At 32.8% G+C, this 72,089-nt stretch overlaps 3 protein-coding genes across 3 annotated transcripts; all 3 read right to left on the reverse strand.

The window, feature by feature from the left end:
* Positions 1 to 10,023: 10,023 nt before the first annotated feature.
* On the reverse strand, positions 10,024 to 12,722 carry LOC114170632 (peroxidase P7-like). The gene is made up of 3 exons (XM_028056153.1): positions 12,523 to 12,722; positions 12,125 to 12,326; positions 10,024 to 10,632 (listed from the first exon to the last, which is right to left on the reverse strand). Exons 1-3 carry the CDS (start codon positions 12,720 to 12,722, stop codon positions 10,081 to 10,083), a joined length of 954 nt encoding a protein of 317 aa, XP_027911954.1. The 3' UTR covers positions 10,024 to 10,080.
* A 20,659-nt stretch (positions 12,723 to 33,381) lies between these two features.
* Positions 33,382 to 39,099, reverse strand: LOC114168238 (50S ribosomal protein L1). Its single transcript, XM_028052985.1, has 10 exons — positions 38,493 to 39,099; positions 36,582 to 36,659; positions 35,983 to 36,024; positions 35,813 to 35,915; positions 35,318 to 35,385; positions 35,185 to 35,229; positions 34,983 to 35,090; positions 34,803 to 34,890; positions 34,551 to 34,597; positions 33,382 to 33,668 (listed from the first exon to the last, which is right to left on the reverse strand). Exons 1-10 carry the CDS (start codon positions 39,048 to 39,050, stop codon positions 33,591 to 33,593), a joined length of 1,215 nt encoding a protein of 404 aa, XP_027908786.1. The 5' UTR covers positions 39,051 to 39,099; the 3' UTR covers positions 33,382 to 33,590.
* A 13,419-nt stretch (positions 39,100 to 52,518) lies between these two features.
* Positions 52,519 to 60,776, reverse strand: LOC114169432 (sec1 family domain-containing protein MIP3). The gene is made up of 7 exons (XM_028054575.1): positions 60,481 to 60,776; positions 59,210 to 59,353; positions 57,138 to 57,287; positions 55,424 to 55,915; positions 53,484 to 55,004; positions 53,298 to 53,366; positions 52,519 to 52,833 (listed from the first exon to the last, which is right to left on the reverse strand). Exons 1-7 carry the CDS (start codon positions 60,526 to 60,528, stop codon positions 52,705 to 52,707), a joined length of 2,553 nt encoding a protein of 850 aa, XP_027910376.1. The 5' UTR covers positions 60,529 to 60,776; the 3' UTR covers positions 52,519 to 52,704.
* Positions 60,777 to 72,089: the final 11,313 nt, after the last annotated feature.

A 72,089-nucleotide genomic window follows, 5' to 3' on the forward strand; every position in this document is an offset into this window, starting at 1 on the left:
TTGTTCATACACTATGAATCAACAGATTGAAATATGATATCAATCGGCTAATATAATGGGAAATTATGCAAAAACGATAAATGCACGAAACTCACTCAAACAACATGTTTTTCAATCAAGATACGTTCCAGTCAATATATCTAAATTGATTATTCTACCAAATAATGTCAAAACACATGCACACTTAACAAAGATTGATTTCCTTGGTTTTCTTGAGATTTAATAGATGAACAAGATGAGAGAAAGAAGATCACACAATTGTTTTTATATTGGTTTACTCAATCATAAAGCTACATCCAGTTTACCAGGATAACATGAGCCTAGTTTTTCCTATTATCAAAAGTTTTACAAAATCACACCAAGATTACACTTTTGAATAATGTAAACACCAAGATTTTTCAATCACACAAAAATGTCAACCCTAGCACTGTAAGAACCTCACTAACAGACTTAGAATCACACTAGGAACACAAAAAAGGCACAAGAACAACAAAACTTGTTGTAGGCTCTCCCTAGCCAACCAAACATGTGTTCTTCAAGCTTCAACCAAGACAAAATGCCTTCAAGATCAACCAAGATCTTCAATCTACCGCTACAACTGTGTGGTTTAGAGAGAAAGAGTTTTCCAAAAGATTTTTTAGCTTAACTTCCATTATTCTCTGCTCCAATAATTGATATCCTCCACGAGAAAGCTTGTGTGGTGTTTCATTTTTTGATTGTATAGCTTGTGCTTTCTTTCTATTTTCCTGTTAAAATAATATATATATATATATATATATATATATATATATATATATAAGTGATTACCATGTATGATCGTGTATGCTATATATCGAAAAAGGAGACTTCTCTTTGTATTTGCCAAATACATAGAAGCTAGACAACATCGTCTTGAAGGCTCTCGATTTTGTAGCTACTGACGAGAGTATCCTCCTCTGTATGAACTCAGAAGTGTCAAACTCATAGTTTTCCTACAAAAAAAAATACAGGATATTATTAATTAACATAAAATACAAATAAGTAGTAAATATTCATAAGTTGACAAATTAACTTACACAAAGATCCTGCCAAATCATATTTTTCTCTACTTTTGATACATGATCCCAATCAGGTTCCACAATAAACGCCTTTGTTTGAGCTAACACCCCTAGATAACTAACACAATTATGATGGTTATTCCTTTTAGCTATACCTATCTGAGGGTCTACGTCAACATATATTTTAGTGTTACTCAATCGCTTAATAGCTAGATTTTGTAGATGGGTAGTTATTATACTCTTTTTCTTGGATGACTCTACCACGTTACTTGTAAAAAATAACATATGTTAGATAAATATGATTTTAAACAAAATAAAGAATAAAAAAATGCAAAAAGAAACTATAATGGAAGTGTTAGAATGTTTTCCCATATTCTTTCATTATGATCATTACGTGTAACAAGTTGTTTGAGGTCGTACCTGACTAAATAAAATAGTGTAAATGTAGTACTTAGGAAGTGATCCTAAGGTCGTCTCCTAGTGACCAATATGATGAGTGTGTATTTTTGCCCTCATTTGATGTTTAATTATGGGTATTTAATAGAATTTGTGTGCTTAAAGATTGATTTAATTGGGATTTCCTATAATTGGGTTTATTGAGCATGAGATATAAAAACATGTTAAAAATAGCTTTTTAGTTGCATAAATGTTCTTTGGATATTTTGAGGTGTGTTAGTGCAGCTACAACTAAGTTGAGCTCATGGAGGTGTGGAAATAAATTGCTTAAAGTTTCATGACACCTTAAAGATAAATCCAAGAATAAGAAATTATCATAATCACAAAAATCCAAATCAAGCATTGCATGAAGACGACAAGAAAAGCTTGAAAAAGTGAAGGAGTTTGGCTAAACTAAGAAGAGAGGAAAAAAAAATTGGACCTTGCGGTTTTCTTTATCTTTATGATAGAAGATAATTTGGGAAAAATATATCTTTAGATATTTTATTTGATATTTTTAAATAATTATCTTATTTAATTATATCATAGAATATTAAAAGATAATAACTACCAAATCTTTTTGGATATGACAAGATCTTCTTGAATATTTTTAGTTCCACAATAAACAAATATATCTTGAAGATATTCAATTATTTAGAAGATAATTTAAGGAGATTGCAAAGGGTTGATTTGGAAAATTAATACAAATACTAATTGGTGATAATTTATCATATATCTTTAATTAATTAATTAATTTAATTATAGATATTGATATTATCAACCAATTATATTTGTTAAATAGTCTATATCTCTCCAAATATTTTTAAATATTTATCTTTATCTTTATTTTAAAAGATATTTGAGAGATTTTAGCAACAGAAAAGCCCAGTCCAATTCCTATATAAAGACACCAAGGGAGAAGCAAAAAGAACAGGCTCGAGACTTCAAAGTTCAAGAACCCTTTAGGGGGGCCTAATTTCGTTTCCTTTCTCTCTTTATTCTTCTTCTATTTTTATTTTGCATTCATGGAGTTCTAAACTTCTTGGGTTGATTCCATTGTAATTTCTTAATTGGATTTTGAGGTTATATCAATTAATTTGTTTGTTCTTTTGATTCTTGTTGAGATTTATTTTCATCTATGTCTTTTGGTTCTTAATTTAATAAAAGTAATGATTTTTACATTGTAGCAAGTTAGCACGGTGTTAAATCTACATAACATAACAATCGTATGAGTCCAAGGGTTTTTAAATTTTAATTGAGAAGTTACTTTGATTAATTTTAGAAACTTTCATATGATTGAATGAGTTTTTGCTAATAATTGAGAAGTTACTTTGATTAAAGGTAAAAACTTAGATTAGAATTAATTAAGAAGTTACTTTGGTTAATTAACTTTTTACTAGATATAAGAAGTAAAAGAATGGAGATGATTAGGATTAGTAATATTTAATTGAGAAGTTACTTTGGTTAAATTTACTAAGATTAATCTACAAAGTTCTTGCTTTTGATTGAGAAGTTACTTTGGTTGAAAGTAAGGACACCAACAAATTAATTGAGAAGTTACATTGATTAATTTGAAGTCTTAAACAAGAAATCAATAACAATAATCTTTAGGAAACCAATGATGAATCCTATTTTGAAAAAGCAGTGGAATCAACCTATTTTTCTTTACTATTATTTCTATCTTGTTTTATCTTTTTATCTTTATCTCTCATATTTTTATTTGACTAACTCTTTTGTATAGTTTTATAAGAACTAACTTGTTCAAAATCAATTTCGTGTTCGTTGGGAGACGACTTAGGGTTAACTTAACCTATACTAATTTTTTGGCTACTTTCTTAACAATACTGAAGTTGTTATAGAAAAGTAGTATTAATTTGATCGCTTGATGACAACGTTATCACAATACTTTCATTCAAAGGCTCAAGAGGCAAACACAACACAAAAGGGGGGAGGGGGTTGGCAGATTTAGAAACTAACAAAATGTTAACAATAAATTAAATGAAACAAAACAATGATTAAAATGTACTAACACCTTGATTCCAAATACAATTCCACTTATCATAGGTCACGAAATTAAAACCTCTACCCACTCTTAATCCACTTGAACATAACCCTCTAAGCGAATGTTACAAATTAGTTTCAATATTCAATTAAGAATTGTATACATCCATGAATTTGTGACAACCAAGCTACAATATAAAGCATGAATATAGCCCAACCCAAAATGCATGCACACAATATGTAAATTAAGCATAAACAGAACAAGCTCATACATTCCACGAATTCAAGATAAAGAAAGGGGTAGAATCAAAAATGCTAGCAAGACCTCAAAGCTTCATTGCATTTTCTTCAAGGAGTAAATACAAAGAATTTAGCAAGCCATGGAAATTGAGAAATAAAACAGTTCAAAATGAAAATGCGTCATGGAGAAGAATAAAAAACCTTAATTACCAAAACAGAACATCAAACCTTACGTTGGATCGTATGGAAATGTGAATTCAACACCAAAACGAGACTGCTAAAGCTTCAAGGGAACAAAAATAGTTGTTGTAACATATAAAACGCAAACCCCATATATGGGTGTTATTCCAAGTGGCTACAAGGCAGAAAATGAAAAAGCATAATCTCCCAAATGTGTAGAAAATAAAAAACCCAATAATGGGTGGTATCAATAATGCATAAAACGTGAGAAAATAGTGCTAAAATGTGAAAACTAGGTAGGCACCTCCATGGGTTACCATACAAAGCTTCAAACGTAAAAATGGAGTGTGAGGAAGAAGGTGTCAGTAGCCACACAAAAATGAGACCTAAATCTCGTGGTCACATCGGCACAGATGCACATATTTACAAAAATGTCATTTTGGTTAGCAAAATTACAAAAAATGTCACTTTATGCCCAAAATGTTGGCCTAATACTTAAATGACATGGAAATGATGTGGAAATGACATTGAAATGATGTGAAAACTATCTTCATCTTAAGATTAATTTCCAAGCTCCAAAATTGCTTCCTAAAAGTACCTAAAAATAATTAAAAACGAAAATTAGACCAATTAATGTCAAATTAATCAAAATTCATAATAATGGCCCAATGAAGCCCAATAGATGAAAATGCATTAACAAAAGACAATTAAGCACTAAACAACCATCAAGATGGGCACTAAAAGGCAGTGGAATAACGGAAAATAATGACTCATCACATGTATTTCATCATTATCAACATCCTCATTCAGAGGAAGTATTTGCCTCAAGATTGAAGGTATGTCTATTAGATTGAGACTTGAGTCATCATGATCATGAGTATCTAATTTCAACCTTCCTTGAAGAACAACTAACCACCTCTCATTGGAAGGATCTTTGACATAAAAAACTTGTTTTGCTTATTATGCCATCATAAAAGGGTCTTCCTTATAAGCCCCATTATTAAGATCAACCAAAATAAATCCCAGCTCATCAACATGCAATCTTGTGTTATTATCAACCCATTTAAACTTAAATGCATGCACTCTAAATTTGACATAATCAACCTCCCATATTTCTTCAATGGTCCCAAAGTAACTTATCGAAGTCATATCAGAATTATTATCTTTTGAACTAGCAAAGTGCATGGATTTTCCTTCAAGGGTCATACCACTATTTTGCATAGTACTCCTATCATCTTCCACCTTTGAATAAAAAAAGAACATGTTAATGTCATATCCAGTCCATGTTATAACATCAAAGTTAGGTCCTCGTGCTAACAATTTTAATTTCTTTAACATCACAATCTAATTGAACATTTTTTTCTTTAAACCATTTCAGAAATGTTCTGATATGCTCAATCAACAGCCATTTTTCATTTGCTCAACGATTCATTGACTTCACCAATTTTTTTTGTGCCTTTATGTAAGGAATAACGATATCAGTGTTATTCAATATGTATAAATGTGCTGGACAACTTCACGTTGATCTTTTTGAACCACCCTTACCCACATGTGCCTTTACCTTCATTCTTTCCTTCATGTCTAGACATTGGAATACCAACAACCTCTATTTATGACATATACTTTGTACCAAAACTCAATTGCTTCCTTAGTTATATACGTCTCAATAATAGATGCTTTTGAACGATATGGAATTTTCACATACCCCTTCAATATTTTCATGTATCTCTCAATTGGGTATATCCATCTTAAAAGCACCGGTCCACATATTTTAATTTCCCTTACGAGATGAAGTATTAAATGGACCATGATGTCAAAAAATGAAGGAGGATAATACATCTTAAGTTGACACAAGATAACAATAGCTTCATTTTCCAAGTCATCCAACGTGTTAGGCTCAATTATTTTATTATAAATACTATTAAAAAACAAGCAAAGACGAGTGATGACATGTTTTGCAGTTTTAGGTAAGATGCCACAAATAGCCACGGGAGAAGTTGTTGCATGAGAACATGAAAATCATGAGATTTCAAACAAAAAAGCTTCAAATCTTCCATTGACACAAGACTTTTAATATTTGAAGAGTATCCTTGTGTACTTTCATTTGTAGTAGACTCTCACAAAAACTCTTTTTTCTCAAGTTTAGACAGAGTATGACAAGAAGGAGGTAAATATGTTTGCTCACCGTAAGCTTGTGGCTATAACTCCAAATGAAGAGCCATCTCAACTAGATCTTTACGAGAATTAACATTGTCTTTTGTTTTCCTTTGATGTTTAGCAATGTTCCCATTATAATATCACAAATGTACCATAGTGGCCGAACTGGCCACTATGAACCAATGGCTAAGTTGGCCGCTATGTTATAATATTCATAATGGATCACTAACTCAGGAAAGTCGCTAAACCTTAAACCACTAACTAATAAATATTCATCAAACTTAAAAGAATACTACACAATGAAACAACATCTACATGATGACCATGTTCAATAACTGCACGACCTTCTCGTAACCGGCAATGTTGCCCACCTTAACTTAAAGTAAATCAATTATAACCACTGTGTAAAAGGTGTTGAACCTAAAACTTGGGCCCAACCAGGCCCACACATGCCCAACATGCGATTAGGTCACCAAAGAATTAATCAAGGCCCAAACATGGTCTAAACAAAGGAAAATGAGATTAGACTTCTATAAATAAAAGTGGACCCCAACAATTATAGGTATGCATTTTCATTAGTGCATAAATTGATATTTGACTTTGAGAGTTTTTGCTGACTTTACCATTGGAGTTCTTTCTGTAGGTAATCCCCTAAATGATCCACTAAGTGTCAAGAGGCAAAGACATGACAAATAGGACCAAAGAGCATCCATCTGAGAGATTCAAGTATTGTGGTAAGATAAAGTTTGAGTCCCATAACGATCTGTTATTGTCCTTGTAGAAACAACAAACATTCTTCTTCATATGCATGACATCTATGCAATGTCTAGCATCTAATTTGGCCCAATATAGGAGATCAAAGAATACCGATTTTTTCTTCCAAATGTTCTGGCAACAACTTTCTTTGATTTTTTCCCAAATGTGACATTCACTTGGCACACATGCTCATAAAATTCTTCTCTATTTAAGGGTGGTGGTGCAATTTTTTCCTTTTAACATCCATTGAAAACCTTTTTTAATTAATGTTATGGTTGATTATGTCTCAAAAATTATCGATGGCCAATGTTACAAGTCTTCCTCCCATGTTTTAGTTGATGATAGCTTATGTTTTCTTCACATATCGGACAAGCATAATGTCCTTTCACATTGTGAAGTATACCCTATGAGCGTGATTGTACTCTCATGGGTTAGAATCGTTGCACAAAATATTTGACGTTGGACAAAAACTAAGAGGGGATGAATTGGTTTCATGTTAAACATTGAAAGTTTAAACTTTTTCCCTTAAAAATTAAAGATTTATAAAAGCATTTACTTTATTTTAAATTAGCAATCACAATAGTAAAAATAATCGCTTAATTCAGTTGTATTTGCAAAACTAAAAATGTGTTCTCAAGAATATATTAGTGCTTTGCTGCTTAGTTCTTCTAGACCGCAATTCTAAACAAAAAAAAATCTAACCAGAACACAAAAAGCTTAATACAAAATTATACAAGTCTTATAGCATTTTTTTTTCTTCGCTTACATTTTCATTGTCAACATGGTCATCACTATGAAAACTTTCTCTTGGAGTAAGATATTCATCTTCTTCTTTACAAGAGGGAAATTTTGAACAATGTTAAAATTTCTTTTGCTTTCAGCCTTTCTCCTCCTTTTTTTTTATCATAATATATAGATATAAAAAAAACTTCTCCCCCTAAAAATAAGATTTTAATCCTTTGTATTGACATATTTTGGAGATGAGCAATGAGTAAGGTAAATGATAGGTGACATATCTCTTAGCCTTCAGCAGAGTGTCAATGATTAGACTTGGACAATCAGTATGAAGGTTGTTAACAATCCCATATAGAATAAGGAGATAAGCCTTTGTACATTGAGCATGGTTGGTTGCTCTTGGACACAAAATCCACACCAAAATGTAATGTAACAGTCTTTCATTGATTTTAAACCCTCCTACCAGATACTTCTTATCAATGGTCTGGTTGGGATTTTTCAGAAATGATCTAAAAACCATCATTTTATTTAATACTCCAATATGTCATATAACATCGTAAAAAACAGTAATTTTAAACAACTGTCATATAAAAATCATAATAATATACACATTTTTTTGTAGTCATGACATTTTTTTTAAAGCTTCAATAGTGGGAGATCTCAACCAAATGAGCGATGATCATCTCACTACAGCTAACTTAATGGAGAATTTCCAGAAAAACATTACAAATCAGTTTTACAAATTGATGTGCAATGAAATTATAAATTTGTTTTTTCATTTCATTTTTTTGTGTTATCTTTCTACTAAATCCTCAAAATATACTAATGAACATGATCTTTATATTTTAAAATATATTAAAACATTAATATATTAAAAATATCCTTAGCACAACACTAAAAATTCACTAGAGAATCAGAACTCTAAAATTGAGGATATTAAAAGTAATGTTTTTTTATTAACAATACACAATAAGATAATTGATATTAATTATATAATAAATGATATTAATTATATAATAAACGTTAGTTTTCTATGAAGTTCATGATTAATTTTTTAGAAGAGATTAGCTTACTTAGTTTCTTGATTTTTTAGTTATATCTTTTTATTTACAAAATATCAAATTTAAAATTCAATTTACTCATACCAAGGAATAATAGTCATGGTTATTAAACTCACAAGTTAATTTGTTAACTCGGATAAGTTGAAATGTTCACGAATTTGGTTTCGATTCGACAACTCCACGAGAAAAAACTTTAAATGCAAAAGGACTTCTTACGGAGGGCTTTTTTTGAAGAAAACTAACTAGATTAGGGTTTGAGATTAAGCCTCTTCTTTTTCGTTCTTCTAAACTCCTCTATTGTGTATCCCCTTTGTCGCAATAGAATAATCTTTGTCGCGCTGTCCATCTCTTGCAATCGCATCGTGTTGCTTCACTGTGTCTCGCCATCGCTTTTTCCATTGACGTCGTCCATTGTCGTTGCCTCACCACCACTTATCTCGTCACTACCGTCGCTCTCCGTCTCTAGTCTCTTTTTGTCGCATGCTCTGTTTTCGTCGCACACATAGTGCATACATTCTTTGCAAAGTCTGCAATGTTTGTTTGTGTAAGTGATACCCTTGAGTTATGTTTCAGCCTATTAAATTCAGCCCCTCTCTATATAGTTTTATGAACTTTTTTTTAAGAGATAATTCTTCTCTAGTCTACCAAAAGTAGTGGATATTTTATTTATAGTATATTTTTTATTTTTGTACTAAAATTTCAAATTTGATCAAAATGTATAGGAATGGATCAAATTCAATTGAGAGTAATCCAACTTGTTCCTCATCTATTAAAAGTACAGGTAAAAATCTCTGGGAAATAGGTATGATATTCGATGGAAACATGGGATAGATATTAATGGTAATGGTAGAAAAGTGAAATGCAATTATTGCTCACATATTGTAAGTCCAGGAAAGCATTAAATCTTGGGGAATGGTAGGAGATGTTTGGGAATGGAACTCAAAGTTTAAGAGATTTCTCATTCAAATTCTAAGCTTGACTTGTATGAACTTATTTATTTAAAGTAGTTTTAAGTTATATAATTTTTGTGGAAATATTTGAAGTATGATATTACTTATATAAAAAAAATAATGTCAAAGTAAACTCCTACGAGTTTACTTAGCTCTCATGAGTTCACATAATCTCTCACGAGTTCACATAATTTCTCGAGTTTGACAAACTTGGTAATAGTGATAGTACTAACATTGGACTCTCAAAAGGAGATGAAGAGAATTTGAAAATACATAAATGTGGGAGGAGTTAAGGAGTGATCCAATGGGCAATAGCAACTTCAGAAAAAAAAAAATCTTTAAAAGCTAGATGATGATCCTAACCTTAATAGTATATAAACCACGACACACCAAATATGTAGTCACCTTTCGACCATAACAGTAATGGTCCTCTTAGATCATCAATTACACAAACATGAACAAAACGACATAAGCATGTTCATAATGAAGATGATGATCATTATTACTATTATTACTGCTATATTATGATCAATTCACCACCCTGCAGTTCCTTCTTATCTCCCCATTGGTCCCAGTGAGAGGACTAATGTTGCCCATCTTCACCATGGCAGCAGCAAAGTCCTTTAAAAAGGTAATAGTATTGGCAGCATAGGTCCTCACAAGGGCATCTTGAGAGCCACCATTGAAAAGCTCTTGGTCAGAGTGGAGAAGGCCACGTTGGTTCAAAAGGTTAGTGTAGTACTCGTTGTCAAAATCGGTTGGTGTGACAAGGTCAAGAGGGGCCAGATTGGAGTTCCCTCCAGAAATAGGACAATTGGCCCTTCTTGTGGTGGCAAAGTTTGGATCAATGTTGGTTGAGTTGTATATACGATTTCTGAAGGATTGGCATTGTGCTTGGCCAATTGTGTGGGCTCCTGAGAGCGCTATTAGGTCCCTTGCTGTGAGACCTTTAGATCCGAACGCGGTTATCAGGGTGGAGAGGTTTGAGAAAGGTGAAGGGATTTGGCTGTTGGCTGCACTTTGACTTGCTGTTCTTGCATCTCTTCTTCCTAGAGGCACTATCCATGAGGGTCCTCCTAGCTGCAAACAATCATGGATTTTAAATCCTTTACTCATAGTAGTGGAACCAACACATTTTCATTGTATTATACTAAAGAACAAATTTTCGTCTAATATTTGCTTTTCTAAATTTGTGATTATGTGTTAGATAGAAGTTGATGATCAATAGTTGGACACACTATAAAGAGAAATGAAATATTTGGTGGGATTTTATACGGTACCATACAATTTCTTCTTAAAGAGATAGGTAAGCATGAGACATGAACCTTGATTTTTGTTTTTTATATATAAATTGATGTTGTTTTTGTGATGTTTTTGGTGAAATTGGATCCCACGTCACAAGAAAATGGAAATAAAGAAAGAAACTAGCATCATGTTAATTGCTACTTGACTTGCTTATGAGAATGACTTCAAATCAGAATTTCAGTGACATTAGAACGTTTGAGGGGGGTTTAAGCTTCAGTTCTTAACCGAAGCATGTTCTTTGTCGATAGGCTTTGATTTTGGAAGAAACTAAAGCCTATATGTGAAATAAAAAAAATAATTTGAAATTTTTAAATGCAAAAATGGTTGCTAATTATTAAATAATTTGAAATGATATGTGAAATTATTTTAATGCAGCGGTGAGGAGATGAGAACGGCATTTGTGTGGCAAAAGAAGGGAAGAGAGTGCAATGACAATCAATTTGCATGTCGTGGATGTGGAAAAATGGTTAGGAATAGACGTTGGCGGCGACAAAGTTAGGCAATAGTGAAGTAGAGTAATGCGTCTCGCATGAAGAACCTGAAAAAGAAATGCTTGCGTTAGGACACAAGCCTTACAAAACCGAAAAAAAAAATGTAAGGACTAGAAAATGAACCTCTCGCGAGGGAAGATACATTGCAACAACGACGTTCGCATCGAAATGGCAAGGGAAGGGAAGAGAACGCGAGAGAAAAGAACAGAGTGGCATTCTCATTAGTGGCAATGAAGAAAGGGCTAGAAATGACTGTGTCATTCGTGTTTCCCAGTTGCAGAGGAAAACAAAGGAGTTTACAGCGGTACAATGAAACAAATGTCTTTAATGAAAGTGTAAAATATCTAAAAATTTAACCTAGCAAAGGAATAAACTTCGGTTCTTTATAAAATTGAAGTCTATTCTCTAACATAAAGATAAAAATTCATAAATATCATTATTATTTTGAAATTTTTATCTCTGTCAAAGGTATCGATCCTAAAATAACAGAAGACTATAATTTTAGTTATTTTAGAGCCAAAGTCTAAACTCATCCTAAAATTTTAAAATGTTACCGTATTATTAAAGGCTTATTATTTTAAAAAAAACAAAGCATATACAGCAATTTCGAAAGCGTGCAGTAGTGAATTACTTTTATTTTTTGTGCATAGTTGCGTTCATTTGCTAACTACTCATGTTAAAGAAATTATTCTAATTTGTTATTTCGTACTCCATGCATCATGTTAAACGTTTATGGAGAATTGGTAATTATATATATTATGGAGAATTGGACTCACCCGCACTACTCCATCTCTTGTGGCAAGGGCAAGAATATCAGCACAAGACACAGTGGCATCGCAAGCAGCTTCAACGTTGGTTTTAATGTCATCAATAACTTCGAAGCCCCTCAATGAATTTATGTTAGGTAATGCATTTTTCTCTCCTGTGAATGTTGCATTGTCGTCCAATAAAATTGATGCATCACAGCCCTGCAAACAAAGAAATAATCAAAACTATAAAGAGAATAGTTTTGAACTTTGCACATGCAGCCAAAAAGCTAGAAAGTTAAGGAAAATGCAGAAGATAAATGTATAAATGTGGCTTCCATTTGGACACAGATGATCCTAATATGGAAAAAAAAAATATGTGAACTTAGATTGAAAGTGCAAAGAAGGTTAGCAAGGTTTACTTGTACGAATGAAAGAACAAGCGAAGAATAGAGGCAGCCATCCTAGGTTCTGTGGCAACGGCTTGTCTCATTGTAGTGCGCACTATGCTTTGAAGTTTGGGGCAAGTTCTGGCATAAAAGGAGGGAGAAAGTTGTGCATTGCTTGAAAAGGCCAAAAGAGAAAGCATAGAAACTATAACAAAGAAAGACTTGTTAATGGAAGACATGTTTTGTATAACTAGTTTGAATAGCTAAATAACTCTTTTTTCTGTGAGTTGTGAAGTTGGTTTTAGAAGAAGAAACCTTGCATGATATTTATAGGCAAAAGGGTGTTATGCATGCAGAGAAGAAGAAGGGAAGAGAGAGAAAGAGTTAGATATGTGAGTTAGAAATTAGAATTAGAAAATGGAAAATTATGTCTTCAATTAATTGTGTTTGGTTCAATTTTCAAACTTGTCTGCTTCTACTTTATAGACGTGCTTTCCTTTTGTTTTGGGAAAGATGAATGGAAGAAAAATTGTAAAATGAAGACAAAAGAGTTGTTGACTTAATCTATTTTATCAAAGCAAACCATGCAAAAACAAAGTAGTAAAACATATTTTGAGTAGTATGAATAAATGTAGGGTTTGAATTATTGTCTTATTAGTGTGATACAAATTTATACGTGAGTTTAAGGAATTTAGTTTTGTTATTGTATCTATTTATACATATTATTGTGATTAAAATTGGATTCCTTTTTTTTAAGTTAGATTTAAATTTATAGGCTGGTTTCTTATATAAAATACTATATATATACACTAAGATTTAAGTATGGTATGAATTAGGAATTTAAATAAATTTATGTGTTATATTATATTTTAAATTGAAAAATGAAATCTTAACAAGACTCTATCAAATAGAGTGGATTGAATGTTATTTTATAATTTATTAGTCAACACTATCCTCTAAATCAAAAGTTAACAATATAATATAAATGTATTTTTTGTTGATATTTTTTTTCTTATTATTAATAGTATTATTATTATAATTATTATCAGTATTAGTAATCTTATTAACAATTTTAATGTTTTTATTTTATACGGGACCAAAGTTTACAATAACAAATTTTAACTATATACTACTATTATTCTTTTATATATTAATTATTACATCAATTTTAAAATATAACAAAAATAAATTCATATACAAATATATAATTAAAAAAAATATAGACCCGTGTATAGGCACAGGTACCATGCTAGTTGTAATAGAAAGATCGTTTTAAATTTTATTGATATTTTTTCTCTTACAAGTATTTGCATGTTAAAGAAGAAAATAGGATAAACCCATACGAAGACGGTTAAATTGGTTTTAAAACAAAAATGTTCTTTATAGGTTTCAAAGACATATTCACATACTTTTATGATTTCTTTTGACATAATTGGAATGAATATAATCTTTTGATAAGACATTTGAGATTTTTATAATGATTTGATTCTATAGATGAATTTATATCAATTGAGTATCATGACTTATTTTTTTTTATTAAAGAATAACAAGAGTTATATTATAAGTACACTTTAATAATTTACATTCAAAAATCACAGGCAAAAGAATTGAATAAAATATTTCATAAATTACAAAGAAATGGTGATACCACATACATTCACCTCAAATCTCACGACATGAATTACAATAGAGTAAATGAATTTATAAGTAAAAAAAAAGACAAAAAGGATATCATCTTAAATTTGATTTTACAATCAAAAGTCCTATAGTCAAGAAATAATTTTTCAATCTTCTTGAAAAAATTGATTACAACAACTTGAATACTCTCAAAATCTCTCTCACTCTCGTTTTGTTGTTCTAGAATATCAAAAAGTTATTTTCAAATAAGAGAAAATGCAAGATTTAAATAAATTTGACATAACTGTATGTTAATTGATTATCTTAAAATTTTAATTGATTTACGAGAAAGTCAACTTGTTTACTTATCATATATTAATCAAATATGCTAAGTACCTAATCAATTATTATATTGATTAAGATTCACTCAAGGATTTATTCTTGGCGTTACACATTTGGCATTTGCTAAGACTTACAAAACACACTCAAAACCTAATGCTAGTATATAAGACAGATACTTCTACTAAGACCTAGACATCATTAAAAAGAAAAAAGAAAAAAAAAAAAAAAACTCCAACAACTCTTTTCTTTAAGATGTGGTAACATTGTAGAGAGACTTTTAACATACTTATATTAAGAAATCATTTCTTTATTGATTTAATTAAATACCAAATTAATGACTTTGAAAACTTGGTTTGATGAAAAAATTGGAAAGCTATATTGCACACAAATCTTAGCATAGGTTTCCTCTTAAGATTTTTTTTATTATTATTAAATATATAGATATGATTAAGAGGTATTTAACTTTTACACATAAATAAAAATATTACGGATGAAGCATGCAAAGTATTTCAGTCAGCTCTTCCAAAACAAGTTTTTGTCTTTTTTTAACACAACAAAACAGTCTTGTTTTAGAAAAGATCTTACTTTATCTTATAAAAAAAGTATATTTTAATTAAATATAATCACATTTTAATTATTTTAAAATTTAATTTTTATTTTTTTACATGCTAAAATTTAATTATAATAATATTATAATTAAATAATTTCATTTACAATAATTAAATATAAATGTTTAACATAATGTTATCAATTTATTATAATTATTAACGTTTTTAATATTTATTTATTTTTTAAATAGTAGTATAATTTTAATTCTTTAAAATATTAAGTACTTTTTATATTTATGAATAATTGAAAATATTAATAAAAATAATATTACCTTATATTTTCAATTAAAATAGATAAAGAATTAAATATATTTCTATTATCATTCGGATCCTATAAAAAAAATACTTGATTTAATTAAAATTAAATTTAAAATAAATATTTAAATATAGTTATATTGTTTAGAATGCAAGGTGAATAGAAATTAAAGTTATGCATTTAAAAGCTAACGGTGTAAATATATGTTTTATTATTTATTATATAATTATCTAAAAAATTTAAATAATATTTTAAAGAATTACAATTTATGTAATTAAACAAATTAAATTTTATATTATTAATAAGTTAATTAAAATATAAAAAATATTAACGAAGTTAATAGTTTTAATATAATAAAGTAATATTTTAATTAAAAAATAAATTTGTGTGAAGTGTTGATCTCTTATTAAGGAAGATTTTTCATAATATTCTTATTCACAGGGAAATTATTACTAAATAGGAAGAAAAAAAATGAAGAATTTGGGAAAAAATATTAATGATTTACTGAAAAATAATTAAGTGCACTTATATATTACCTAATTAATTTCAACCATTAATTTAGAATAAAATGGAAGACTTAGATGAAGAGTAAATTATTTAGTTAGTAAATCCCTACTCATATATGATAGTAATTGGTTATATTTAACATAATAAGAGTTACTCTTAATCTAGACCTCATATTTTATTATTTTAGATGAACAACTGAAATTAATTAGATAATAAGTGTAATGTAATTGTCTCTCAGAAATCTTTTTTTTTAAATTGTAGAAAAATAAATATTTAAGTTTAAAAATGTCTTTTTCCTTTCTAAATTCTAATGAAATCTCTAAATAGATAGTAGGCTTAATTATTTTATTGGTCACAATTTTGTTCGTAAAGATTCAACTAAGAACTCACTTACATTTTCGTTCAAATCAAGTACCATTTTTTTAAAACTTGACTAAGTTAGGTCCTTTTTGTTACTGCTGAAAAGGCGATGTTAAAACTAATCATGTATCAGGTTGGTTGTAGTTGTTTGTTTTAATTTTGTTTAAACTTCTTTTACCATTTTTTTGTCCATGTGTCAAGTTAGTGGCGTGCAACATGATAGTATCAATGCCATGTAGAAATGATAGTATCACATGATAATGTTAATACTAAGCGTCACTATATTGTATTCAATTCATTTATATACGATTTTTTTATTCAATCCAGTTGCATTTTTTTAAATGGATTCACCCTTTTCAAATTTGGAAGACATTTATTATTTGTATATGTTATACTAATATTTTAAAATTTATTTTTTATTAAATATTTTTGAAATTATTTTTAAACCAACTTTAACGATATTATGAGATTTCATTTACTTCTAATCTTATAAAATATGTATTAATAATGTAGTAGTTTTAAATACTTACTCTTTTTGTAAATAAATCTTAAATTTATTTAATAAATACAATTATTTATACGATAAATAACAAAGTATTATCTAAATAAAATAAAATATAGAATAAATATTTGTTTGACTTTAAAATATTAAAATTTAAAATAAAAAAATTTAAAAAATCAATTTTTATTACATAATTAAAAAAATAAAAAGGGTTAAATATGTTTTTAGTCCCTTAACTCTAAGTGAAAATTGGAATTAGTCCATCTTTAAAACTTTAGTCCAATTTAGTCATCCAACTTTAGAAATTCATGAATTTAGTCCTTTTAACCAAATTTTATTAAGTTACTTAATTAATAAACTCAATACTTGGTATTTTAAATGGGTACGAAAATGATGACAAGATAGGTATTGGGATGGGTACGGAAAACATGGGGAGTGCAAATATCCATCCCCTTCCATATACCCAATTGAATAAATCAGATATTATTCATATCATATCCATATTCATATTTTTATCCTGTTAATGCGAGGATTCTCCGTAAAAACAATAATGGGTTCAGACAATATCTACATGGACGAGTTTATTTACTATCCATGCTTGCCTATATTATCTCTTTAGAAAATTATATAATAAATATTTACTTTCAATAAGCAATAGGGGTGTCAATGAGGTGGGTAAGATACGGGTAGTAACTCCCCGTAATCTACCCACTGGATAAATATTTGTTCCGTACAATCCCTGTATTTGTGCAAGAATTTGTTATGCAAGTACCCACTTGCGAGTATTTACAAAAAAAAAATATTTAATAACATATTTTAACCATAAATTCAAATAAAATACAATACATAACTTTCATAAATTTTAAACAAAGTCCAAATTATCCATTTAAATAGTGTTGAATGACAATTTAACCAATTCAAATAAAATACAATACATAATTTTCATACATTTTAAACAAAATCCAAATAATCCATTTAAATTGTTGAATGATAGTTTACAAAGAAATGAAGATTTTTTAAAACCAATTGATAAAAAATAATGCATCCAAAATTAATGTGTTAATATTTTAATCATATTTCTTTGATTTAAATGAGAGTATAACGGGTACGGTATCTATGGGTACGAATACTATGATACTCATACACACCTCATTAGTATGGGGGTATATAAAAATATTTGTACCCGTTATCTGCATGTATTCATTTACAATATTCATTCACTGTCTGTTAGAGGTGTTTTATCCGCGGATACACATTCTTTTTACATCCCTAATAAGCACTAAAACTAGGTTTGAAAAATTTATAAAAAAACTTCATGCAAACTTTTGAGAATTAAACTCAGCTTTCCAAGAATAAAATTTCAATTTTAAGAGAGTCACCCCAATAACAGAAGTTAGCATGTGTATTTTTCTTTGGAAATAAATATGAATTTGGCAGCTGCCTAATGCGGTAGAAATTTAAAACATGCATGGATTCTCATTGACTTAGATTTAATATTCTCATCACACAATATTCAACTTGAAAAACATGTATTCATTTTTCTTCCACGTCAAATATTTAAAAAGAACTTATAATTCAAATTAAAATCAGAAGTACCAAATAAAAATAAAGAATAATATAACATATAACAAATTACGCATAAATAAAATTTATGAAAACAAAAATGTTTATTAATTTTGTATATGTTAAGGAACCAAAGTTGATAAAGTATTTTTTTTTAAATGTAGAAATACAAATACTCAAGTTTAAAAATGTGTCTTTACTTCATAAATTCTAATGAAATATTTTAATAAATAATTGGCTTAATTACAACATTGGTCCCAATGAAAAATTTTAAGGAGGTCCTCACTTACATTTTTGTTTCAATCAAGTACCAATTTTTAAAAATTTAACTCAATTAGGTCTGTTTCCATTAGTACGGTTAACACTGCTAAGGACATATCATGTGTCAGTTTGTATTTTGTTTTTAAACACTTCTTTTGTTCACGTGTCAGATTCGTATCGTGTCACGTGGCATTGTCAATGTCATGTGAAAGTGGATCGGCCACATGTCAATGTCAGTGTTAAATGTTATTGTGTTGTATTAATTAAGTTCACATATATGTACCTTTTATTCAATTGAGTCTATATTTTTTTTTTAAATGGAGGCATTTTTCCCGACTTCAAATTGAATAAAATTTATTATTTGTATAAATGTTATACTGATATTTATATTAAAATTATTTTTTTATTAAATATTTTTGGAATTATTTTTAAACCATCTTTAACGATATTATTAGATTTCATTTACTTAAATTACTTTTAATCTTATAAAAAATATGGATTAATAATATACTCGCTCTAAATGTAATGCCCAATTATTGATGTCCTAATGTTTCAAGGGCTGACCTTAAATTTGTTGGGCCTAAGGGCTGGCCCATAGAGTGCTAAGGCCCCTAAAGCTGTCAGGGTCGCCCTTTCAGCTTTCACTTTTTGCAAACAACCTTTCTCATATGCTCCCTCTTCGTTTCAAAACGCTCTGCTAGGGTTTGGTCACAGCTCTTGGTTAAGCTAGCTCTAAGCTCAGCTCTACTTCACGTAAGTTAACTTTCAACTCATACTAGTCCCTTTTTAAGTCTCCTTTTCGTATTTTTCGCTAGAGGTCCACTGCGGTAACCTTGTCCCTTTTCTGTGCCGCTGTTTCACTTCATAGATATGCTCTTGGAGCTACTTGTTTCGTTGGCTTAAGAGTCAAAGTTTGATATTAGCCCCTTTCCAGGTAAGGGAAGTTAGGGTGTTCTGTTTCTTGTGTTTTCTGCTTGCTATGGTTCTTTTTCATGATTTTGTATGCCTGAGTGGAGTTTTGATGATATGAACATGGACTGTGTGATTGATGTGGTTAAATGATTGAACTGTGCATACGCGAACAATGGAGGGTTCTGGTATTCTCGCCCAAGCGAGCCTGTCTCGCTTAGGTGAGATAAGTAGTAACTCGCCTAGTTTGCCTACGCGAGCTGTCGCTCAGGCGACGAGCTCCAGTTTTGAGCAAGAGCACATCTCGCTCAGGCGAGGAGGTCTCGCCTAAGCGAGAGTACGTGACAACGTCACTGTTTCTCTTTTCGAGCCCTTGCCTAGGCGAAAGGAGCTCGCCTGAGCGAGATACCCTCTCGTCTGAGCGAGACCCTTCTGCCTGAGCGAGAAGCTGGGCGAGAAGTGCGTTAGTTCTGTGGTTTCTTGGTTTTTGGATTTTGGTCACATGTTTGGACTGATTGTATATTTTAAAGCATGAGTTGAGTGATTTTGCATGAGTAAGATGAATGGTGGTCTGTGGTTTATGAGTTTAACAACGATTTGGGTATGATGCATGTATGGAATGATTCATGGGCTAGATTCATGAGTTTTGGTATGGCTTGGGCATGATACATGTATGGGATGGTTGGTACCAAAGTGACATGGAATTGGTATGAGCAATACTTATATATTGAATATTGGAACATGTTGGTTTGGGTTAAGACATAATTTCATGAGCCTCTAGGTGAGACCTCATGGTGGTGCCTCAGTTGGTCGGGACGTAATTCCATGACCCCTATTAGTGAGAGTTCATGGTGGTGCCCCATCTATATAATTTAGTAAGGATTCAAGGTAAGGTTGCATCCTAACACTCTAGGGAATCAGTTAGTCTCACATAGAGCAGACTGACTCCTGTGATGAGAGTAGCAAGAGGCCCAAAATCCATTAAGGGCTAACCTTGTATGTGGGGGTTGAGACATTGTAACACTTAGCTCGAGGGTGAGCAACTCGGTAGAGCAGGGAAATCCACCACAAGTGCAAGCATTCGCTGAATCCGACTAAGTTATATGTATCTAGATGAGTCATGTCTGAGTCTTTGTGTATTGTTTGCAAGTCATAAAATGATGGGTTGATATATGTATCTTGAACTATGAAATTGTATGTAACTACATGATAAACTATTTTTCGGCTCTAGCTTACCCTTCTGTTGTTTGTTGTGTGTCTGGTATGTGTGGCTTTCTCTTTTTGCGATGATCATCAATTCATTTATGTGAGCAGATGCGAGGAACACCCGTGGTCAACAAGGAGGTGATGGTTCCGCTGCATAGCTTGTTTGGGCTGGAGTCTGTTAGTTGGGCTCTTCTTTAGGGCTATAGCCCATGTGATTCTTGCCCTTGGGCCTTATTTCTAAATACTATTGTTTTATCATTGTACTTTATTATTGGCATCGTGGTGTACCCCTTTTCCCATTTGAATTTCTCTTGGATAATTGTAAGGAGTAATGTTTAAGCTCTAGGACTGCGCTACTATATTACTATGTGTGACGTTTCCTTTAATTATGACTATTAATTAAATGGGGCGTTACAGTCAATGTCACGTGAAAGTGGCACTGCCACATGTCAATGTCAGTATTATTGTGTTGTATTTAATTAAGTTCGCATATATGTCCCTTTTATTCAATTGAGTCTATATTTTTTTTTAAATGGAGGCATTGTTGTCCGACTTCAAATTGAATGAAATTTATTATTTGTATAAATGTTATACTGATATTTATATTAAAATTATTTTTTTATTAAATATTTTTGGAATTATTTTTAAACCATCTTTAACGATATTATTAGATTTCATTTACTTAAATTACTTTTAATCTTATAAAAAATATGGATTAATAATATACTAGCTCTAAATATTTACTCTCTTTGTTAAATATATTTAATAAATATAATAATATTTATATGATAAATAACAAAGTATTATCTAACTTAAAATGAAATAAAATATAGAATAAATATTTGTTTGACTTAAAAATATTAAAGTTTGAAATGAAAATAATTTTAAAAGTCAATTTTTATGACATAATTAAAAAAATAAAAATATACAACAATTTAAATAATTGATATCTACAAATTAAATTTAATTATTTTTATGGTTATAACAGTAAAGTAATTTAATATGTACTTACTTTAATTAATTTAATTTAGTATCTTAAAATGTTAATTTTAATAAAAAATATCAGTATAATATTTATAGAAATGATAAATTTGGTCCTAATTTGGAGAGTGGCAACATTGTTCCATTTAAGAAACAATAAATTTGGACTGAATTGAATCAAAAAGTCATATATAGGGACAAAATTGAATCAGAAAGTCATATATAGGGACCGAATTGAATAAAGACAATGATACTTGACATTGACCCATATCAGTAACATTGACATGTGGCATGCACGAACCTAACACATGGACCAAAAACAAATTTAAAAAATAAAAAATAAAACTAAAAAAACACAGAAACGACGAACTAACACATGACATGTCTTTAACGTCGTTGATACAATATAATGGAAATGAACTAATTGAGTCAACTTTTAAAAAATTGGACTTGATAGAAACAAAAATGTAAGTGGGGACCTATTTGAAACTTTTCAACCAAAATTGGAACCAATGGAGTAATTAAGCATAAATATTATAATTTACTGCTTGAACCTCGCACAAATGAAAAAAAAACATTAAAGTAATAATAATTTTAATTTAGTAATAATTCTTTTATCTTTTAAACTTTTATCTATGTTGGATAATGGGAATGACAATGATATTAAATTATTATATTATAGGAAATTAAACCTTTTACACAATTGTGATGGTAAAATTACACTTATAAGAATTAAGGGTGGCAAAACGGGCAAATCCGACCCGTTTTTGTCCTGTTAAAAATGGGTTGAGACAAACCAATCCATTTGAACAATACGAGCCAAAAAAACACAACTCGTACCTTTTCATGATGGGCTAACGGGTCAGCCCATCTGGCTAGTCCTTTGTTTAAAAAAATGTATTTTTTTTCATTACATGTGCAATTAACGTGGCCTAACATCATAACACAAAATGATATGATTGATAGTTCAATAGCAACAACCACAAGACATAAAACATCAACATAATGAATTGAATATGTTCAACATACAAAATGTATTCAATAGTTTATAAATCACTATACAAAATGTATGCATAAAAGAATAAAACATCTATTTCAATAGCAGTAGTCGCAACACTTCTTTGAAAAGTAGTTCAATAAGAGTAGGTGCAAGACTTCAATAGCAACATCTTCCACCTAAACAAAAATATTTTGTGACATTAATATAAACCAAAACACCTATTACAATGAGCACAATATTAAAATAATACATTGGACATAATAAAATTTTCCAGCTTTTCCAGCTCTACCAAATACAGGACATAAAAATACATTGAACATAGTACACTAGACAATAATACGCTAAACTCACCGAATTTCAATCTTTATCATTTTCAGGATCATTAGAGGTACCCTTGGAACAAAGTCCCTCCACTCTTTTGTCTTTGTCATTGTTTTCGTCATCGTCAAAGAAATTAAACTGGAGAAAAAATTAAGATATAAAATATTTTGCATGAAAATTAAAAAACAATTAATGACATCTATAATAGACAATTTACTATAACAAAAACTATGCTTCCAACTAGAAGTATAAATAATTGCCTCCACATTTGCTAACAAAATACAATTTTTATACTTATTAAGAATCCTATAACTAATCCTAAATGTTGATTAAGATGCGACTGTAGTAATTCAAATGCTTAGTGCAAGTCCCAACATTCAACGCAATTCCACCATTCAAGAACATCCATAGGTTTTGAAAAATGAATATCCAATATGGGCTCGTCCAAATATATATCAAGTTGATTCTTTCTCATTTTAGCTCTTAGTTGAAGTTTACGATTTTGTGATTCCTAACATGATAAACAAAACTAAATAACTTATATGAGCAATAATAATTAATAAATTAGAACAAGTTAATAACTTACTTCTAATAGGCTTGGCTTAGAAGATGAGGATAAGACTTCACTCTACTTACGCTTTAAAGTTAAAATTGAATTCTTTGAACAATATTGAAAGAATAACATGTATAGTTTTCCCTTTATCTTCCCCATCTTTAGTTCCCAGCAAAGAGGATCAACCCTTTCAAAGCATAATCCCAATGTTACTAATTTCATCCTTGGATCTAGAATTGCTCTAAATGCAAGAACAATTCTATATTCATCCCAATATTTATCAAATTTCACCATCATTTTCTCAACCATATTTCTTATAACTTCAACTCCATCTTGTACACTTTTCATTAAAAGGCATTGAATTTTTCAAACTTGGAAAAAGTACAAATTGGATTAAGGATAGCTTGAGCCAGAAATCAATTTGTAATTTCAGGAAGGGCAATAAGAAAATAGTGGTTTTTTCTACTCTTTTTCATACCTCCTCTAATGGGTAATACTTGTAGTTCTCATCAACTAGGTGTAAAAATTTGAAAAAACCTGTTGGTATTTAAAAACACTTTGAAGATAAAAAAAGTTGATTTCCACCTTGTAGGAACATCTAGACACAATCCACTTGATGTGTCAATATCCTCTATTTTTTGAAGGCATTCTTTAAATTTAATCATTATACTTTTATAATTCTTAAAATAATTGATGCTCTCTAATTTTAACATCACCAAGTACCTTCAACCCTTGTTGTAATATCAAATTTAAAATATGTGCACAACAACGCATATGAAAGAACTTTCCATCACAAATTAATGAATTTTGAAAAACCAGCTGACAATTTAAAGTTTTCACCAATACATCATTGTTGGAAGCATTATCGAAGGTGATAGAAAATATTTTATTTTCAATTCCCGGTGATGCAAACATTCATTTATCTTCTTAAACCACTCAAATCCAGTGTGAGGTGGAGGGAAACCCAACTTCCAATTTGAATCAACATAATGCACTGTTAAACTTATATAACCCTCATTAGTGCAAGATGTCCATAAATATGAAGTTAAGAAAATCCTACTCGTAATGTTATGCAACTCTTCCTTCAACTTGCTCTTTTCTCGTCCAAATATTCTCAATATGTCCTTCTTAATAGTATTCCTAGAAATAATAGTTGCTTCAGGATTCAAATAACTTATCCAACTCCTAAGTTTGGGGTACTCAACAAACTTGAATAGTAAACCACATCGAATAATTAAATTAACACATAATTCATGGGACACCATTTGGTCTATTTTGTAGCCTTTCAATTTTCCTTGCATGTGCACCATCATTTGACCCACATCTTCGAGGTTGCTTTTGGTAAACTTTTCAACATGACACTTTACATGAGAAGTCCAAAATTTTGCACCACCAACTATATACTTTTCGTTACAACCATTACACTTTTCCCTCTATTATCCATCCTTACAAACTGTAATCTTAGTAAAAAATTTCAAAATATTAGAGGATCATACCTTCTTCTTTTTCTTATTAGCTTCAACACTTTCATTATCCAAAATATGTTCAACCACATTTACGGTTACATTATTTGATTTGTCATGGATATCCCCACCAACAGGCTTGTTAATTGAATCATCCATGATGATGTTCCTATTACACAAAACAAAAACTGAAACATTGAAACTAAACTATAATGCAAATGGAAAGTTCAAACCATAATATACATTGCAGTTCAATTTGACAATACTATACACTACAGTTCCATTAAAACTTCAAATTTAATACTACATTAATATAGACTGCATTTCAAACCAATAGAGAACCAAATCAAATCAGTAGAACACGCCCAAATGAATACCCAAATCAACAAAACAAAGCATATATACCCAAATCAATAGAAGAACACAACACAGCAAATGAAAACAATCAATTTTAAGGTGAACGAACTTGTCGTTGTGCCACTAGCAAAAGGGTTGATCATTGCTGCCATCGCCGAGGGTTTCAACTTCGTTGCCACTAGCCATCTTCCTTTGTGGGTCATGCCGACTTCTTCTTCCATCACTGATGCTTTATTCTGAAATGTGTCCCTTTGTTTCGTTCAGTTGAGGGAGATGAGATAACTGAGAAGGGCTTATCATTGTTGTTGCCAACGTGGGTCACGTCGGCACGTACTTCCACCACTATTGCACATCCTTCACGGTTGAGTAGAGAGCAAATGAGGCTTCGTCGCATCCTTTTTTTTTAATTTGCCAACACCCATACGAGCAACACGAGCCACAAGGTTACTGATTTTAATTTTATAAAATTACAAGCCACACGAGCCAACCCACTTTCTTTATCAATTACGGGTTACAGGCCAACCCACGGCCAACCTGTCCTACAACCTAATGGGATGATAGGACAAACAAGTCAGGCTGACAGGTTCAATATCCTGACCTAGCCCATATTTTTTCTAGCACGTTGACAATTTAACCCATTTTGCCATTCCTAATAAGAATGACTTAGAAAATAAAATCAATTGTATAAAAAAAATCACCCAAACATACATAATAAAAATAAACAACAAATAAAAGTATTAAAAAAATAAAAAAGATCAAATATGTGCCCTAAACTATTTGAAATATCATTAAACTAAATCCCACAAAGGAACAAATTTTAAATTGGGTATGGCAAGATTGAAAGTATATCGAATTAGAAAACTTCTCAGATATCCAATTAGTTGAACTCGTTCAGAGCTAATGATAATTATTTTAACAAAACAAAAAATTCTTCAAATGAAACAAAAACTAAGAATCATAGAGAATTTAACACTTGAAGTTGAGAGTCAAACATTATCATCTAAAAAAATAAATAATAAATAAAAATATTATAAATGAGTAGAAATAATCAAATGTAAGACCTAACAACTATTTGATTCACTGAAATTGATAATATACCATTTGAACATAGTCACACAGAATAAAAAAAAAAGTGTAATCAAGGTTTTAGTAAGAGGAAAAGTACCTTTGAAATATGATTGAACTTTGTGGATATAGAACAACTCTAATTGGAAGATATGATGAAAAGTTGTGTACCAAGAGAAAAGAAAAGGTTACGACTAAAAGAATAATATATATATATATATATATATATATATATATATAATCTTTTAAGTTATTTAATTAATAAACGAAGTACTTTAGTATTTTAAATGAAGACGAAAATGATGACAAGGTAGGTCTTGGGGCAAGTATGGGAACAGGGATAGTGCACATTGTAAGACCCGGGAAAATTAATTAATTAAATAATTAATTAATTAATAAATAAATGCGGGTAAAAGACGTCTTTATGGCATTAATTGTGGTTGAGAGTACTTTGATTGTGTGAGAGGACTTGGGTTTAAGTCCTAAGTATGTCAATTATGTGTGATTGTTTTGTTATTAATTTTTAAGAATATGTATGAGTAGGTGGTTGGTATTGTAAACTTATGATTTGATTGTGTATATCACCAAATGTGGTTTGGTGTAGTGGGTATGCTTTGTTATTGTGGGTGGAAGGTTATGGGTTCAAACCTTGGTAGACAGAACTTAACCTTTATTTTTTATTAAACTTGGATGGGAGTGAATGTGGAAGGGTAAAGAACCTAGCAGAATGAGGGCAGCCAAGAGGGTTGGAAAAACTATCAAATAATTGATATTAAGAGGAATTAAAACCCACCCTAAGCCCAAACTCGTTTTATTTTTAACACACACCTTAAAGGGTTTTGGCATTGCTGGAAATTGACTTTTGTGAGAAACACGAATTGGAGAGTGTGAGAAGAGTGGTGAGGGTACAAGGACTGGACTAAGAGGGAGAGTGCGAATCAAGGATCCCTCATCTTAATCTTTCATCCAATAATCTAGGTTAGGGGAGCTGAACCTGAAATTGTATGCTTTAGGTCGTACTTGATTTGGGTATAGCCTGTGTTTGATGAATTTCGTGTTGAATGAGATGAATTTCGGGGTTTATGGGTTGGGTACTATTGTAATGGAATTTTGGACTCAAATGTATGACTATAATGGGATTATGCTTTGGATATGATTTATCTGTGTGTACTTGGCGTTTTGGGAACCAAAGGTAATCTAAAAATTATGCATATGTGTTGTTGAAATACTGGTACACAAAACTGGTGTGAATTGGGATACAAATTGATGTTTGGTGTGCTGCTGTTTTGTGCGTATCAATGTATGGACCTGTAATTCTCGCTCAGACGAGCCAGGCTCGCCTAGGCGAAATTAGCAGGGACGTAAACCCTGTTGCTGTATGAGCGTCTCGCTCAGGCGACGAGGATTGGATTTGAGCGACACGTACACTCGCTCAGGCGAGATGATTTCGCTTAAGCGAGATGGTGTTGAAGTTGCGCGTGTTGAGTGCGACTTCTCGTCTAGGCGAGGGTTAATGGGTTTTGAGCGAACCAGGAACTCGCCTAGGCGAGATGACCTCGCCTACGCGAGACGTCGTGACCATGTGTGATGTTTTGTTTGCGTTTTAGCTCAGGCGAGTTGGAGATGGGTGTTTGGGCGAGTGATGACCTCGCCTAGGCGAGAGTATCTCGCCTAAGCGAGATAACGTGGTATGGTTTCTGTTTTAAGCTCGCCCAGGCGAGTTGGGTTAGCCCTGGCAAGGTTGAGAGCTTAGTTTGGGCGAGGAGTCCCTAGTCTAAGCAGGTTTATGCTATTTACTATGTTTCTATGTGCTTGTGAGTGTGTTTGGTTGTTATACCATGGTTGGATTGCATATGCATGTGTTGTGATGTGTGGGCTTGAAGGACTAAGTCCATTAGGGGTCTGGGATGTGCTCGGTGGTTGGACACATGATGGACATAGAACTGGTTAAGTTCCCGTCGTCTACTATTGGGCGAGGAGTCCTTAGTATGGTGATTGCATGTGTTGGGCGCACGATGGGCAAGGAACTATGATGTTCCCGTCGGCTACTATTGGGCGAGGAGTCCATAGTATGGTGATTGCGTGCGTGTCAGGGTCCAAGTGAGAGACTTGGATGTTTATACTACAGGCGAGGAGTCTGTAGGGCAGAACTATGAGCGGGATAGGCTCATAGGGTTGGACCACAAATGAGTTAGTTTCGTGGGAGCACAGGGAAGTCCCAAGACCTAGTTCATGCATATGACTCATGAAGGACTATGAGGTCATGGTTGGGTGATTTGAAAATTATGGGTTTTGTACTTATATGATTTGGGTGGGGAAGCATATTTATTTCATATATGCGGTAGCAGATGATTTGATAGGTGAGCCAAGAGACGCTTAGACTCGGAGCGTGGGCTAGCTTGGGGATTTTTGTACATGTATTATTATTTTGGTTTTTGAGATAATTATGTAATCATTTCGGGAGCCATTGAATTTTATTTCAGTTTATATGTATGGACTCCTGATTTATGACAGTTATTTTAAAGTTTTCAATTTCCCGCGTTTTTGGGAAATAGTTATAATCAATGCGGTATTTATTTTAATTGGAATTTTTATTTATTAAAAATTAGTAATATTCCTTAGGAATGTTACACACATACCCATCCCCATCCACATTCCCAATTGAAAAACTCGTGTATTACCCATATGCCATATCCTTAACAAGTCAATGCGAGGATTCTCCATGAAAATGTGAACAGGTTCAAACAATATCCACATAGGCGAATTTATTTATTATCCATATACGTCTAATGTCCCTTGAGAAAATTATATAATATATATTTACTTACCTAGTTGACAATCCAAACATTTAAGCAGAGATACACCAGGATTGGGCAATCTTTAATGGGTTTGCACAAAACTGGTGAGCAAGACAACTACTCTTTCAACTTGTGGAAAGTCTCCTCGCACTCGTCCATGCAAACTTGTCATTTTTCTTCAAGCATTGATTGTAGGGAAACCTTTTACCACCAGCGACGGATAGAAAACAGAAGATCGTGACCAACTAACCTGTCAATTGTTGAACCTCCTTTACCGATGTCAGACTCTACATCTACGAAATTGCAGAACATTTCTTAAGGTTTAGTTTTAAATCAAAATGATTTACCGTGGCAAAGAACTCTTCTAAGTTTGCAACATGGTCCTCTACTTTTCGCGACTTCACTACCATTTCATCCACATATGCATCAACATTTCGCCCTAGCATGTCGTGCACCTCCTCATGGATCTACGTCCCGACCTTTACAATTTTTCCTTTAGCAATCTTAATGGCCGCAACATCTTCTACTAGATGAGGGCGTCATTTGTCAAAAATCACCATCGGGTCCAATTCCATCTCTAGGTGATTCACTACAAGCATATCACTTTTCACTATCCATCCTCGACAATTCTTCATGTTGCCCTCATAACATTTTTGGGCAACTTTCTAATCTACCCATAACACTCCTACTCCTCCCTCCTCAATTGGGTGTTTCACCTTTAGGTGAGTTATCGGTACCACTGCTCCTAGCTTATTGAGTGTCGGTCACCCTAACAGGAAGTTATAAGATGATGGGGCGCAAACCACCATGAACCTGATCAAGAGAGTTCTTGTCGCATTGCCTTCCCCAAAGGTTGTTCAAACTTCAATGTAACCCATTACTTGTACTTGCTCCTTGAAAAAGCCAATGAAGACTCCATCGAAAGGTTCCAATTGTTGCATTGGAATTTGCAGGCCTACAAAGGCATCCCAAAACATCACTCCGTCGAACTTCCCTAGTTGACCAAAGCCCAATGCACTCTCCTATTTCACAATATCAATGAGATGACCATTGAGCCATCATTATGCGAGAACACATCGATCATGTCATCATCGGTGAAAGGGATCATTATGCCTATTGGTTTTTCTTCGTGTCGCCAGGGTAAGGACAAACCTGGGTACCTCCAACCACTGGCGGACCTAGGATGTGACAGGGGGGAGCCACGGCTCCCCCATTTTTTTTTTTTAATTTTTTAATATATATTTATATATTTTTTAAAATTATATTATATATTATTTATATTAAAATTATATTATGGAAAATTATAATAAAAGATAAAATAAAAAATTTTAATAGAGACATTAATTTATAAAAGAGATTAGGGTTTTTTTTCTGACTATAAGATCTTTCCATCATGTAAATTATCATGAAAGTCTGTGAAGAGAGATAAATATAAAGGTTGGAAAATAGAGGTTGAAAACACATAGATTGAGATTCATGTATACATTCTTGCATGATCTATCACAAATCAAGGTTAGTATCTTATTATGATTTATGTATGTTAGTTTATGATTCTTTTTAGGATGTTTCTTCCAAATTAAGTTTATCCTAAATTAATATAACCCCTAATTATGATTTTAGGGATTCTTTTATGAAATTGGTATGAACCCTAATTATAATTTTTCTTAAATTATTATAATCCTTAATTATGAAATTTAGGGATTTTGTGTTTTTCGCTACCTATGGTATTTTTTTTTAAGTTTTGAATTTATACAGTATTGCTTATTTAATTAAAGTAGTATGAGTTTTATTATGTTTTGCATTCTGAAAATTGTGATTTGGGAATATAAATTTTATTTATTCTAAATAGGTAAGAGGTGATAAATTTATATTAGAAAGATTATGATAAAAAGTAAAAAAATTGATTCCTTTTTTTCAAAGAGGAAAGTTTGTGATGAAGATGAAAAAGAAATGCATTTACGTTAACTAAGCTTGAGAAATTTAATAAGAACCAAGAATTTAAGACAATATAAAACAAATCTCTAAAGTTATCAGAGTTACATATAATTTAACAATTCAATAGAACGTGATCTGGAAAAAACCACATCAAATTTGACAATATCACAAAATCAAATTAATGAGATACGAATGCTTGATCTAAAATGGTATTCATGAATTGGTATCATGATATAATAGCGAATGATAGTAATATTTTTTGAATTCTACTATTATATGTGTTTGTTATAAGAAGAGGAAATGAAGAAAAAAAAAATGAATAATTTTTCTTCTAAAAATAAATTATATATAATAAATCTAATTTGACTCCCCTACAATTTTAGTCTAAGTTCCGCCACTGCCTCCAACGAGCATTATTGTTGCTCCCTCCTCCAGCAAATCCCTCTGCGATGGCAATTAAATCTCCCTTGGTAGCCACCTCATACTTCTTGTGGGTTTTATCGCCTCAGCCACTGTTGTATTTCCTGCCTTCATCATAACAATGATGTTTGAAAAATGTCTCCAATACTCCCTCCTTGAGCAATCGCTTGATCTGAGCTCTCAAAGTGTAATAGCTATCGCTTGCGAACATACCTACCTCTGGGAAGACATAGTGATGAGGTACGACTTCTGATAGTATCTCCTCCGAGAAATTCTAGGAATCCATCTGCAACTCATCTTCCGGGTGGGCTGCACCATGTCCTTTTGTAGGGTTGTGACAGACTCTTCTAGCGCACGTCGTGCCTCTTCGTTTTCCCTTCTCATGTCTTGATGTTGTCGTTGGAACTCTTTTGCCTTTACACGGGCTTCCTCGCTCTATCTTCTCAAGTCTACGATCATCTCCATCAATTGGTAGACTAAAGGCTCCCCTAACCCTTCTCTTTCTATCATCCTCCTATCTCCTACTCTTCGGATATCTTGTAGTGTAGGAAAAAGTTTACCTACCTCACAATAAGCACAAAAATATTCTAGAAAAAAGAAAAAATAAGATTAGCGAAACATTCAAAAATGTGATATGCCTCTCTCAGGTCGTCTTATCAATCTCCCCTAACTTCTGGGTTTCCTTTCCTTAATTGTCTTCTTGTCAATTTTTTCTCTACCTTTATAATCAATGTAACGGTTGTCAACCCAATCGGCCTTGGGTCTGATTAGGCCTAACACCACAATTTCTATGAAAGAATTATGTTACACTTTTCACTTAAATAATCTCAATGGTTCATCTAAAATAAAGATTAAAGTTCACATAAAAAATAACTTCTACTTTTATATCTTAATTACCAAAATTCAAGTAATCAATAACCAACTCTATATCTGGTTTAGGTTTATTATCTTTTCTATAATTTAACCTTTGGTTAAAGGGTCAAAAAGCCTATTAATGCACATTGATCCCACAAAAAGTGTTCATCCAATTATTTTGTGTAGATGAATCTCCTCTTTATTTTCATCAGGAACTCGGCGGTCAATTCTTGAAAATTAAACTCAGCTTTCCAAGAATAATTTTTCCATTTTAAGAATGTCACCCTAATAAGTGAAGTTAGCATATGTATTTTTCTTACGAAATAAGTATGAATTTGGCAGCTGCCTAATGCGATAAAGTAAAGGTTAAAATTGGAAACATGCATGGATTCTCGTTGACTTAGATTAGAAATTGGGTTAAACATTTAAGATTCTAATCAGACATTTTTACGAAATTTATATTTGCGTATAAACCAAAGAATCCAATTAAATTATCATCCCTATGCTTAGTAGTGGGAAGATATAAAAGTCTCTTCCACTGTAATGTAATAGTCACGTTGACTATCATCATGAAACTCAGAAAAATATGCGCTGACAAAAAATTGGAGGGAAATAATCTAAAGTCAATGTGAAATCATATGCCGAAATGGAACAAAGTGGCGTTATTGAATTGCTTCTTTTTGCTACTTTTTTTCTTTCTCATTGGCCTTCCCTTGCCTTGGGGAATACAACAATTAAATTTTGGGAACCATAATTGCTGCACGAGGCATGGGTTTGGTGTTTGGTATGTTTTCTTAATTTTTGTTAAAAACCAAACAGGCATTTAAAAAATCATTTGCATTCACCACTGCAAAATATAACCACAGTACTTTTTTAACACATCAACCCCAAAAAGTCTATTGGCATATAAAAATCAATTTGCATATGATCAGTAAACTTAGTTTATAGAGAAACAATAAACCATTAAATCAAAGGGTTAGGTGGTAATGCTTTAAATGAATTAATTTGGTAAGCCATGATTTTAGGTGGTGCAATGAGGGAAATGATACACTACCAGAAAATTCAACAAGCTTAAAAAATTAGAGTACAATGTCAAAATTTTCGCTTATTGTCACATACATCACTAAACACCTTACAAAATCAATGGTAATGAACAAAAATACTACGATATATGTTCATCTAAAGTTGGATTCATGTTGAATGCCTACATTTGACATATCCACGTGTATCATACCACATGCGTTTTCTTGTAGTTATCTGCAGCTTTGGATAATGATTGTATTGATACAGGAAATCCTGGGCCCATCTGCATCCATAGGATAGTACAATATAAATTAAACGCTACAAAAATGAGACAAAATGCATAATCACTGCAACGGATGACACTAGCAAATTTTCATCTTCATTGCTCCCGTTTTACATAACTCCCTCTCGTGTTTCACTTACCCTTTTCACAGCACAAGTTGAATCCCCTACCTTAATCACTAATTTCACTTCTATCTCCCCACATAGCAATCATGACATTTCACGAATCTATGCAAGGGGTACCTTTTTGCATTAAAAAAATTATGAGATCTAATTTAGCACGAGTTTGATATCAGAAATAACGAACTCTCTCTTATCTTCCACCACACTCCCTTTTTAACATTTCCATCATTAATTCTCAGGTCTCCAGTTTAATTTTTCACCCAATTCTTTTAACTTCAAAGTAATCTGATTGCATTGCTGCTCTAAATCGATTGAACTTCCTCAAGGCAACCTTACACCAAATCGATTGAATTTCCACTATTATGTCTCCCTTACTCCTATACCATGTTTTACAGATAGTCTATCGGAGGGGTTAAATCAGAGCAACTAAATGCATCCTAAATACATTGGAGTCAACAATGAGATGAGATGAGAGACAAGGGACTTGTGACAAACAGCGAGCAAATCAAAACCCCTGATGTTATATTTTGCATAAAACAATAACAACCAAGCTTTTCCCACTAGGTGGAGACGGTTTGCATACTGAACACTAAAAATATTGCCAATATGAGTTTACGTTCTGTTTTCAGAAGGAAACAGGGGAGGACACACCCAATGTTTCCTTCAGTATCATTAATGTGAAATGCAATAATGAAAGGGTAGGTTTCAATCTTACATACACAAAAAAAAATGAAACAAAAAATGAGATACAGGAACTTACCGTGCTGCTTATATGGACAGACAGCACATACCCAGCATATTTGGAAGCTGAATAACAAAGAGAATTATAAGATAATGAAAGTAACCATAGAATATAAAATTTGTGATCATGTGTATACCAACTTAAAGTGCTATGGAACTTTTTGTAAATAAGTTTGTGGGGAGGGGAGATAGATTATCAGTTGTGATCTGACATCTTTCTTTTTATCGAAAATAGAGAGAAGGGAAGCATAAGGACGTATGTGCTACTTACTCTTCTTTAAGCCAGCAGGCTTCGCAAGCAATACAGCATTCATAAATGCACTAATATTCTCCCGTAGAGCGTCTTCTTTGTAGCTTACCTGTGGATATTATTGGAAGCACAAAGCACCTTATACAACACACCTATTGCACGTAACCAAGTCTATAAGGAGTTGGAAGAACACCACAGTACCTTTCCAAGTCCCACATGCAAAATTGATTTACTTTCCATTTTAAACTCCACACGACCCTGTCTTAACTCTTTCAACTGCCCTGCAATATCACTAGTGAGAGTACCTAGCTGTAGATCATATAAAAACAACCGAACAAGAGTTACATACAACCCACATATTCCTAGACTTAAAAAGAATGCCAAAAGATGTTGATGAACTAACCTTCTTATCTGGCATCAGTCTGCGCTTTCTAAGGTATTGTGCTATCTGCATAGTTCATATAAGCTTTAGAAGAAAAAAACTATTAATTCAGGTGATTTTACAAGTATAGGACCATTTAAATTAAAGAAAAAACCTTTCCAAGTTGAGGTGCCATTCCAGGAGACGAGAAGCATTTGTCAACTTTGAGCTTATTTTTACCACCTATAAGTTGTATATAAGCTATAATTAGATGTGGATAGAGTATAGAAGTTTCATATTCTTGGAATGAAAAGGAAACTTCTAGTTGCTAAGGCCCCAAGGACACAGAATATTCCATAAATGCACAGTTGAGTTACAGTCAAAGTGTCTTAAGCACATTACAAACAAACTTAATGCTACAAGTTTGCCTAAATTAAAACATTAGGTTTAGGTGTGTGCACAACATATAGAACAAAGGAGAAAAATAATTGCAGATAAGCAAGCATATACTAGAAGTGAGTATGCACAGCTAAAAGCAAGAAAAGCAAGAATGGAACCAAAAACGCAAGGGACAATATGCACTGCACAGTTGCTTTTCACAAATATAGTATGGGAAAAATCTATCAAAATGATGTACAAGATTACTTGTAGAAAGAGATCAGTTCATTACTAGCAATCTCCTCAATAAGCTCTTTACCACCAACTATATCAGCTCCGGCAGCTTTAGCTTCCTCTGCCTCAGCCCCTTCTGCAAAAACAGCCACACTGACGGCCTGGAAGGTATGGATAATTAGACGACAAACCTACCATTATATCAATTGCTTAACATTCATAACTTACCTTGGGAGCACCATGAGGCAGAATCACAGTACCACGAACTGCCTGCCACAGTTGAAATCATTATCTTCTAAAGCAAAGAATTGATGAAACAGCATATGTAGTTTTACAGAGAAAAATGGGCAAATAACAGTGATTCAGGATGTATGAGCACAAAAAAGTGTTTTACAGATAACAATATTTAAAAAATTTTGTAGAATATGTTTGGTAGTCTTTGAAGGGATTTTCCAAGATAATTCACTTAACATAATAATAATAATAATAATAAATTTCACAGCATTTGATGCTTAGGGAACATGAAAAGGCTATGTTTTTGAAGATAATACTTCCTTCGGTACTAGAAACAAATGTGTACACTTTTTTGTCCTAATTATAAGAAACATGGGATCCCTTCAAAAGTATTAATTGCTAATTTCTTTTCATAGCCTTAATTTATTGTGGATGTATTTTAGCATATTAATGATGCAATTTGTTGAACATGACAAACCTATGGAGCCTCAGGTTTACATGTCAAATTCAAAATTTATATGTTGTTGAAAGAAAGAATCACTCAAGCAAACCAACATATTCAAAACGAGGAAAAGGGGGGAAACGATGAATACCAGTTCTGTTCGCTTTGAATCAACACCCAATCTTATATGTGCTTCAACAGTTTCATCAAACTTTGCCTTGGCATTGGCCTGAACAATATGTAACTATATTAAATGACAGCAACTAATGGAATATTCAAGAATAGGGATGAGCTAATCCAATCAATGACCCAAAAGGATGGATTTAGGCAATTTAGCTATACTAACAATTCATTATTTTAGCATCAAGGTTATCAAACTCAAGAATTAGTATAAATTTGGACAAGATTTCATAGACTCATTGTAAACTCAAGAGGCAAAAGAAATATTCAGGACATTTACACATAACATGATACTTGAAAACAACAACAATTCAACATTTCAACTCCACAATAAACCAAAGTAACAAACGAAACAAAAATATATACATTTCACAGTACATTATTATTAAATAAGAGTAAAATATATAAGTGATCAAAGCATAAAAATTTCAAAAACACAAGTGCTTAGGGTGAAAACATTTCACAAAGGAGTTCATTTCTTCCAATCAACTATGGGCTCAGTGGGGGCCAACAATTATACTTGATTTCAAACTCACCAACTCATTTCTTAACTTCAGAGCTTACACGAAATTAAAGAATTTACCCAAGTTTGTCTGTAAAAGAGTTTGACAGAGTTAACTCATTTTCTCTACCTAGAACAGTAAACTTGTAAAAGTTTACCAGTTAAATAGAGAGTTTGACAACATTGTTTAGTACTATTTATTATTAAGAAAATGGCACAGATTGGTGAGAGGGTATGTGCCAATAGTGATTGTAATAACTCACAAAATAATAGATATCTGAAATTAAAAACTAGGCAGGGGGATGGTGCTATACAGAATACTTTTGTAACACATACCTTCGTACTGCATGCAATGTTGCAAACATATCACAGCTATGAGCACAGATATACAGAATCAGACAAAAAAACAACAGTTGCTATAATTAAAAACTTGTAACAATTTTATACTTTCCAAATTGGTCTCCCTAACAAGGAAAAAAGTCCCATAAGTAAACAGCGCAGTTTTTTATGTGTATTAAAAATTTGTAGCAGCAGACTTTATAAATTTATTGCAATAAGTACTCGTTTTTTTCTCCAGGAACTCACATGCCAGATTGCAAACCTGAAAAATGCAGTTTCAGTCTCCTAAAATGTATAATCTAGGCGTAAATTACTGTATGACAATCTACCACACTTACAGATAGCAAAAATGACCAACCATGACTACTGTATAAGTCACTTTAACAGCCTCAACAGAGGCACTTTGCATAAAATTCTGAAAGAGAAAACAACTTACAAGCTCTTTCACAAAAGGAAACAGATTAGAAATTCCATAGAGCTTACTATGACACCCTCAAATACCCCAGTAATTTTTATATAAATTTTGTGCATCACTCTCTCATTGGAGGATACGAGACATCTTGTTTCACGTGTAATTTCTAATACAGCAACTTGTTCCTAATAACCAACAATCCAACTACGGCATTACCCAAAGCTCCAACAAAAGTACTACTTAATAGACACATAAGGTGTACAAATTAAGCTAGAAAGAATTATCAGCAAAAAAAAATGTCCACATACAACAACAAAGTCTTATTCCATTAGGTGAGGTCAACTACTCAAATCACACAATGCAATTTGGCTCAGTTAAAGGACCAAAGTTTAGCCATGTTATTCATAAATCATGTTAAGCAGTGCCTAAGTACTACACAAATTCCTCAAACTAGTCTCTGAACATTAAGAAACTAATATAATGGATATTCAACAATACTTCAGTGACTACTTTTATAATTTCATTACTTCAAGGACCACTTTAACAGAAAAAATAATAATCGAGGAACCAAACATTTGGTTAGTCACTCGAACCTATTTATAATTTGAACTAATGGCTTTTGTTTTCACCTTAACTTGGCGAATGGCTTCTGCTAAATCAAGCGGAGACGGCTTCTCGTTCTTTTTGGGCTTAATCAGAAGCGGAAACGGCACCTTCTTCCGCTCCTCTTCGGTGGCCTTCGCCATTCTCATCCTCAGCTCATTCACCGCCTCGATCTTCTTCCTCTCAATCTCCTCCCCCTCGTCCGCCACCTTGTCATCGGGGAGAGGCGCCACACGCGGGGCGTACGACACCACTCCAATCGACGGCGCGTCCTTCACGTATCGGATGTCCTCGCGCGTCCACGCGCGCTGCGAGTCCGACGGCGGGCGGAGAGATTGCGGTTCGGCAGGTGGTGGTGAGGATTCCGACGAGGGTTCTGGCGGCGGGGGCTTGGGCTTGACAGGGTAGGAAACTGGTTGGATGGGGATGGGTTGGGAGGGTCTGGTGGGAGGGTTTGAGTTTGATTCGGAGGAAGAGCAGAGGGATCGGTGAGAGGTGAGAGAGAAAGGAGAGTGTGAGAAAGAAGCGCGTTTGGCGAGGGAATGGCGGCGAGCTTGGGAGAGAAGAAGCTTGAGTGCCGCCATAGCTGAAGAGTGTGAGAGAGAGAGTGAGAGAGGTTTTAGGAAATGGGGTTAGTGTGGTGGGGAAAGAGGGGAGCAGGGTAAGTTGGTTCGGGTCCTGAAAAACCCGGAATTCTAATACGGGCTTTTGTTAGTTAATAGGGAAAATGGGTATGAATCGGGTCAATTATCAAACCGTTTGATTTCTGATGGGTTACAAGGTTAAAAAAACAGATTTATTAACTAATAACGACTCAACTAATTTTATAATTTTTAACATTTTTTTTTAACAACAATAAAGCACAATTGGATGGGCCTTTAGATAACAATTTAGCATTGTTATATATATATATATATATATATATATATATATATATATATATATATATATATATATATATATACGTGTATTGTACGTATTCTATGGCACCCAATATTAATGTAATAGTAATATTTTAATTATAATTAAAAAGCCTAGCTTATAAATAAATAAATTCAATTATTCAAACTTTATTTTCGAGTTTTTTTATTTTTTTTATAATGTGATAAAGCAAGAAGAAAGGGTTGAATGGTGTTTTTAAATTTTATATTTTTTAGATTGTATCACATGAGTATGTAAAGTCAAACAATACATTAAAAAAGTATAAGATAATATTTCAAATATTTTTGCAAGCTCAGATTTAACTATTCTAACTTCTTTACTTAAATAATTAGTTCTAGTCTAAGCAAAGAGATATAGACCATGTTTAGTTCTTGCATAATCAGTCGAGTTTTATTAGGTAGATAAACATTATCAAGTATAATCAAGTATTTTTTTCAACTCCCAACCATTTTTAGTTGATCTCATTCAAGCATTCTTTCATTAAGTTACTCCTAACTCAATTCTGTACGCTTAATGGAGGAAAAAACTCAAAATTAGTACAAATCGGCCAAGTCAAACATGTAAAATAAAAAGGCATATCAAAATGTTGGACCAACATGTAGTGAGTTGTATATAGGACAAATTTATAGTGCTTTCTCTTTATCCTTATCTCATTAGGTCATCCTTTTACATGTGTATATATATATATATATATATATATATATATATATATATATATCAATCACTTTTATTAATGCAGTAATGACACACCACAAATACAATGTTTCTTCTTTGCTTTTCTCTCTATAAGTATACTCCCTTTTGTGGTATCAAAGCTCCTTTCGAAGCTCTGTCCCTTTTGTTTTTCATCATGGCAAACACATATCCCAATACCACTCGTCCACAAATTATTTCTCCAGATCCTAGCCTCAATCCATCCAATCCTTTTTATATTCATCTCAATGAAGGACCTAGCCTTATTTATTTATGTCATGCCTGTCTTTACTAGAAGTAATTACAATTCATTGTCTCGTTTCTTTTGAATGGCTTTGATTTTTAAAAGCAAGATGTGTTTTCTGTTGGGTTTTATACCATTCCTTCTCCTTCTAATTTTTTGTATCCTTCTTGGGAATGTTGCAACACACTGATCATATCCAGGCTCATTCACTCTTTGTCTCCCTCCATTGCTTAGAGCATCACCTTTGATCAAGCTATTGTTATCTAGAAGACCTTTGAGAGCATTTTTCTTAAGGTGATTTGCTTCACATTGTTGGGCTTCAGGAAGATCTTTATGATAGATATGATAAAAATGATAGATATATACATTGCCAAGATTAGATTTCAAGAACTTCAATCCCATGCTTATTCAATCAACTCAATTCCAATTTCATGTTAAAATCAACTCACAAATTTAATCAAATCCTAATCCCCTAGAATTTTTAAGCCTATGTTTTCTTATTAAGTTTCAATCCCTTGAATCCTTAACAGACAAACATGCCTTAAGACCAAGAGTCTAAGATTACTAATGAATCATGTTATATCCCTTGATACAAGCTTCATTAGGTAATTTGTTCAAATTCTAAATTACATAAGATGTTTCCTAGTACCCTATGAACCAATAATCAATCCATGAGTTATCAAGCCATAACAAGCATTAAGCATTGAAACAAGAATACTGACAATTAAATGGAAAAGTGTATGCATTAACAACACAAATACATGAGGTCAGCTAACTACATCAAATTTCAACAATTAGGTTTAGTTCTCCATTAAGAAGAACTTACAAAATAGAAGAACAAGGGAAGAAAAGAGAACCCAAAGGAGATGAAAACCTTCTTCCAAGGTGCCTAAACACCTCCTTCAAGCTCTAAAATCATGCTTCCCATTTGCAAATCTCCTTTGGAAAACCTCCATTTTGTAGTCCCTAGCCACCCAAGGTTAGAAAAGTCCTCAAACCCTCACAGAAACATGAATAAATACCCTAATTTTGACACATCACCGTTGCCACCACCTTGCACACTCCTTCAATCATTGGGCTCAATCGATCAAATCAAGAGGGGATGCCTTTATCAAAGTGGCACCCAACGTAAGCCATGTGCCGCACAGTGCCACTTGTTCATAAGTATGTGCCGCCCAATGCCATGCACCCCTAAAGTTGGGTGTGCTCTCTGTTTCAGTGGCACTAGGCGTGGGTCCTATGGTGTCCATAGTGGGTATTTTTCTTTCAATTCATTAGTTAGTCGTCGATTCATACTTCCTCGGATTCCAGCTTGTTTTTATGCACCAAATTTCTTTGTATTCATTTATTACACACATATAAATGAGGGTTAGATGTATAACTTGCTTAAAATAACTAAAACATAAGAAATCTAAAAAACAATATAAAGTTGAGTACTAGAAAAGATAAAAGTTAAAGAAAATTTTATCTTATTAATGGAAAATGACTAACATAAAAAGTAAAAATTAACATTATCAAATCCCCCAAACTTAAAATCTTGCTTGTCCTCAGGTAAAAGATAACTTGGTCTCAAAGAGACATTTAATCAGTAGTAGTCAAACTACTAAGAAACAAGTTCACACAATCATTTTAGATATCATTTAGACATGCTCTTCTTTTAAACCATTCTAAATAGAGTAAGTCTTATCGTGCAAACCCTTAGCTATGGTACTCACAATGCTAATATCACAAGAATGCATGTATATACTTTATAAGGGACTAACAACCATGGAAAAAATGTTTTCATTAATCAACCAAAGGTACTAATCCTCACTAGAATATGTGCTTAACTTAAGCACACTAGTGTATGAGGGTGTGTGTTATCCTCTCTTTTACTACTAATTCCAAACAGTTTGACTTTTCTTTTTGTTTCAAGTGAGCCAAGAATTTTCACCAACATGTAAACACCATGAGGACTTTATTGGTTGGATTATGACTAGGCTAGGAAGGGACTCGATTTTTCAAGGTAGCAAGAGTGAGCAAAGAGAGAAATTACATCAAATAACAATCTTAACATTCTACTCTCTTTTATTTGAAAACCATACTAAAATCAAACACCATCTTGCAACCACATTATTTCATTTTTTTTCTTTTTCTCTTATATATATGAAATATTTACAAGACTTCACCACATGAACCACAACCAACTCACCTCATGCTTCCCTTTGCTATGTTCTTTTGATAACTTCCCCAAATTTGAATCGCACTAATGCCCATGAAATGTTTGCTCTCTCAACTTAAGGTGAGGCGGTCAATTGTTTTCGATAAGGCTTAAAGGTTCAAAGATGAAGGAAATATTTTTTTAATGCTCAAAAGGGTTGCACAAAGATTTTATTATTGAAAAACAAGGTTAGCTTTTTCAGTCAAACTATGGTGCAAAGAAGAAAAGAAAATTGTCTTCTTCTTATGTAGACATGCAAATGAAGAACACTTAGCAATGAAACTCAAGAAAATTTAATTGTAAGTCAAAAGTGGTATCACTCAGTAATTATAAACTTTGAAGCACGAAATCTCACACGGTTCAATTTTTGGTTTCCAAAAGTAGTCATACACTCTGCCACAATCATTAATCGTAGTAAAAACAATGACATTATCAACATACAAACATGAGAGCAACCATATACATATGTTTTCATAAGATAACAACATAATCTCAATATAATCCTTAATCAACATTTTGAGAAAACATCAATGGTTATCATTAATGTCATGCACAACTTGTAACATCCCGTCTATGGATTTAAATAATAAAACAAAAATAACAAATTAAATCTCATTAATATTAAATCCATTTCCTAAAAACGTGAGAAATTTAAAACTTTATTTAACTATATCCATAACTGAAAATCCAAAATGAGTGTTCATCCATTATACAAAATTAAGGTCTAGTAACATCAAAGTTTTACAACTGATTTAAAAATTCATAATCATAAGTCCATGATAAAATATCCTAAGTTATTCCCCGCTCCGTTGCTAAGTCTCCTTTGATCCACCTACAACAACATCATCTGCTCACGTATACCGTGCACAAATCATCGTCAAACACAAGCAGATAGGGTGAGCTTAACAAAATCAACATATAAATATACATATATAAAACACTTATATATATATATATATATATATATATATATATATATATATATATCATACAATCACACATAGGGATTCCCTCCTTTGATTCCCTCTCACATGGCCACAACCATGTTATTTGTGTTCTACATCTTCTAGTGAGTCCATCAAGGTGTCTTGCTGCCATACCTATCGATCACAACCAATAGAGCACGTGTGGAAAACCATGCTACGGATCATACACCGTAACGCCAGGTGGAGTTCCCAAATATGAACATAGGTCGTAACGTCCTAAGACTACCAAATTCGTCAACTAATTATTGAGGAGGGAAATCTAGTTGAACCCATCCGTACTGGCCACAACCAGCACACTCATACCGACAACACTCGCCAACCCGATCTCAACTCAAGGGTTTCTCGTGTTCATCTGCCATCCCGAGCTCAACTCGAGGGATGCCATTCCGAGCTCAACTCGAGGAATGTCACGTGTTTAACCCTTATCTCGAGCTCAACTCAAGTGATACGTTCTAAGCTCAACTCAAGAAACACTAGCAAACCCATGTTGAAAGCACCACTAAGCTTTGTAGATCACACACTCCAAAACAAGCAACCCTTAATTGCATCACGGTATCGCCTGACGCAGCATTCTAGGCGCCAGGCGCATCAAGCCTCCAGACCGTCTGGCGGGGGACGCGTACCGCCAGGCGCCTCACACCTCTGATGCCTCTGTTCGTGCAGGTGTCGCCTGGCGGAACACCTTTTACCGTCAGGCGCCACTCATTCCAGTCCTCTCTGAATTGGTCATTATCGCCTGGCGGTCTAACCCTACCACCAGGTGTTGTATCAGTACCTGCACTGTACTGGTATTTGGTCCGTATTCAGGCACCATCTATTCACATCCTTACTCAGTTAGTCACTCCACCAAGTCCATTGGTCATATCCTAACTCCATAATAGTGCCCACTATGCTTTGCGTCCATTCTAATTATTATGTCAAAAGTACTCGCTTCATATCATATTATTATTAAAACACTTTACTGCACTTAATCTTAAGTTTACCAATCCATTAGCTCCCATGCTAAACTAGCCTCAGATCATGTGACAGTAATTCCAACATGCCCCAATCAATCCTATTACATGCATCCCAAACTTTTCTTCTATAAGACTGCAATTTCCAACCAACTATCATAAATGATTCATCACACTCAAGCTTATATCATTTACTAGATACCCATTAACCAATTCAATGGAAACATTTTCATTCAAAACTTGCCTTATACCTCAACTCAGTTGTCCCGGTGTAAATTGTAAACACTGTTGTATTAACATTACTCAATTCCTTTACCACCACTTAATAATTCATCTCCCTCCCTTTCTCTCTTCTTTTTATTACTTAACATCCTAATAACATATCCATAGATATCTTCCCTTGTATATATTTCCTTTTCCATTACTCCCAATTGTCCCTAGATTACCAATGCACCAAACCATAACACAGGTCACTCATTCTACGATGGCGCCGGGTGGCTCAATCCTTGCCGCCAGGCGGTGCATTCTATTCTGGAAAAAATCCAAAATTTCCAACCCTGCACAACCCCTCCTAAACAGTTCTTCAATGCGTTTCTATGCCTATTTTCGTCATTCATCTCGTGAACATAATAATAGGCTTACCAATAATCAAATTTAATTACATCTAACACAATTCTAGTGTAAACACAACAATTATATCCAATTCATCAAAACTCCAATCATCAACCCTAAAACTCACATTCATACCACGTTCAACTCAATTAAACCCCAATCTCCACGAATTTAAGAAATGTATGATGTCGAATTATTCACAACCATTAGAACATTATTTTCTTCTGATCAAAATCCTCCCAGAACACTAAAATACCCAAAATCGAGCCAAGATGCTCGCGTCGCCTGGCATTTCAATCACTACCGCCTGGCCCTTCATCAGGGAGAACCTAAAATTGGGTTGGACACAAGCGTCGCCTGGCGAGCCAATTAGTGCCGCCAGGCGGTTCCGTCTCTGGAACCCAGAATTAGCATAACGTTGATGAGTCGCCTAGCGGAAATTCATCACCTACCAGGCAGTTTCTGGAAAACTTCCAGAAACCCGAAATTCATAAAATGCAACAGTATTTATACATCCAATTAACATGCTTTTCATACAAAATAAATTATACGTGTAAGGAAACGAGTTCAGCTCCCCTAACCTAATTTCCTTGCTAAAAGCTTGAGAATTCCAAGGTTCTTCTTTGCTCAACAAAATTCTTCTTAGTTCTCCCTCCAATTAGCTCCTATTCTCCCTCTCACAACACCAACTCACTCTGAACTTACTCTCTCAAATGTGAAGAACGAAATCAAACACTAAACTTTCTCCTTCTCTCTTAAAAATCACTCAATTGTGTGTTAATTACTCTTAATTACCCTAAAAACGAAATTAACATTAAAGGGAATGTAATTACCATTCATGGTCACTTATGGGCTGCTTTTCCAGCCTCCCTTGGCTGCCCATTCGACTAGGGTTTTCTCTACCCTTTCATATTCAAGCCAAAACTAAGTTTAGCAAAAATAAAGTTTAATTTGGGTTTTCCAAGGTTTAAACCCACAATCATGCCAATGCCAAATTAATGCTCAACCATTCAACCAATACATATTTCATGATGACTAATAGAATTCAATGATTATATTATCCCACAACATGATAATCATATATTTAAAATAATAACGAATAAATAACATACAATTGGCATATATAAGACTTGAACCCAAGTCCTCTCACACAATAAAATACTCTCAACCACTTGAGCTAGTACTTTTCCACGTCATACAAGTTAGAATTTAATAATGAATGTCACTCCCACTACCCGCATTTATTAATGAACTATTTATTTAATTAATTAAATTCCACGGGTCTTACACAACTCAAATGGTTGAGAGTACTTGATTATGTGAGAGGACTTGGGTTCAAGTCTTATGTATGTTATTTAATTGATTATTATTTTAATAATATGCTTGATCATGATGAGTGATAATATAATCCTGGAATTATAGAAATTATCACGAAATATGAATTTGGCTGAATGATTGTGCATTGATTTGACATTGGCATGGTGATGGGTTTGAACCTTGGTAGATTCAAATTAAACTTTCTTTTTGTCAAAATTCTTTTTGGCATGAATGTGGAAGGGCAGAGAAACCCTATGCGTTCAGAGAGCGAGTGAGTGTGGTTTGTGAAAGGAGAAAAATGGGTTGTCATTGTTGATTAAGGAAGAACTCTATACTCATCAATTTTAAAGCAAGGAAGGAATCTAGGTTAGAAGAGTTGGACCCTGCGTTTATTTGATTGTATTGCTCTTGTGTATCATTGTATGTATACTTGAATGTTTTAGTGTCACTTAATATATGAAATTTCATGTTTCTGGATTTTTTTCCAGAAATTGTCTAGCAGGCCTTCAAAGCTGCTTGACAGGCCTTCAAAATCGTCAAGCGATACATACCTTATCTATGTAAATTCTAGGTTTCAGAGACGAACTGCCTGGCAGCATGAACGGGCCGCCAGGCAACGCACGTGTTTCAACCCAGTTCTTGAGTTTTTGTATGAATTGCCCGGCGGTGATGAACACCCGCCAGACGACGCGAGTTAAAATTGGCTTGAATTTGGGGTTTTACGTGTTTTGGGCTAGTTTGGTTGGGGAAAATGGATCCTTACATGAAAATGGATTGATTAGAAGGACTAGTTGTTGAAATTATGTTGTAAAGAGATTCAATTGGATGAAATTTTGTGTACATGAATGTTAGGGTTGGAATATTTGGGAATCTCAAGTTTTTTGAATCAAAATGTGCAGACAGAGGTAATAAAATTCTATGATTGGGAGTCTAAAATAATATTATTAACCATAAGCATATGATTGAGAAGCATTAAGTGGAAGAGTGGAGGGGTTGTACTATCGTGAGTTTGGGTCTCTAAGGAAGTAGAATTATTTATGAAACAAATTATGGGTCATTGGACATAGGCCTAGGATGGTTTATTTATGAATTAGTAGTATGAATTAACTTGGGGTTAATTGGGATTTGGAAGAATCGTGATAATCACAACATTGTCGTAGGGATGTCATCAATTTAGAGTTCCACTAGACTGGAAGGCATCATACAATTAGGAACTTGAGTGTCAAGTGCAGATGCATCAATAAATAACGAAGTGATAAGTGTGAATACCTAGGGTTGCCTATGTGACCACAATTAGGGAATGAATGTACATGAGAGGAGTTATGACAACTGGAATCATTGGGGACAATAATTAACTAGGTTTATGGTACTCTAGATAAAGTGGCAAGGTGAGAGTGGTGTGTGATTAATTGTTCCTGGACCTGAAGCAAAACTTGTATTGCGCAAGTACTAGGGAAGCGCCTAGTGGCGGTATTGGACCGTTAGGCGATAGCCGCAAGTCCAGAGGGCAACAAGGACATGTGGCGTCTGGCGGTGAGGGTTGTTCCACCAAGCGATACATGCATAAACAGTGGTAACAAAGCTGTTTAGTGCCTGGCGGCACATGTCCCCAGGCCAGGCGATTTGGAAGCGCGTTTCGCCTGGTGACTTAAGAGCAATGCCAGGTGATAGTGTAGAGGTAGAAGTTGTGTTTTGGTTGTTGTGGATATGCGTGGTCTACAACGCTTTGGTGATATCTCGAAGGTCGACTTGCTGATGTTCCTTGAGTTGTGGCTTAGAACGTATCCCTTGAGTTGTGGCTCGGGATAGGGGTTAAGCATGTGGCATTCCTTAAGTTGTGGCTCGGAATGACATCTCTTGAGTTGTGGCTCGGGATGACGGATGAACACAAGGAACTCTTGAGTTATGACCCGTAGTGGCGGATGTTTTAAGGAGCAGGGAGGGGGCCATGGCCCCCCCTCCCAAATTTTTTTAATTTTTTTATATTATATGTAATTTAGAAAATTTTAATGTTTTTTAAAAAATTTAAATTATATGTAGTTTATATTAAAAAAATATGATTTTTAAATTAGGTATTTTTTTAATTTTTTATAAAGTATAACATTTAATAATAATAAATGATAAAACATAAAATCAAATATAATAAAAATTAAAAATATTTATTAAGATACTTCTTTTTTTATTATCTTTTTGAGTTTTTTTACATATTAGATTTATCTCTTATTCTCACATGTTTTTTTTTTCGCTTTTAAAAAAGAAGTTGGATACAAACTTATTATTTTTTTCTTTTAATTTCATTTTTTCTCTTTTACTATTAAAGAAAAAAAGGAAATTCTCATGTCTTACTTTATCCTGAAATATTTGTTTAATAGTTAGCATTATCTTTTATCTCATGAGTCTTATATTTATTTTTTATGAATATAGAAGTAAAAATAATGTATGATGTGTTTTTTCATAACCGATTTTGACTTATGACTTTATTATCATAGATTTTTTTTGGAATTCTCATTTTTTTATTAGATTGTAATAAATTATTTTTTGATTTTAATCATTTTTAGGAACTCTCAATCTTTTATTAGGTTGTGATAAATATTAATGAAGAATAAGATAATAGATTCATTATTTTAAAGTGATAAAAGGAAAGCTACATGTGAAGATGAAAACAAGACTAATTCAATTTTTTACATATTCTGAAACATAATACTAATAATCATATTGTTCAATTAGAAGATTCTTTTCTTAAAGTTCAACGAGTTACATGAGAAATTTCCTATTAATTATTTAGAAAGGTTTTCATATTTATATTAAAAGAAATAGCTGAAATTTTTAGTTTTTATTTAATTATTGATGAGTTTAAAAATCTGAAAAAGTAATACTTTAGATATGTGTGATTTGTTTTGTAGTTACGATTATATTAAATTATGTATTAATTTTTATTGTATAGTGATAATAATTAAAAATATAAATTGAGTACAGTTTTTGGCTCCCCCAATATTATTGGGCAAGATCCGTCACTGATGACCCAGGTTGGTGAGTGTTGCCAGTGTGAGTGTGCGAGTTGTGGCTCGTACAAATGGGTCTATATAGATTGCCCTTTTGAGTATGTGGCTGACAAGTTTGGTAGTCTTGGAACGTTATGAACTATGTTCGTATTGGGAACTCCACCTGGCATTACAGAGTATAGTCCGTAGTTGGTTTCTCGCACGTGTTCTACAAGTTGTGGCTTGTAGGTGAGGCATCATGACATCTTGAGGTATTCGTCTAAAGATGTAGATCACGAGTAACATGATGGTGGCCATGTGGTATGGAATCAAAGGAGGGAATTCCTTTGGTGTGTTTGTATATATATATATATATATATATATATATATATATATATATATGTTTTATATATATGTTGGTTTAACTGTTAGCTCACCCTATCTGCTTGTGTTTGGCAATGATTGCGTATGCGGTATGCGAGAGCAAATGATGTTGCAAGTAGATCTGGTGAGGTCTAGAGATGGAGCGGGGATAGACCAGGAGAAAAGACTTACCAGAGTTTTTATGTTTTATGGTTTTTGAATAAATTTGTAAACACTTATGTGACCGACTTTTATATTTTTTTAGAGGTTATAATTATGGATTTTGGAATAATTTTTGATGTAATAAATGTTAATTTTCCCGCGTTTTGGAGAATGATATTTCAATAAATGACGTTTATTTATTATTTCTATTTTATTTTATTAAAAACTTGTAATATCCGGACGGGATATTACAATTTTTCTCTATGTTTTGTTTTCAGGCATTTTGTAATAAGTTTTTATGATGTTTTTCCCTACTATGAACTTGTAATAAAGATGGAGCCGTGTAATTGAACTGTAGCGATATAAGTTTTAAATTTTCTTGTGCTTGGAAACTTTATATATTATTCTAATTCCAAAAGAAATTATATGATATATGCTTTATCTAGTAATATCAATCCATGGTGTTACATTAGATGTAGCAAAAATTGCAATGTGCTTTATCATTTATCAAACAAAGCACATGCACTCGTGACCTGTTTAACGTTTATCAGACGTATATTCTTCATGTTGTAAGCCTTGAGTTTTGTTGTATTTGGGTGGGTAACCAAAAACAATAGGGTATTAGACCTTTGTTTTAACGAATAATTTTCCTCTACATTCTTTCTAGATTTCTAATCTAGTCGTTCATTCTTTACATGATTTTGAGTCCACCATAGTGAAACTAGAAAAGTGAAGCAAAACGATTGATCAAATTTTTGTTTACAATAAGTTTTTATTTAGCTTTTTTGCTTAGGTTGTTTACTTGTGTATAGTTTGCACATCTAGGGATATGAGTTTGCATGTGTGTTTCAATGATGAATCTTCACTGGTTCAAGGTTTTAATAATACCTTTTAATTTGGTGATCAAAGTTTTCTATGAACAGGTTTGAGCTTTCTACTTAAAGTTGATACAATTGGAATAACTCAATTTCTAAATAAGGAAAATTATCTTTCTTAATGAAATTAGAAATTGATGTTCATATTTATGTGTGTACCATTATAGATAATGAGTATACTTTCATGGATGGTTTAAAGTGTTGAACAATTATTGTAATATTTTTAGTTTAATGGAAAAGTTGCATATTAAAATAGGTATTTTGTTGCAAGAGGTTTGGAGTTATCCTTTAAATGAATAATTAAATTTGTGAAGTTGAGGAGTATGTGTGTTAAGTGTCAAATTATCCATATTTTTAATAGTTTAGAGCATTTCTTTTGTGTGTTTTCCTATTTTTATTTTTTGTTTTTTATGACCCTTTGGATTAGAGTAATCACACCAAGTATATTGGTTTGATTGTAGTATCCACATGGATTTGGTCAATTTTTATAAAAAAACTATACTCAATTTGAACAAGAAGAAACACTCCCCCCCTAAATGAATAGAATATTTGTATATGATTGCACTCTGAAGATTCTCTGTGCAAGGCACTACAAAGAAAGGCAATAAATAAAACATAGGGTGTTGGAACAAATTATCTGGTTCAGTGTATTTGCCTCATTTCAGTAGGATAATTTTTCATTTATTCCTTCCTTTTCTCTATACACAAATAATTAATAGTTTTTCACTCATTCCTTCTTTTTTTCTATACACAGATAATTGAATATCCCTTTCGATCTACCTGCACATTAATCCGATAAATATGAATACGAGTCTAGATTATCTACTCAATTTATTGGTGTTGTTCTCTACCGTTTATTGGTATTATTTTCTACTAATAAACATTAAAAGTATATTGATGTGGATAATTTATTTCTAATATGTTTTAAAAAATCAAAATCAGTACTCATATGGAAAAGTACAATAGAGAAATCATAGAAAAGAACTCCCAGAGAATCTAAATTGGTACAAACACATGAGTATTTAGTTTAGAAATTACACGAGACATTTCTTAGTTTAAAATAGCAGAAGAAACTGATGATATTTTATAGGGTTAAATATGTTTTTCCTCCCTCAAGTTTCAATAAAATTTGAAATTAGTCCCTTTTCAAAATTTTTGACCAATTTAATCCTTCATTTTTCAAAATGTGTAAATTTAGTCATTTTAACCAATTTTTGTTAAATTTATCTAATGTTTCAAGGACATTTCATAATAGTATTTGAATTATTTACACCGTTTGAAAAATTTTAACTTCAATGTTAACTCAAATATTATGATAAAATGCATTTAAAATGTTAAATAAACTTAACAAAATTTGATGAAAAGGACTAAATCCACACATTTCTAAAGATAAAAGACTAAATTAGTATAAAATTTCGAAGAGAGACTAATTTTAAAATTTATTGAAATATGAGGAACCAAAAACATATTTAACCCTATTTTATAAATATGAATTTTGGGTAGATTACTCAATCTAAAAGTTCATACACATAACTTGTACTCCTTTCTATTCAGCTATGTTACTGAATCAACCCACGTAGCAAACCGTGTCCACGTCATGTCTTATGGTGTAACAATGAGATAAAGAAAGCAACTAATCGAAACTGAAAGCATATTGAACAGAGTATGCTGGTCCTTCTGCATCATGATTTCATGCTTCCTTGAATGGCAACACATCAAAATTCTCGAACTGTGACTTGTATATTAAAAGCCAATTTTGACTCAATTTATTAATTTCTCTGTTTTTGATTTGGAAAGAAAGAAAATACAATTAGAACTGCCTATACAAAGTTAAAAGTTACAACATACAGGATATAAGAAAACCAAATTCAATTTAATTTCTAGCTCCTATATCTTAACAGATGAACGAATTAAAAGTAACTAGAATTCCCTAGCAGTAAATCGAGCATGTCATTAGAAGTGAGAAGAGTTGTTCCACCAACTAGCAACTCAATATCAGGTCTTCCACTTTCAGCCAATGCCTCATGAGCCTCACGCACCTGACAGTGTCAAAAGTAAAAAAATAGTCAGGTTACCGTTCTACATACTAATCAAGGATCAGGTTTTAAATTAAACAGAGTTATGTACAAAAAAAAAGACAACAAATGTCACATTATTTATAAAATATATATATATATATATATATATATATATATATATATATATACACACACACATATATATAATAGTTTTAAAAACTTCAATTTTTTAGCACTGACAATATATAAGGTTTTACAATGTCAACTGATAAAAATTGATTGTTGCTATAACTCTTAAATAGTTATTGTAAAAATCAACAAATTATAATAGAATATCAGATTAGAATACCTTTACATACATACAATGTCAATGTGTAGATTATTTACTCAAACTTTAATTCGCAATAGTATGCCCATATTGTTATTCACAGACATATTGGAATAGTAAGAGGGAGAGAGGAGACAAAGGTATTCAAGAATTTCACCTCGAGCCCATTAATACCGCCAATAATGAACACCAAAATGACATTTTGATCAGCAAGGCTTGGTTTGGCCTGCAGTATTCGTATTGACAAGAAGAATGGAGAAAAGGTTAAAAAAAATGATTAGCATATTTGAACTGGACTACTAAAGCAACCTCCGCATAACAAAAATTAACAAACCATAATTACCTGACCAAGGCCAAATCTTCCAAACCCACTCTTAAAGAGGCGCCCCACAGTGGAAGAATGATATTCTAACCCAGGCACGTCGTACTTGCCCAACACCCTTGTTAGTATCTTATAAAGCAATCCTTTTCTATCCTCATCAAAATTGGATTCCATGGTCAATGATCCATCCCTCAATGGTATATTCTTTCTTTTCAGATTAGATAACTTGTGAAGAAATTTGAAAAGATTGTCCACCCTATCACGCAACTCCAACTTCAGTTGCACATCACCATATACTTGTTCATTTTTATTGTCATCATCACCATCTTCATCACCCCATTTTCCCCATTGATCATCATCAATATCTAGTTCCGAAGATTCTTCAGCAGTTCCCTGAGATTTTAACTTGCTATCAACATTAGTTTCAAGCTCTTCTCTCAGTCCATCTAGAAACTTGAGATTTGCTACTGAAGGATTTTCAAAAAGCGCATCTACAACAGCATCTTTTAACAAACGCTCCTCTTGCCAAGAAAATGGCCCGTCAGCGCCAGATGTTGGAAAATTCTCACCCGCAAATATATATCCAATGATCATCAACAGCAAAGCATCTTGCAAAGAAAGTAACCCCTTTGAGATCTCCCTTTTCCCCTTATTTACATGTGATCCCAACAGAGCACTCTTGTTGATAAGGTCACCAATTTGAATGGCAAGACTTTGACTTGTTTCTCCAGAACTTACACTCAGAATTTTCTCTCCGCTGCTGAATGCATCCCATAGGGTATAATTTGATTCTTCAAGGGCAAATAACGTGGCTGCAGCTAATTGGATAATTCCCTTGTTCCTTAGCAAAGATGATTGGTTCCTGGACAAAGCTTTGATCATAGCTTGTATCTCCGGTTTTGTAGCAACACCAGGACGAGACTTCACATTCACGGCAACATTTTCCCTGCGCAGAGTTTCTTGTAGCCATTTCTTTACCAGTAAGGCTCCATCTTTCGTTCTTCTATCTAGAATAGCTTCCAAAAGTGGCATCCCAAGGAAATTTTCAGAAGAGACAAAGGACCCAGTAAGTATCTCTGCATCAGTGTGACTAGGCTTGTCATGAATTTTCTGGCCAAGGTTAATCAAGCCAGCTAACTGAGAATCAGAATTACCAGAATTCCACCCAGACATAAAAGCCTCAACGCTTTCTAAAAGACGAAAACTGTCTATTTTCGAATCTTCTTCGTTGAGGATCCTTGCAAGTGGTATCTGAACATCTAAAGGAGCACGTTGTAGGTATAAAGAACCAAGTTTGAGTTGGCTCCCAGAACCTTTGCCAGAAATTGTTCTATTTCTACGGGGCAAAGAAGAAAATATGCGGTCAACAAGTGAGTCGCCATGGCAGCAAGGAGTGAGAAGATCAAGTGTACGATCAATGAGTAACAGTCCTGCTGATCGTTTGCGGCGGCCTACGTCATAAAGACTTGACATGTCTGTCAAAACTTTTCCCACAGTTTTTGATATATCACCAAGGGAGAAAATTTCCATTTTCAAGTCCATCTATCATAACCAAGAAAATTAATGGTCAAGGTGAAAAAGTCCATTTTCACCCTTAAATGGGATTGGCTACATGAATCAAACAATAATATTGTGTGCTGTTAAAAACCAAGTTTTTGAAAAAGATTCAGAGGTAGATCTGTTTAAATGAGTAACACTCTTACGAGAAAATTTTTATTTCAGTAATCTTTTTCAGAATGGAAGTATGAGCCCCCAGTAAAAAAGAACAATATTGCATGGAGCAGCTCTATCACAGACCTATTAATATTATAATGTTCAAGATTGTCCCCGACATTTAAGTATATGAATGAAGTACACAATACAAGAATCCTAAAAAATTAAAAAAGAAAAAAACAAATCTTGAAATAAAGTCAACAGAAGTGTGCACACATTTCAGTTAAAAAATGCATATAACTAGTTACCTTGGCAGCCAAATGGTAGAGAAAGTGTGCTGTAAGAGTAGCCCCTGGAGGCACATCATCAGCATCAGAGAGAATACCAGTACTAAATGGAGGCAAACCAGGACTAATGGAATCTTCATGCCCAGTTGATAAGCGTGCTTCAGCTACCAACCCTTCTGAAGGTAGAACAAATACTCGTGGTGAAATAGGACATAAAATCATGGGAAAATGATAAACAGAAACAACCAATTTCATCACTGATTCTTCAACGTAGTCTAATGAATTATTATTCTCATAAAAATCTCTTCCACTTGGACTAGTTTCAAGATTAAGAACATCCTCTCCAATGGAAGGAAACTCTGAACGTCCCCCATCTTCAATATTGAGCTTTCCCTGTCCCGGTTTTGTCCGTGATTTCTTAACTAGTTCTTCATAATCTTGAACCAGTAAGGATTCATATTCAGGATATGCATCTGGTCCCAGAGGTGAATCAGGAAATGCTGAGTGTGCTGTCTGCATTTTTTATTAGTAATGGAAAATTCAAAAACAAAAGGATAAAAAGAAAGGAAACAATGAAGGAAGGAAATAGGTATAGGAACGAAATAACTATAAACTAACTACCAAAATATCATTAATGGATAAAGTAATTTCATTCTTAATGGATAAATGATGAGTTCATCTGCTTTTGACTTTTTGATTTATTCCCAAACAATAGAGATGGCCCAAACTATTTCCAAAAGATGATAATTTCTGTTTCTGTTACTACTATAACATTACCTTTTTAACATACTGGAAACCAACATTAATTAAGGGTTTGTTTGTTGCACAAACTTCCCCGTAAGGACTTCTAGGAGAAGAAAATTAAATAAACTTTCTCAGAAGTTAAAACGAACCCATGCATAAATTAATTTGTAGAAGTTAACTCACGATTTTCCTAAATTTTCATTTTTTAACTTATGCATAAGTTAATTTTAACTTATGGAGAAACTCATTTAGTTCCTTCTTAATTTTCTCTCCTAGAAATTTTAGTGGAGAGGCTTGTCCAAAAAAGCCCTAAGACCACCACTAATACTATCAGTCTTTCACTGGGATAGCAACTTGCCAACTACTCATGTAATACTAGGGTTTGCATGCTAATGAAAAATACAACGATTAAGGTGCAACCATAACTCATTCTTCAGAAACTGGTAGCTTATTTTACTATTACAAAAGACAGGAAAAAAAGGAGTAATTACAGTACAGGCCAAGGGAATAATGTTATTGTTTAAAACTGTCAAAAAAATGCCATGCAAATATAAAAAAGAATAATAATAAAAATAGTAATAATAATGATAATAATAAAGATGATCAAGATCCATTTCTAAATCACTTATAAAACTAACCTCTTTATGAGAAAACACCATGTTTCATCCGGGTCAAATTTGTGGTGTTTTGATATGATTTCATTATTATTTGAATTTTTAGACATAATATCATTACTTTTGTATTAAAATTATATGTGATGGTATTATATTTCTTTTGACCGCAATGTTTCCGCCATAACTCATTATGGTTTTGATTATAACTTTATAAAGGATTTTTGGATCACCGATATTTTTTGTTATCTGATATCGACAACACTAGCCAACAACATTAAATGTATGAAAACATGGAACGATAATATATGTATAAATAAAAGGAGAGCCAAGGAGGGAAATAGAAAAAGGGAAAAAGAGATGTAATTGTAGATAAGCACCTCTGAGATAGATGTAAATATAATGCAATGACGAACAACTTGATGTGTGCTCAGGCAACGTAAAATATACCGGTGAGCATCACTTAGTAGACTTGATGTGATAACCACAAGTTTCCTCGCAGGATCAGAATTTGAGTTCCAATCTACCACCTAAACAAGGAAACATTGATAAAAGTAAATCATGATACATGTGGCCAGCCTAAAAGTAGTCATAGACTATTATAATACAAACAAATCAGGAGCATGTAGAAATCTGAGCCAGCAGATGAAAGAATATCTACACGTGGTTCCATGCAGCATCAACTATTAATTTACTAAGAAAAAGGATGGAATCATGGAACGGCTAAAGAACAAATTCTATAAGGGAATTCTATATCCTCCTACAAATGCTTCTACTCTCTCTTACAGTAAGTATTTATACTTCCAAAACATTAAATACATTTACTTTTCATCCAATACTTGCCATAAAAGGTAGGAGGATTAAGAATTATTCAATTCTATAACATCATTATCCGTGAACATTAAAAAACACAATTTTTTTATGTTCAAACACGATTTGTGTGAATTTCAAGGGGAAAAGATAACCAAAGGTGGACCAAGAACTGTGTCTCAAGGGCGGTCAAAAACAAAAAAACACTACTAAAAGAAAAATTAAATTTTCACATGCATAACATATGCAAGAATTTAACATATAAATAATACTTTTATAATAAAACACAAATATATTGACTATTGAGTATAAAAACAATATAATACAAGAAACAGATTAGATAAATAGTGTGTTGGGGTGATCACAAAATAATCTTTAGAATCATTTAAACAAAAATAAATAAATGAAAGTGACCATGGCCCCACCAGGTCAGCCCCTTCATCTGCCTCTGAATCATAGCTCAAAGCCTTAAACACGCAAAAGAGCAATTCAATTTCATTGTATATCATTATCCTCAAAGCAACCGTGAAATAAGCACCCAAGTGGCCACAAATACAATTTCACCCGTAATAGTTTTATGGTATGGGTACAGGGACACCACTGAACATACAGGCATTTGTCTCCACACAAATACACCATAGCAAATGAGCTGACAAAGCCATGCTTCTGCATAGTAGATTATCAAGACAATACTCAATCCACCATTTAATCTGAGATTTGCAATAAACCTTCAAATGATGAATTGCCTCTGCTACTTTGCTTGGCTACACAAGACCAGAGGAAAAACTTCAAAAGTTTCTCCACCCTTTGTGACACCTCAACAAGTATCAAGAAAGGGAAAGGAAATAAAAGGGAATACTGGATAGGCTTGCCTGAGTGAGAATCCAACCACTAAAAACAGTATAAAATCAATTCCTATTATTCAAGCACATGACATTCAGATCATTCCATCTGAAAAGGACTTGACCCATGAAAAGAAGGATACAATATTTACAAATAACAATGGGTATTAACATGTTCCCTACAACAAGGAGAAAAGGCAAGAATGGTGTTAAAATTGAAAAAGAGAAAGCCTCAACTCAGTGAGAAACCTTTATCTTAATATTTAAATAAAGGAATTCAGAATTATTAATAGAAAAATATTTTCAGTTCATAACATCACGCATAGCGGTAATTATTAGTGCGTGAATTATAGATATTCATCACTTAGCTACACTAAAACTTGTCTAAAGCTGATACATGCCCTACCTACATTCACCATATAACATAGGAATTAATGGGCTCCAAACATTGGCCAGAGGGAAGAATTCATTAAGTGAAAATCCAAACACAGATCACTAAACTTGTCTAAAGCTTATACATGCCCTACCTACATTCACCGATATAACATAGGAATTAATGGGCTCCAAACTTTGGCCAGAGGGAAGAATTCATTAAGTGAAAATCCAAACACAGATCACCAAAAATTATTGATTTCATTTCATAGCCTCTGATGTAGTATTTTTCAAAACAGAAAAATAGTAATATCTTTAAATTTTATAGTAATTAAATCAATCATTGAGATGATAATCAAATCTTGGTAGTTTACTGAAAGCACAGAAAGACAACTAGGGCAACAATCCAATATGAAACCAGTACTTACAACATCAAGTGCACACATGTTTTCCAAACTGCAAATAGCCCGTGCTCCAAGTTCAAGAAGTACTGGATAGGCCCCTAAAAATTGGAAACTTTCTGTAGATCCAGCATCTAGATAAACAGTAGCATCTTGAATATGCTTTGATATCTGGAAAAAAGGGCACAACTTATATTAATGAAAAAACTAAAAGGAAAAGGATCACATGGTTACAGTTGTAACATGTACAATTGGGTAATATTTTCAGGAATAAATTCAAATTCACAAGTGCAGTATAAGATGCTTTGCAGAAACTATATTGGCCTCAAATCTACAAGTGAATAACTTTACTTAATGTTAAAGAGAAGAAAACAATGAGCTACTCCATCATAAGCACAAAATTAAGAAAATAAATATAGATTTTGGATGAAACACAACAGTAAAGCACTCTAAATGCTTTCTTCCCTGGAGCTATATGAACATACCCAAGATCATTTCTTCCAATCTCAATATTAGAATTAGTTCTGTGACAACCTATTGCCTTTTGGGATAAATGTTCTTGCTAATGGAGGATCCACTAAAAAGGGTTTTAAAAAAAATAGTGAATTACTCTGATACTCCCTAATAGTTTTTTTAAAATTGCACACAGCACCCCTAATTTTATAACATTAACAACAACCTTGATGCAATGTTTTTCAAACAAAACAAGAAAAGTCAGTGTAATGTACAAGGGATATATCTGTAATGTTTATTAAACAATTAAGAGCCTTAGTGTAGAGACAAGAAAGGAGGGGTATTATGTACAATCTGAAAAAATCTAAACCTCAATAGTGTCTACAATTTCCAACAATATCGAAGATAATAACAAAAGCACATACGCAGTTTAAAACCTTGGTCCCAAACCCATACCATAACTCTTAAGGTCAAAATAACTTCTTAAATCGCATTAAACTAAACCTGGTTCCTAGCTCTTCTTCTAAAAATGGTTCCTCAAGTTTAATCTAGGTACCAAGGGCACTAACATAGACCAAGATGCATCCATCTAATCCCTCCCACTGTTTAATTTGGCTAATAAAGTAAAGAAAACTTCACCAGAAGAACGCTACATACATTTAAAACATGCATTTCAATATTCCTTTATTCTACATACAAGTTACACCCAATTGGTTCTTAATTTTGCGAAATTAAGAAAAATTAAAATCATATGCATTGCAGAGCCCTACTGAATCTGAATCATTCCGCAAAATCAGAAACAGACATAAAACTGAAGGAATTCTACTTCGGAAGGCTTGTGCTACCTGTCTGATAGAATCGATGCAAGATTTGATAACATCAACTGCGGCCATTTCTTATTCTCTTTAACCGCTCCTCCAGCGGAACGTGATTTTCTTCGAACGCAATCGCAAAATCCCAAACCGCCAAGCGTAAAATGGAGTTAAAACTTCATTCGCCCCGAACAAATCACGCTTGGGGTGTTTGAGAAGACGCGGTTTTGTAATCAGAAATTGGGATTAGGGACGGATCTTACTGCTTCTTCACTCTTTGGAGTGATTTCTTCCCTCTCCTTTCCCTGTGTTCACCAAATCTTTTTTTTTTTTTGTTCATTTTCTCGGTGTCTTTTTAGTAAAGAATTTAAAAGATTACATTTTTTTTATTCCAGAAAATAATATAAAATTGTAATATTAATAATTTTTTTAAAATTTTCTAAAAAAGTACCCTCCCAAATATAGTTAGGGTTTATTTAATTCTATAAAAATTATATTTATTAAATATATATATAAATATATATATATATATATATTAAAATATTATTATATTTATACCAAAATACATACATTATGTATTTCATTTTTCTTTTATTATAATGTTTTTTTATTAAATTATAAAATAATGTTAAATTATTGAAATAAAAAGTAGTAAATTATAAAATATTGTTTTGCAATTTTATTATTAAATAAATGGATTTTTATTATAATTAATTAATGAAATTTAAAAAGTAATCAAAATTTAAAATAATTTTTTATTATAAATAATTATTTAAATTTAAAAAAAATAGTTATTAAAAGGATAAAATTAAACAAATATTTTGTATATAAAAATAAGGGTTAAATATGTTTTTGGTTCCTCAAGTCTTAGTGAATTTTGAAATTAGTCCATTTTCGAAACTTTATATCAATTCAGTCATTCATTTTTAGAGATGCGTGGATTTAGTCCTTCTTACCAAATTTTGTCAAGTTTATTTGACATTTTAAACGCATTTTATGATAATATTTGACTTAACATTAAAGCGAAAATGTGTCAAACGGTGTAAACAATTCAAATACTATCATGAAATGCGCTTGAAACGTCAGATAAATTTAACAAAATTTGGTTAAAAGGACTAAATTCACGCATTTTTAAAGATGAAGGACTAAATTGGTCAAAAGTTTTGAAGAGGGACTAATTCCAAATTTCACTTAAACTTGAAGGACCAAAACCATATTTAACCCTAAAAATAATGAATTATCTTTATTAACAATATTAACAATAATAGTATAGATGTTTACATGTTTACCGGTAAAAACATATACATGTTTCCTTCTTTTTATTGTAACTAATTAATCTATTATCTACTATAAATATAGAAAGATGATGTATAAGGTAAATCATATCATTATTCCTATCTAAAATATTGACACATATCCAAAAGCAGGATATTTTAGTCTTTTGGTCTTTATCTAAAAGGTTGGCACCTGTCCTCAGTGGTTTTTGAATCCTTTCCCGCCTCTTGTGACCAAATTGTGTGACTCGAGGACTGTTCATGATGTAAGTGATGGACAACAACCCGTTCTTCATAAATCTCTCATAATCTACACTACGATTTTTTTTTCTCAATCTTTGCAAATCTTCTCGCTCCCTTTACCCTTCTTATTCTCTCACAACCATATCAAACTTGAACAACTTAAAGAACTAGAACAGGAACTCAGGCTCTAGATTATGTAGTGAATGCATCCCTAATGAAGTGGCAGTGACGTGATTCTAACAATGTTGTTACACTCTTCTCCCACATAGAACAACCCCACAATCGCCAACCATTGGTGACGATTCCAGTCTCTGTAATATTTTGTTTTCCATTTCTTTCTTTTAGTTTCTTTTTTTTTCAAAAACTTATTAAATTGGAGCAATTTGCTCATGAAAAGAACCATTTTTTCTACATTTTCTTGAAAAAGGAGTGATTCCCGAAATTAGGGTTTTTCATATGGAAGGTAACAAAATTGTGGTTGAGTGTCCGAGGTGCGTGCTAATATGTAATCTATTCTCTCACTTTTGTTCTGGCTATGTTGTACTTCTCTTCTCAATCCTTTTCTAAAATGTTTCACTTTGTTTTCCTTGTTATAACTGATCTTATATTTCATGTTTTGAATGACATTGTATAGTATATTGTAGGTATAACGTACAAAGTTGAGACCCATGGCAATTGGTCTTTTAACACCATTTCAAGGACTTTGTTTTCTTGATTTTCGATTACTTTTAGATCTTGAAATTCTTCTACAACAAAATTATATATATATATATATATATATATATATATATATATATATATATATTAGTGAAAATAATAAAACTTACATTGTTTCCTACACAAATCTTTTATAACAAAAAACAAAATGAAAGCTTGGGATATTTTTGAAGTTAAGTGAAAGTAAGAGATGAAAACAAAGAATATTCTCTCAAAGTAAGCTTTTTAGCATGACTTGCAAGTGCTATGCATCCTTCTGCTTGAGTTCCATTGGAATTTTGCCAATTTTTGTTTATTTTTTTGGCTTGCGTACATTCTACAATTGTGTTTTGGGTGTCTCATCCTTCTACAATGATATATAAAGATACTATATAAATTGGTTTTATAGTATATTTGTTTATACCTTAATGACTTGCATAATTGAGATTGACTTCCTTTCCTTGACATCACAATATTCATGTTTGTGATTTACTATCTAAGCACCTTAAAGTATGAAAAGAAAATATGTCAACGTGATATAATTGTAAATTTTGGAGGATGTAATAACAATAGGTAGGTATTTCTGTCTAGAGATGTATGGCTTTTATTCTACTGTGATTTATATTTTTGTAATTAAGTTAATATATGTTGATATGGTTAAAGTTGGAATGATTAATCCGTTAGTCCCAAGGTAGTTTGGGTTGTTACTACATGTATGGTATTAAGAAACTTTCTATAGTTATTGATGTATTTGATTTGTTTTATGTCATGCTTTGATTAATGCTTATCTCTATCTTTTTTTTTTGCAATGTGTCATCTTAATTCACAAGTCTCATATTTTTCTTTTTCAATTTTTTTTTTTCAAATTCTACTCTGATATTTGCCATTTTTGGGTTACCACTACAAATGTGTTATATTTATATTTGATTTGTTGTTATGTATGTTGTAGTATTTATATTACTTAACAAGGTGATGTTGTTGTTGGCATGTTATTAGAACAAAATAATCATGATATTGGGTATCATGTAGTGAAAGGAAAAGATTCTTTGTTTGTTTTTTCATCGTTGTAGTTATTTTTGTCTAAAGATATTCCTTCATAGTTGGTGGTGGCATTAATGGCATGGATAAGGGAATATTGAAATCAATATTTTTCAGATTGAAGAAGCTAGTAAGACAAATGTTTTTTGCTTCTAGTAGAGTGAACATAATGCTTAAGACACTAAACAGAGCATTACTAATACAACAACATTTATGAGTACCTTACAAGGTTAAATTTGTGCAAGGTTAAATTCTCATAGGATATAGATTTCATGATTATGTGCAACGTTAAATTCTCATAGGATATACACTACAAAAAATTATGTTAAATATGGTAGTTTTATTACGGCGGTTCTATAAAACTATCATAATTTATTGCATAATATAACAATTTTACCATTGCCACCTTTTTGAATTAAAATATGGCATTTACAAGTGTCATTTAATAACTATACTATTTTTTCATCTTTCCATCCTGCACCTTTGATTCCCTCCCTCTTATTGCTAAGTTGTTTGAAACTAAAACAAAAATTCTCTTTTCTGATTTCTCAAACAAAAAAAATCAAATTACAAAAAAGACATCCATTTTAGTGTTTTAAACACATTTCAATGATTAACATTGAACCCTCATTCTCTCTAAACACTCAAAGCGTTCATCTTACCTTCGCCTCACCTTCCTCTCATCTTCACCCACCTTCGAACGTTACAAACATCGAACCCCGTCAATACTTCTTTAACTCTCATCAAGGCTTGTCGAAAATCCAACCATCCACTTTCACCAAAAACCCTAGCTACCATCCCTTGTCTTGAACCCTCACTGGAAACCCAAGTTGTCCACCGTGAACTCTTTTGTGAAACTCCATCCTAAACCCTACGAAACCCTAGGTTCTCTAATCAAGAGGAAGAAGAAAAAGGTAACCATTTTCTTGTAAATTTTGCAATTCTTATGTAAAGTTTATGAGTTTAAACCTTTGGACATTTTTTGTGATGTGTAAGACCCGGGAAATTTAAATAATTAAATAAATAATTATTTAATAAATGCGGGTGGTAGGAGTCTTTATGACATTAAATGTGAATTGTTATGACATGGAAAAATACTAGCTCAAATAGTTGAGAGTACTTGGTTGTGTGAGAGGACTTGGGTTTGAGTCCTTTGTGTGCTAATTGTATATTATTTTAATATGAGTACTATTTTAACGTTATGTCGAATGTGATTAGTGATAATGTAATCCTAAAATTCTAAGAATTATCGTAAAACATGAATTGGTTGAATTGGTTGTGTATTGACTTGGTATTGAATGATTGTGGGTTCAAACCTTGCTAAGCACAAATTTAACATTCTTTTTGCTAAATTTTCTTCTGGCATTAATGAGAAGAGAGCAACCAGAAGGTTTGGAAAACCATCAAGTTAATGAGGACTAATGGTTAATAAACCTTACCATAATGATTTTCGTTTTTTTTAAATTTAAGTAATTAAAATAGAAGTGAAGAAGAGAGAAGGAGAGGAAAATAGGCTGGAAAAAGTGCAGAGAGTGTTGGTGTGTGAATGGAGAAGTCTGGTTTGTGGAGAAAGCAAAGAATGGGAGATTTTGGTGGTTCTTAGAAGCAAAGGGAAGAAGGTGTGAGAGAAGAGCAAGGATTTCAATTGGAGCAAGGATTTCAGGTTAAGGGAGTTCCTTTTCGTGTAATAATATGTTGTGATTATTTTAGTATTGAAATGTGTATATATGATGCCTTTGCTTGATCACAATCCATTGTTTTCACGTTTCTAGAAAATCTCTAGAAACTGCCTGGCGACTTTGAATGTACTGCTAGGCGATGCATGAGAGTTAACCCAATTCTGGGTTTTGAGATGAACCGCCTGGCGGAAAGGGGTGAGCCCGCCAGGTGACGCAAGCGTGATGGTGTTTTTGTGCGTGTTTTGAATTCCGTGATGGATTGGATTTCTTTGATTCGTTCATATGTACGATGGGAATTCATGAATGTATGAAATTATGAATGCTTATATGTGTGGATAAACCTTGAGATTTGAATGAGAGACATTCCATTAAGTTAACATTGATAAGGTTTTGGAAGGTGATTTAGTAATTGATTTTTTAGTTTAATCATGAATCAATCATGCTTTTATGGTTTAATATAATGTTATTGGTTGGGTACGCATCAGGAAATGGAATAATTATGAATGGTTAGGTCACGGGTGAAATACTGGAATTTTTGCATATTCGATTATGGGAGTTCTCAGGCATAGAAAATCTGGATTATTGTTCCAGGTACCAATGTGCCGCCTGGAAGCATCTTATTGACCGCCAGGCAACAATGGTGAAACTACACTGTTTTGGGGTTAAATTGGATGGCTGGGTAATGAGGTTTTAGAGAGGAATTGGGATGAAATATTGCTTGTGGTCTTGGAGGAAACGGGCACGAGATTTAGTTATGACAAAACTAATGAAAGGAATAGGATGGGTGTTAATGATGAAAATAACATTGTGGTTGTATGTAATATAGAGACTATATTGGTGGTTTTAGGAGTGGAAACAGATAGAGAAAGAAGTAGTGGGATGGAACCTGAATGGTGGGAAAGTTAGGGTGCCTTAGTGAGTGAAACTTTAGTGAATTAGAATATATTAATTGGAAGGTATTTGTAGGAAAGATTTCTTGTCATTATAGTGCAATAGAAAGGATGTGCCAGATGTTAACATATTGGATTAGGAGTCATTCCATAAGCTGGGTTGAGTTACTACGAAATGATAGAGCACATGATAAATTATAAGCTTGAATAGTGGAGTTGGAAACATAGAAGTATAGGTACTTGAACCATATGAGAGTTGTAGACTACCAATAGTTTAACTTTGATTGAGGGGTATCTATTTGGACTTTTGGGAGTGGTTTAGACTGCAAGTAAACTGTTTAGGGTGCTAAAACCAGTAGAATTTCACTATTGATGGTGTGTCGGGCGATAGAACCCCTAGGAGAGTCCCTGCACCACATGGTGCCTGGCGACAAGGTATGTTCCGCCAAGCGATAGACCCTAAAACAATGGGTCTATATGGAACGTGGCGCCTGGAGACGAGGAGGTCCCGATGGGTGTCTATTTGGACTTTTGGGAGTGGTTTAGACTGCAAGTAAATTGTTTAGGGTGCTAAAACCAATAGAATTTCGCTATTGATATAGCGCCTGCCGGCACGGGTAGGTGTGTCAGGCGATAGAACCCCCAAGAGAGTTCCTGCACCACATGGTGCCTGGCGGCAAGATATGTTCCGCCAGGCGATAGACCCTAAAACAGTGGGTCTATCTGGAGCGTGGCGCCTAGCGACGAGGAGGTCCCACCAAACGGTCTGCACAGTATTTTTGCCTGGCGGCGCTTAGGCTGCGCCAGGCGATAATGCTGCAGGTATCTGACTTGCGTGTGTTGTCGTACGCATTGATGCGGACTTAGATCAGGAGATGTTGTGCCATGAAAAAGTAGGTTCATGGATGGTGGTGAACACGTGATGATATGAGTGAGGAGGTTCATATCCTATTACTCTCGTGTAAGGATACGAGCGGGTAGTGGTGGAACCCCTTGGATGAAGGTGAAGAAAGAGCTCCATGGAAGAGTGTGGGCTGGCGGAAGCAAGGTGAAGGATAAAGGTTGTTCTCAGAATTTGAAGTGAAAGGTGAGTAATGAAGTCTATCTTAGAGAAGATAGAGGAAGGTGGCTAGAGGAGATGATTCAATCCTCTAGCTCAAGTGACTCTCAAAAGGCAATAAGAGTGGAGTACTCTCAATACTAGGCATCTATTGCTTAAAATTCAAGAGTGATTACAATAGCCTAAAATTTAGGCTTTTATATGAAAGCAAATACACATAAGCACTCTTAGCCCTTGAATGAGAATGACCTTCAATCTTGGCCGTGGAAGATGGCTTGGAGAAGGAGGAAGGCTCACGACCATTGGATGATGGCTTGGAAAATGAGGAAGCATTCTTAACCCTTAGATGCATTGGATCCATGAGGTGTAGGAAGGAGTGTTGACTTCCACTTAGTCCACCTTGGACTTTTGATAGCTCATGGCCACCCCTCCTATTGGGCTTAGTCAAGCCCAATTTTAGCAATTCAACTACACATTGTTTGACTTATTATTCTAGAAAGCAAGGCCTAAACAATGGGTTAATCTTATTGTTATTCTATTGCTCTTTGATACACCTCTTCAAATCTTCACATCTTCTATGGCCCATGTGAAGAGTGTGAGATGCCCATATGGGTTTGGGCCATCTTGAATGAAGCCCAATTAAATCTTTTTTACATGCCTCTTGTTATTGGGCCTCTTGATGGGCTTGGGCTTGAAGGTGTACGTTGGCTTGATGTTGGGCTTGTTGAGGTCACATCAGGTAGGTTCGTATGTTCCGTGTTCACACTTGAGAGATGTTGCATGCGGGGAGGTACGTAGCTAGTGGATCACGTGTTGGACTACGGGCGGGCAAGTCCGTAGAGCAGGACTACGAGTGGGCAGGTCCGTAGAGCAGGACTACGAACGGGTAGGTCCTTAGAGCAGGACTGCGATCGAGGAGGTTCGTAGAGCAGGACTATGAGCGGGGAGATTCGTAAAGGCAGGACCATGAGCGGGCAGGTTTGTGTGAGCATCATAAATCCTGAGTCCAAGACTAACTAATTGTGTGATTTGAAGGTTGAAAAGCCTTGGGGTATTAAGGTCTTGACTAAGAAATATTTAGAATCAAATAGCTAGGTATTTTATGATTTTATTAAATTATGTGTCAATTTATTATGAGTTCACCCTTTATGTTTGGGTTTGTGTTTGGCGATGATCGTGTGACTTGTTATGCGGAAGTAGATGATATTCCAGGTGATGCTGTTGACGCATAGCTACAAAAAGAGGGATATCAGGGGACTTTTGACTAGAGATTTTACTTCTGTTTTTCACCACTTTTTCAGAAATTGGAATTTGTAATGACATTATTTCTCTTGTTTAATCAAATTTTGGCACGTTGAATAATGTTTTAAATTTTCCCACGTTTGGAAATAATAAAATCGTGACGATTGAATTTCAATTCTTATCTATTTATTTTAATTAAGTAATTTTCAATAGAGATGTTACATTATGGCCCTAATTCAATGATGAAGGAATAGGGAAATGTTTGGCACATAATGTACAACGTTCTAATTTCATACAATGTATCTTAGGATTTAGACAAGTCATTAATGTTTGTGTACATATTTGTATTATTTTTTAACCTCTTTTTTTCTCCTTACCTTAGGATTTGGATGAAGTCCTTGCTATTGCTGATTTGGATTGTAGACGTGATGCTATGAATAAGCTTAGCAATGATTATAATAAGATCAATTCTCTAGTATGGATCATGCTTTTAATTTTTCTATGCTTTTTGTTCCCTTTATAGACATTTATGGTACTTTCCAAAGACATTTCAAATTTTATCTACTATATAACATTGTTTGTGCCTCAAATTGGTATAACATTTAATTTTGAATTTGTTTAAGATCAAATATTGTTTACTAGATTATTGTCTCTAAGTTTAAATGGTAAATTATCATTTGAGAAACATAGCATATTGATGAGAAATGGTTAGTTAGTTAATTAGTTTTATATAGTGACAATGTATGATACCATTCTTGAAGTTGTATTCAGAATTATTATCCAATAATCATTTCTTGCCTATATAGTTAATTAGTTTTGTACAGTTGTTAGGAATAAAGGTTCGGGAAAGAGATCACGTACCAACAAGTTCTCTAGAGCCTCATCCTCTGGAACTTGTGGATCCTCCACAAATCATTGAAGTGGGCTGTAGAGTTGCAGAGATAGCTAGACAAGTAGCAGGTCAAACTAAGCCAACCTCTTAGTAACGAGGTAAGAAGCACATCCTTAGTGTTTTAAGAACAAAATTTTTATATAAAAGACCAAATACTTTCGGGGCATATTAGAATGGGCTTATACGAACAATTGCTTTACTTCTTTACTATTTTAGTTGCAACTGATTCATGCAATATACCATGCTCAAGCGTTGAGAGATAGATGGTGGTGTTACCATGGATGACCATGCCACATTTCTATTCTTGGAAGAGAATTATAGTATTTGATGCTAATTTACCAGTCAAGGGAGTGTAGTATTTTTGTTCATTATTACTTGTGTTGATATGTGGTTTGAATTTCTTTTTCTGGGAGTGAAAAGGGTTTTAGTGTGAATTTGTGTCGGGTGAGTGTGGGGTGACTTCAATTTTAGTGATAATAAGTCTTGAGTTTTATTTGAGTATGTATACTTATTTGATGTATACTTGAGTATCCACATTATTGCTTTAAACATTTACACAAAATCAGTTTGTGCACTTCCATGATCATTAGACACGTAAGATATAAGGGTTAAATATAATTAGTATAATATTACAATAAAGTTCTAGATGTTTTTTAACCAAATCCACTTAATTTTTCTTCCATAATTTTGGATAAAGTTCTAGATGAGTTAAAAATATATTCATTATTATTAACTAACGAGATAATAACATGACAAAAACTTAATATCTATTAGTATAAAATATAAAGTTCATTAATCTCTCAATTCTAGTATTTTGTGTATTCATTTTATTTCACAAGACTCAATAGTATCACATAACAGAAGTCAAAAAATTAAAAGACCTGGGTGGGTCTCCTCTCGTTCAAGTAATCATTTTGTTTTGACTTTAACCTTTTGCCTTTTGTTTTACACCTTTGTTGGGGAACTTTGGGATTGTTGAGAAATTGGCCTTTGCCACTTCTGCCATCCTAAAAGAAGGGCTCCCATTTCTCAATTTCAATTGGATTATTCTTAGTGAAGTTTATCACATTTGCAACTCATATCCTAAGCTTTTCTAACATTTACATTCATATATAATGACTACTACATCAAGGGAATTATGAGAACAAAGCTATGTTCACACCAAATGATGTTAAGAATGATGTTGGTGTTGGTTTAAGGTGTGACTATGGAATATTCTATGAATCCAAGACATTTTATGATCAGAACAAGGATAGAAGAATTTTATAGAAGAATTTTATGAGGTTGAATTGAAGAGTCTGATAGTGAATATGCATATGTGGCCAAAGGTTGAGCTTCAGTTCAGGTACATTTATATATGATATAAAAGTTTAATTTTTATATAATACACCTAAGAATTTCAAAATATTAATCAACATAAAATCATAAATATGTCTTTTAAGATAAATATTGTAAAAATGAGTTAATTTATTATATATGATAGATTGTTCCTGAAATTTTACACATTAAAAAAGCTATGTTTTAATTTAGTTCAATGTGTACATGTGTTTTCTAACTTTATAAATAGTTTGTAATATCATTGTTAAATTTTGATTATATAGAGTATTCCAAGAACTATGAGGTTTGATACGAAGAGTGGCAACAACTTACTTTAGTGACATGTTGTTGAGGTGAAAAGTTTGAGATTGAGAAGTGATGAATTCTAGAATTTGAAGGTTGGACCAGGGTCAATGGTGTCACTAAATGTTGAAACAACCACTCAGGTTTGTGTTCATGATATATATAAGTATCTAAAGTTGTCGAATATTTAGCTATACACGAATAAATGTGAATTGTTTTTTTTTTGTGAGCATCTTGCTGCTATGGTTGTTGTTTTGGTACATCCTTTGGTTAATGAGGTAAAATTTAGTAGTTTAGTTTAAAAATTACATAAGTTTATTATAATAAACATTGAAATTGAATAACTTAATAACTATTCTTTTTTATTCCCGATACTAGATGTTGGAAGGGGCAACTCCATCACTTAAAGATGTAAAAGGATGAATCGAGGGAGACAAGACTAGTTAGAAATATAGCTATAAAAATTTAGGAAAATTTGTTATAAACAATGTAAGATCTTATTAGTTTTGTTTTAAACAAGTAATCCTTTCGGTGATGTTGGATAATATTTGTTGTGTTTTTTTTTACATTTCCTAATTATATGAAAAATAGGTTTAATAAATTATAAGGTTATAAAATAGTTGAAATAATTTTATATTCAAATTATGTTTGTTCAAAACGTTGCATTATATTTTAGTACAATGCAAATAATGGAGCTTTTAGGGGTCATTCTTTGCATTTATTGTTTTTTTAAAATAAACAAAATGGGACAATTTTAACTGTCATTATTTGCGCAATGCTCAACATGGCGAGTGTTGTGGCGGTTTGCATAAGACCGTCATATTATGCTTTGTACCGACAAGATCTATAACAGTATGCGGAACTGCCATAGGTGCAAAATATGATGGTCATAAGCACCATTTTATACAACAAATAACCACCGTATTTAACACAAGTTTTTATAATGATAATTTTGAGGTGATCCTAATATGCTCATCATAGTGGAAAGTTTGAATATAAAATTAGTGA

The sequence above is a fragment of the Vigna unguiculata genome, chromosome 11 (assembly GCF_004118075.2).
Source record: "Vigna unguiculata cultivar IT97K-499-35 chromosome 11, ASM411807v1, whole genome shotgun sequence".
Lineage (NCBI taxonomy): Eukaryota > Viridiplantae > Streptophyta > Magnoliopsida > Fabales > Fabaceae > Vigna > Vigna unguiculata.

Bases quoted from the DNA above. Each gene is read 5' to 3' on its own strand.
- LOC114168238 (XM_028052985.1), bottom strand. From the start codon at position 39,050: ATGGCGGCACTCAAGCTTCTTCTCTCCCAAGCTCGCCGCCATTCCCTC. The intron at 36,660-38,492 runs GTGAAAACAAAA...CATATTGTTCAG, and splicing joins AAGCCATTCGCCAAGTTAAG to GCCAATGCCAAGGCAAAGTT. The intron at 35,230-35,317 runs GTTTTTTCTTTA...TGAACTATGCAG, and splicing joins TGGCACCTCAACTTGGAAAG to ATAGCACAATACCTTAGAAA.
- LOC114170632 (XM_028056153.1), bottom strand. From the start codon at position 12,722: ATGTCTTCCATTAACAAGTCTTTCTTTGTTATAGTTTCTATGCTTTCT. The intron at 12,327-12,522 runs GTACAAGTAAAC...TTGATTATTTCT, and splicing joins CTTCGCTTGTTCTTTCATTC to TTGTTTGCAGGGCTGTGATG. The intron at 10,633-12,124 runs GTGAGTCCAATT...GATTGTTTGCAG, and splicing joins CAAGAGATGGAGTAGTGCGG to CTAGGAGGACCCTCATGGAT.
- LOC114169432 (XM_028054575.1), bottom strand. From the start codon at position 60,528: ATGGCCGCAGTTGATGTTATCAAATCTTGCATCGATTCTATCAGACAG. The intron at 57,288-59,209 runs GTAAGTACTGGT...TTCCTTGTTTAG, and splicing joins ACATGTGTGCACTTGATGTT to GTGGTAGATTGGAACTCAAA. The intron at 55,916-57,137 runs GTGCTTATCTAC...TAAAAAATGCAG, and splicing joins TATTTACATCTATCTCAGAG to ACAGCACACTCAGCATTTCC.